The following is a 72,089-nucleotide window of genomic DNA, read 5'->3' as shown; positions in this document are numbered from 1 at the left end:
GGAATGAATGGAAATCAAGTCAGGTGTGCCCCCAGGCCTCCATCTCAGCAATGGGGAGGTGGAGGCAGGAGAGTCAGGAATTCAAGGTCACCCTCAGCTGCTTTGCTGATTTGAGAAAGATCTAGACTACGTGAGTGCAACCCTGTCCCAAGAGACAAATTAAAAACAAACAACAAAAAATAAAAAGGAAAGGAATAGAAAAGAGAAAATGATTAAGGAGAAAAGAACCCAATAAGACTCAGGGTGCACTGGGGGGGGGAGGGGTGGCACAAGCCTTTAATCCCAACACTCGGGAGGCAGAGGCAGGCGGATCTCTGTGAGTTGGAGGCCAGCCTGCTCTACAGAGTGAGTTCCAGGAGCAGGCACCAAAACTACACAGGGAAAACAATGTCTCAAAAAACAAAAACAAACAACAACAACAGAGGCATATGTTTTCACACTTGATCCAGCGCCTTATTTCATTCATCAAACAGCATGAAACAATGTCTTCTGTCGTTCCTTTCCGAATCTCCACTATTGATAACTAAATTACACAGCCCGTAATTGTCAGTGCTTAGGAACCTTTCAGAGGTAGACACTGAATACTTGATGCAAGAGTGAAGCAGGACAAAAGAGGGATGGTGGTGTAGCTCAGTGGTCCAGCACCTGCCTGACAGGCGAGGCTTTAGCTCTCAGTCCTTAGCACTGCAGAGAAAAGCCAACAACAGATCAGGGGGTGTTGGTGCATGCTTTTCATCCCAGCACCAGGGAGGCAGAGGCAGGCGGATCTCTGTGAGTTCGAGGCCAGTCTGGTCTACAGAGTGAGTTCCAGGACAGTCAGGGCTACACAGAGAAGACCTGTCTCGAAAGAAAAAAGAAAAGAAAAGAAGGAGAGGAAGGAAGAAAGAAGAAAGGAAGGAAGAGAAGGTGTGACTCAAGAAGCCACAGTTTACTACTTTGGTTGGGCTCAGAAGGGATGCGATGGCCAATCCAAGTGTGTCACTGGAGCGAAGCCCTTTGTGGCCACTCTGAGCCTGGCATGGGGACACCCCTGCCATCCACGTGTCAGGCAGGCGTGGACAGGCCAAGCACACTTGATGATTCTCTCCTCTAAGACTGTCCAGCCAAGGCCAGAAACTTGATGCTGAAGGCTGGGGAGAAAGTGCTGAGGGGACCCTACACATCAGAGTGTCCAGACCATGACTGCTGCAGAGCATCATCTGCCACCTAAAAAGGTCCTCAAACAAACAAACAAACAACAAACTTCTGGGGAAGGAGCAGAGCCAAACTGTTTGCTGTTTTCCCAGAAAAAAATTTTTAAAGTAAAATTGGGCAAATGTGAATCAAAACCCATTCTGTCAAAAAAAAAGAGAAAAAAAAGGAAGAAAAAAGAAGCACATTTGTATTTGCACCTGCATGGGGAAAGGAGGTGCTACCCCCTGCTTGCATTTCTAAAAGGTGAGTCACAGGATCCTGTGCCGGGAAAGTAGGGGGAAGTAAGGGGTTCTTGTCAGGTCGGGGAGGGTCCCTTAGATTGTGATAGTTTATCAGAGAAGATCCCAGCAGTGAAAAGGCAAGTCACTTCAAAGAAAAGCCGGCCTGCCAGCTGGCGGGTGGAGAAGAACTCCTCAGTATTTGGGGCAGATTGGATCTATTTGAAATTCAGGAAGAATGTTAGGGTTAAATGAGAACAAAAAATTTGGGTGTGGTACCCTACCTGCAATCTTGGGTTGCATAGGGAGATCCTTTCTCAAGCAAAATAAAATAAAATAAAATAAAAAGAGAGAGAGAGAGATGTAACTAATTAACTTCTTTCTTGTGTGTTTGTTTTTTGAGATAGAGTCTCTCTTAAACAGTCCTGGCTGTCCTTGAACTCATATAGACCAGGGGTGTCCTTAAACTCACAGAGATTTACCTGCCTCTGCCTCTCAAGTGCTGGGATTAAAGGCATGGGCCACTACCCGCCCGGGTTGTTTGGGGGTTTTTGTTTGTTTGTTTGTTTTTCGAGACAGGGTTTCTCTGTGCAGCTCTGGCTGTCCTGGAACTCACTCTATAGACCAGGCTAGCTTCGCTTGAGCTCAGAGACCCACTTGCTCTGCCTTCCAAGTGCTCGGCCACCACCACCCTGCTTGTCTGGAATTCTTAATGATTTTTTTTTTTCCTTAATCAAAGTCTCTCACTTGTATTCAATGCCTTGCAATCAGATGAGCTCCCCTTACCTTCTTCTGTCCCCTTCTATTCCTGGTGGCCTCCTTCTCCCTCTCCTGTTTGGAGGTTTTGTGTGAGTCTTATGTAGGCCTTATGCAGGTGGTCATAGCCGCTGTATGTTCATAATCACAATGGCATGTCCTACCCAGAAGAGGGATTTTATAGTTCTCTTCCAAATCCTTCAGTCTTACTGTCTTCCCACCCCATCCTCCCCATGGATGCTGGGCCCCAGAGTGGGTGAGATAGATGTTTAGATGTTTTTGTTTGTTTGTTTTTAGTTTTTTCTTATTTATTTATTTATTTATTTATTTATTTATTTATTTATTTATTTATTCTATTATCAGCTTGATACAGTACAAATTCTTATCCTAAGAGTGAAATGTTTCACTGAGGCTTGCCCAGTGATTGAGTAAAACCAAAACTTACTCTAAGCCACAGTCATCCTAGGGTCCCCCCTGCTATATAGCCTCCGTGGTTCTGTGGGTTGCAGTCTGATTGTTCTTTGCTTTATATCTAGTGAGATAGATGTTTTATTTGTTTATTTGCTTGTTTGTTTTTCGAGACAGAGTTTCTCTGTGTAGCTTTGGTGCCTTTCCTGGAACTGGCTCTTTAGCCCAGGCTGGCCTCGAACTCACAGAGATCCGCCTGGCTCTGCCTCCTGAGTGCTGGGATTAAAGGCGAGCGCCAGCACTGCTGGCTAGAAGTTCCATGTGTAGCTCTGCTCTAAGCTGCCTTTTACTTTCCCGGAACTTTGTCAGGTTATGAGTCTATGTTTTGATTGTGACCCACTGTCCGACGAAGCATTTCAGACTGCAGCTTCGAGCTACTCTTGTCGGTGAGTTTAAACACAAGGATTCAGAAAGCGGTTTAACTGCGGTCTATTAAACAATAACGATAAAGTGGCAGATTCCCCATATGGCCTCTGACCTCCCTAGCCATCAGCTTTTGACCAGGTTTATGGCACCAGGAGTCAGATCTAATCGGGAAGTGGTTGATTACCTCTATAGCAGTAATGCCATTGTTGTCTGGCAGATTGGGGTTCTAAGTACTCAGGTAAGAAACCTTTTTTGGTTTTATGGTTTGGTTTTTGGTTTTTGGAGACAGGGTTTCTCTGTGTAGCCCTAGCTGTCCCAGAACTCACTCTGTAGACCAGGCTGGCCCACCTCTTCCTCCCAAGTGCCAGGATTAAAGGCGTGTGCCATGTCTGCCAGGCTCAAGATTCTGTCTTTAAAAAAACAAAAACAAAAAAATAAAATGAAAGACAAAAACAAAACAAAAAACAAGACAGGAAGGATGAAGGAAAGAAGGGAGAGAGGGAGGGAGAGAGAGGGAGGGACTGATTTAAGGAAACTCTGATGTGAACCTTGCAAACACATCCAGCCACAGACTCCACAACTTAAAGAGGGATGCGGAGAAAGATTCAACAGGGAGTCACAGATGATTAAAGGGTTAGAAAAATAGGAGCTAGAGATCATTTAGCCCAAGTTAGAAGACTGCTAGGTTTCTTAATAACAGTATTTGAGCATAGGAAGGGCTGTTACATGCAAGATGAAGAACGGCTGCTTTGTCTCCCGGATAGAATGGAAGAAACAGACTCAGAAGTAGAAAGGCCCAACTCAGATGAAAAGGGGGCTTTCGAAAATGATTATCAGATTTGAGATTACCTCGGGGTCTCCTGTCCCCCTTTTCCTTCTGCAACACGGTCTCACATGTTTGAGTTCTCTATCAGTGGGGTAAGATGGTGCCTGCCTAACACACAAGGCCCTGTGTTTACGCTCTAGTTCTGCAAAAAGAACTCTGTCCTCTGTCTCTCAGCACTTGGGGTGCTTTCCTTCCTTTCTGTCATCTACTCTGGTTTTAATGACTTGCTATAAATTGCTAATTTCCAAACATATGTTGAAAGATCTCCAGTGCAGACTATTTTCTAAATGCCTGCTGCACATATGGTTTCTGTTTCTTACCTGTTCTGTGATGTCATCACAGGTGACCCTGTTCTACTGTGATGTCATCACAGGTGACCCTGTTCTTCTGTGATGTCATCATAGGTGACCCTGTTCTACTGTGATGTCATCACAGGTGACCCTGTTCTACTGTGATGTCATCATAGGTGACCCTGTTCTTCTGTGATGTCATCACAGGTGACCCTGTTCTACTGTGATGTCATCATAGGTGACCGTGCTCTACTGTGATGTCATCATAGGTGACCCTGTTCTACTGTGATGACATCATAGGTGACCGTGCTCTACTGTGATGTCATCACAGGTGACCCTGTTCTACTGTGATGTCATCACAGGTGACCCTGTTCTTCTGTGATGTCATCACAGGTGACCCTGTTCTACTGTGATGACATCACAGGTGACCCTGTTCTACTGTGAGGTCATCATAGGTGACCCTGTTCTACTGTGATGTCATCATAAGTGACCCTGTTCTACTGTGATGTCATCATAGGTGACACTGTTCTACTGTGATGACATCATAAGTGACATTCTCCATTCTTCAGTTCCACCCCTTGTTTCATATGATGATTTGGAGTTTCCCATCTAAAAGCAAAGCTGTTATGCTGATTCCTTGTTTAAAATCCCTCCACATGTCCCAATACTTATTTCTCTTCCATATTCAGCTTCTGAATTATCCAGTGCCAACTCCTTTCACTGCAAATGCTCAGGGAGGCCCAGAGGTACCCCAAATATCGCAGGCTATTGGCATTGTTCTTGGTTCCCCACTAGAACTAGATGATAAGACCCTATTGCTGAAGACACCACATACTGTTTCCTCCTGATCAAGCTGGAACTGGGTGGAAGCTTCCTTCCTATTGGCCAGCTTTCATTGTGTCAGAATGTGCTATGGAAGCTGCTGAGGAAGAAAGTCATTAACAGCGGTACCCACCTACAAAGCCTGTGAACTACACTACCAATCCACAAGGCAAGCTGTGCCCAATGGTGCATTAGTGGCATGGCCGTTATGGCAGGAACCAATGGGTTTCTGGTTGGATTTTAGACCCACTCACAGGAGGAATCCGTACTTGATACTGTAAAACTGGTCAAAAGTCCATGGCTGGGAGGGTCACAAGCCCTAGGAAGGAATCTACTACTACTGTTTTGCTAAACAGATATGGTATTAAACTGCCCTATAAATATTTGTGTTTATTCATAGAAAAATGATGCTCTCAACCTTGACCAAAGAGACATGTTTGGAGTAGCCAAAGGTTAATGCAGAGACTCATAATTAGTCAGAGTGCTGTGAGTAAGTGACTTTGGGGGGCTTATCCTGAAAAAGAACATCACTACCACCCTTAACTCCACACAAAGGCCAGGGACTATCACAGGAGAAAAGGCAGGAAGAATTCAAGAGCTGAGGGAGGAGAAGAATGCTGTGAAAGACTATCCTCTGGAGATGACATGCCTTCTGAACTCAGAGTAGTTACTCATGTAAGACTAAGACCAACGACATTCTATTATGGATCAGGGAGGGGTTCATACGGCCTCATCCTTCCTTGAGGAGATATAAGGAGTTATATTCCTCGGTGGTGTAGCCACCGGTGAGTTGCCCTTGCTCATGTGAGTAACTCCCCCATCCATGCCATGCAGGTGGCACTAATTAGACAGTAGTGTGACACTCACAGGCACAGAAGATGTGACAGTAAGAAGGAGACTTATTGGAAAGAATACTGTGTTAATGAGAAGGAAAGAATAAGAGAGGATAATGGGGGTGGGGAATATGGTTAACGTACATTATACATATGAATGAAATTGTAAGAAATAAATTTTAAGCCAGGTGGTGGTGGTGGCGGTGGCGGCGGCGGCAGCGGCGGCTGCGCACGCCTTTAGTCCCAGCACTCGGGAGGCAGAGCCAGGTGGATCTCTGTGAGTTCGAGGCCAGCCTGGTCTACAGAGCGAGATCCAGGAAAGGCGCAAAGCTACACAGACAAACCCTGTCTCCAAAAACCAAAAAAAAAAAAAAAAAAAGAAAAAGAAAAAGAAAAATAAGAAAAGAAATAAATTTTAAAAATGTTTTTACAAAAAAAAAAAAAAGCTGAGTAGTGATGTCACATGCCTTTGATCCCAGCACTTGAGAGGCAGAGTCAGGTGAAACTCTGTGAGTTGAATTCTAGCTTTTTCTACAGAGTGAGTTCCAAGGAAAGCCAGAATTACATAGTGAAACTCAGCTCATAAAAAAATGGAATTATCAGACTATTGTTTATGACACTCGGTTAAGCCTTCTGCTCACCTGCCACCTTCCCATCTGCTCAGGGGTTTCCTTGTCCTCTTCTCCCCCCAGCCCAGTGCCTTCCATATACCCTCTTCCTCATATAGTTACCTACGTGTATTGCATCTCCCACTCAGTTCATACGATACATCTATGAAGCAAGATCAGCATTCTCATTTGATCATTGAGTAATCTCACCACCTGTATGCAGACAACTATGTATTTGTGTATATACACACCACTACCATATGTATATATATATATATATATATATGGTAGTGTGTGTGTGTGTGTGTGTGTGTGTGTGTATTTCCTATAAGTAGTAGTCCACATATCTTTTTAAATGTCTCAAAATGATTTCAAAGTCATATTTCCAAATGTGAATTTTCAATTTTACACATCCCCAACTTTTCATCTTCTGATGCTACCTGTCTCAGGAGCAAGTCTCAGAAACCTGAGAATTATCAGCAACACCTTTTTCTTCTAAATCTCCACACCCAGGTTGGTCAGTTCTCTCCTTTTTATCTTTATTAAACTAGTCTAAGTGCTCATCATCTTTCTAACAGCCTCTATAGCAGAGGTTTTTAATCTGACCCATTTGGGGTTGTATATCAGCTATCCTGCATAGCAAATGTTTACATTACAATTCATTACAGTAGCAAAATTACAGTTATGAAGTAGAAATGAAAATAATTTTATGGTTGGAGGTGACCATAACATGAAGAACTGTCTTAAAGGGTCACAGTATTAGGAAGGTTGAGAATCACTGTTCTATAACCTTTGTTCCTCGTCTTACCTGATCTATCTATCTCTCTATCTATCTCTGTGTGTGTGTGTGTGTATGTTTTCTGTCTCTCACACATGAGAGAGAGAGAGAGAGAGAGAGAGAGAGAGATCCACCTGTATCTCCCTCCTGAATACTCAGATTTCTCAACCATTATTTGTTTGGTTTTGTAGTACTGGAGGCTGAACCTAGTTTGCCTTACTTGGAAGCAAACAAGGGAGAAAGGGTCTCTAAGTTGACCACAGTTCCCTATAGTATAAGATTCTGGCTAAAAAAAAAAAAAAAAAAAAAAGAAAGAGGATATCATATATATATGATACAAAAAAGAAAGATACATACATGGATCCTCTTGTACACATACTCACACACATTTTCTAGAGTGCTGTGTCATGGGGTCATGGGCCCGACTTTCTTCATCTCACATAGTGTTCCCCAAATGTAGCCACTGGGCCTGCTTTCTGTTCTTCAAACACATGGTGACTGATTCTTCTAAAGTCCTGAAGACATCTTTCTCCTCTTCTTCACATGGTTAACAATAATCATCCTTTCACTTAATATTTGTGTTCCTAGAGAAATAATCCTGATGACCTCAAAGAATTTTATTCCATTATTCTTTTTTTTTTTTTTTTTTTTTTTTTGGTTTTTCGAGACAGGGTTTCTCTGTGTAGCTTTGCGCCTCTCCTGGAACTCACTTGGTAGCCCAGGCTGGCCTCGAACTCACAGAGATCCGCCTGGCTCTGCCTCCCGAGTGCTGGGATTAAAGGCGTGCGCCACCACCCGCCCGGCCCCATTATTCTTTCTAGTGCATTTCATTCTATTATTCTGTTCTGTTCTATTTTGTTTTATCCTTTCCTTGTCTTTTTTAAAAAATTTATTTATTTTTATTTTATGTGCATTGGTGTTTTGTCTGTATGAAACTGTTGGACTCCCTGGAAGTGGAGTTACAGGCAGTTGTGAGCTGCCATGTGGGTGCTGGGAATTGAACCTAGGTCCTCTGGGAGAGCAGCCAGTGCTCCTAACCACTGAGCCATCTCTCCAGCCCCTCTCTGCTCTCTTTTCCCTCCTAACCCTCCCTTTCTCCTTTTACATTTATTCTGGTGATTGTCAGAGCATCATATTTTGACTGTGATTCTTTTGAAAGCAGAGACTGTATTATCTTTTTATTATTTTGATAATTTTAATTGACACACAAGAATTATAAAATCTTTGGGGTATAGTGTGACATTTCATGACATGTGCACAGGATCACATGTCAGACCAGGGTACCTGACCCATCCCTCATCTGGACAGTGTCTGCTCTGGCTCCCCATTGATCTGTATGTGATAGAATAGCTGACAAAGGGCTTCAATTTGTGGACTAAGTTAATTATCTTCTATTTACCCGGCACTGGGGCTGAGGGCTTTACCCACATCAACCCATTAAATCTTCACAATCAACTTAGGAGGCTGATCTTATCCTATCATTAGCTCCATTTTATAAAAGAAGACACCAGCATCTAGGGATACTAAGTAACTTGCCCCTAGGCACCAAACTGTGTGTGGGCGTGACTTGTGCCTATCACCTGCAGGTGACTTTGTAGATGTTAATGTGTCAGGGAAAGTGACATCCACCATGTGAGAAGAGTGAGATCTCCAAATCGTGACCCCACCATGTGTCTTTGGAGCAAACCTGAAGAATAGGATAGAGAGAGTCAGCAATAGAACCCTGGGGCTGCGGGCCAGGTGACTTAAACAAGGGGGGCAGCAAGGCTAGACCTGAATTGTCCTTGCTCAGTGAGCCTGAGTGTTCCACAGACCGGTGAGGCATCGTAACTTTGCGTAACCTACCTCTGGCTCTGACTGGCCTGGGAAAACAGAGCTGAGTCAAGAAACCTGGTGAGCCGAAATAAAGACTTGAGAGTCTCCTGTCTCAGTCTCCTGAGTGCACAACCATGCTAGGCAGTTCTGCAAGTCTTGTTGGGACGGGAAGGACAAAGTATTTAAGGGGAACCTTATATGGGCTGATCATGAAGGGCTCCACCTTCATTTATTGAAAGCTGGGTTAATAACTTTAGGTATTATTGTTATTCATTTATCATTATGCATTAAATTGCTTAATTATACTTAATTAGCTTATAAAATTGCAGATTTGCATACGTTTTTTTCATATAGTCCCCCTCCCCCCTTGAGACAGGAGCATAGGTTGGACTTGAACTCTCTGTATGTAGCTGAAAATGACCTTGAACACCTCATCTTCCTGCCTCTACCTCCTAAATGTGCCACATTAAGGACTTCTAAAGTATGACTGCCATCTTATGAAATTACTGCGGTTTTGATCGCCAAGCTGGAAGGGGCTTACACACACACACACACACACACACACACACACACACACACACACAAATAAAAAGAGAAAAGAGAAAGAGGACAAAGTACTAGAGGATTCTCAGTGTCCCTGTGAGGAGGTAATCCACTGAGTACCATAGAGTCTCTAGCTTCTTGGGCAGGACTGTAAGGGGTGGGGTTTAAGTGTTGTATTTCTCAGATCTGCAACTCAGGCATGGCTCTCTGAACTGGACCTGATGAGTAAATCTGAAACATGTGAGATTCACGTATACCATCTCAAACAAAGCAAATTAGAAGAAACAATTGTTCCGTTACTTTTCAAATCCACAAATGTGGCAAGGCAACATACTTTGTTTCCAAAAGAAATTTCTTCCTGGCAGGTGAATCTACGTCAAGGCCAAGTTTAAAAGTAAAATTGATTGATGACCATAGAGTTAGTATAAAGGAAACAGATATTCGTAAGGGCTGATGCAGTCAGTCCTGTGTTTAAAAACCTTTCGGTTTCCTCGTTTTATCTTGCTGGGATAAAATCAAAGCCTTTATTGTTTTGTTTTGGACTGAAACCCAGCACTTCCTGCATTTGAGGCTAGCTTTCTGTCACTGAACTCCAATCCCACATCCCTTGTTAGTCTCTCGTACTGATCACTCTGCCTCACCTCAAGTCCTTCTATTCTCCAAATACACTGACCTCCGTAACATTTGCTTATGCTTGAAGTAACTTGTACTTTAAAAATTTCACTTGTATTAAAAAAACCAGCTTCAAGGCTTTTCTTTCTGACCTGGGTACAGTAACTCATGACTGTAATCCCAGCATTTTAGGAGGCTGAGGCAGGAGGAGCATTGCTCTGAATTCAGGCATTGCTGTGGGATGGTCTGTATGTCAAATATGTTGCTGATTGGTCAATAAATAAATCACTGATTGGCCCGTGGCCAGGCAGGAAGTATAGGCGGGACAAGGAGGAGAATAGAGCTGGGAAGTGGAAGGCTGAGTCAGAGAGACACTGCCAGCCGCCATGAGGACAAGGAAGATGTAAAGGTACCGGTAAGCCACAAGCCACGTGGCAAGGTATAGATTAATAGAAATGGATTAATTTAAGCTGTAAGAACAGTTAGCAAGAAGCCTGCCACGGCCATACAGTTTGTAACCAATATAAGTCTCTGTGTTTATTTGGTTGGGTCTGAATGGCTGTGGGACTGGCGGGTGTCAGAGATTTGTCCTGATGGTGGACCAGGCAGGAAAACTTTAAGCTACAAGGCATGCTACATAGTGAAGTTCAGGTTGGCCTTAGTTGCAGAGGGAAACTGTCTCCAAAAAGAAGAAAAAAGAGTACTGCATTTTTCAAGCTACTAGCAGCAGTCCATGTTTCCATAGCAACTTATATATAAGTCTACTAACATTTAACCTTCATAATTATTTTTGCTGCTGGAGATGGGACCCAGAATCTCAAGTATAGGAAAATTAGTCTTATCACTGATCTAGCTCCCAGTCATTACTGATTTGGACATACTCCATCATCAGTGAAGTTCGAGTTTCTAGAGAGTTGGGACAATCTTATTTACTAAATCCTTTAGGAAACATTTGTTTATTGTGGGAAGGAGCACACACATGTCAAGAGGACAGCTTGTTGGTTCTCTCTTTCCACCATGTGGGTCTTGGGGATGGAATTCAGGTCATCAGCCTGTGCAGCAAGTGCCTTTATGGGCTGAGTCATCTCAACAGCCCTAAATCCTAACTCCTGATACACAGTCGAGCTCAGAAACGGCCTTTAAGTGACTTGGTGACTCTGTGCACTAATCTTTGTGGTAAGCTGACTGTCTCTACTCCTCACTGAGCCCAGAACATTTTGTTGTATAACACATTTTCTTTAGCTGGACACAGTGGTGCATGCTTTAATTCCAGCATTAGGTGGCAAAGCAGACAGATCTTGTGACTTTGAGGCCAGCTGGGTCTACATAGCAAGAAAACAAACAAACAAAGCAAAACAACAAACATAACAACAAACCTTGCTCCTAGGCCAGTGCTCTGTCAGGGTTTGGAATTTGTGAGTTTACACAAAGAGAGAAGAAAGGACAGTGGTGTGTCCATACCCCTATTCTAGCACTTGAGAGGTGGAGGCAGGAAAATCAGAAATTGAAAGTCACCCTTGGCTACCAAATGAGTTCAAGGCTATCCTGGGCTACATGAGACATGTCTAAAATAATAAACTAATAAATAAAATCAGATGATCGTAGCCCTGTGGGTTTATTTCTGGTCCTCTTATCCTGCTCTGTTCGTCTACATGGCTGGTTTTATGCCATTGCCATGCTGGCTTTTTATGTTTGTGTGTTGTTTTTTCACTATGGATCTGTAAGAGAGTTGGAGAGCAGGCACTATGATGCTCGTTCGGCTTAGGATTGCTTTGGAAGGCAAGGCTGTGCTACATAGCTCAAGCTGACTTTGTGCCTCAGCCTCTGGAGTGATGGGATTGTAGACGCGTACCGCCAAACCCTGATCCGTGTGTTTTTGAAGTGTAGCATTTTCTTTGCGTTTGTGTGTGTACAGTATATATATTTATCATTATCTCCAAATTCAGGGAGACAGGAGTCACCCCTTCGGGATGAAAGTCCCCTGTCAAGCTGCTGCAGGAACTCGTGTAGGAAGCTGGTACGAGGCAGAGTGTCACATACCGCACCATCTTCCTCTCTTCCACGGGTTCTCACCTGAGCTTTATGAAGGTAACTGGTTTTGCACTTAAGACTTTATGAGAAAGAGGAAACTGTTGTGGCACCTGTGGCTACTGAAAAGAACCAAGTAACTCCCCAGGCGATCAATCTGTCAGTCAAACAGTATCTGTGAAGAAATCTTAAGGTCAATCCTCCCAATGAGTAGAAATCAGTAACATGGCCAAACATGGTGGGATTATTCCAGTAATCCTAGCAGTTGGGAGGCTGTGGCAAGTGGATCAGGAGTTCTAGGCTGTTTCACATACAAAAAATAATTATCTAACCTGTCTGTGAAGATACATCATGACCACAGCATCTCTTATAAAAGAAACCATGTAACTGGGGGTTTGCTTACAGTTTCAGAGGTTTAATCCATTATCATCATGGCAGAGAGTATGGTAGCATATGGGCAGACATGGTGCTGAAGAGGTAGCTGAGAGTTCTACATTCTGGATCCACAAGCAGCAGGAAGAGAGAGCAACACTGGGCCTGGCTTAGGCTTTTGAAACCTCAAAGCCCACCCCCAGTGACACAGTTCTTCCAACAAGGCCACACCTACTCCGACAAAGCCCACACCTCCTAATCCTTCTCAAGTAGTGCCACTCCCTGGTGACTAAGCATTCAAATATATGAACCTATGGGTCCATTCTTATTCAAACCACCACAAACCCTTCACTGTTCTCATTTTTTTCTGGCTTATATAAAAATCCACATTGTAAAATAATCTACTTTTATATAATTCATATTCACAAAAGTTTACTTTTCCTTCATTCCTCTCAGAATACATTAAGTCCTTGTGATTAAATACAGAGAAACTCAAAACATACAATGGTTAGCTTAGCATTACAAATATTTTTAGATTTATGTGTATGCTTTGTCTAGATATATGCATGTGTACCATGTGCATGTCTATTGTCTGCAGAGGTCAGAAGAGGGTATTGGATCTCCTGGAACTGGAGTTATCCATGGTTGTGAGCCACCACCATATGGGTGCTGGGAATTGAATCCAGGTCCTCTAGAAGAGCAGTCAGTGCTCTTAACCACTGAGCTATCTTTCCAGCCCCAGCATTACATTTTTAATGTTAAATTTTTACTTTAGACTTCTAATTTTTTTTTTAATTAAAAGTTACTATTGTGTGCATGGAGGCATACTTGTGTCCCAGTGCATGCATAAGACATGAGAGGATACCATTAGGGAGCTGGCTCTCTCCCACCTATACATGGGGTCTGAGATTTAACCTCAGTTCTCGATTCATCAGATTGGCAACAAGAGGGCTTTTATTTTCGGAGTCATTTAAACTGGAAACATGAACTCACTGATAAGGTGCTGTTTATTTGTATACATAGAGACATAGGGGTTGTCTATTGTCTTGAAACCAGATTTCCCTGTGTAGCCATAGCTGGCCATCCTCCTGCCTCAGATTCCCAAAGGCTGAAATTACAGACATGAGCTACCATGTCTGGCTCTTTAAAACATTTTGAAAAAAAAAAAAAAAACATTTTGAAATGCTGGCCATGGAAAGTGATGGAGTCCTTGTAGGGTTTAAGGCATGAGGGGATCAGGAGCGTGCGTGGGTGAGTGACAGGATCACATTTGCATTTTGACAACATTACTAAGTTTCTGTAGGGAATGGATTAAAAGGCACGGGCAAGAAGAGTACATTGTGGTGTTTCCCAGAAAAGACGTATGTAAACTTGGGCTTTTGCAAGACAGGTAATGCTTTAAGGGAATTAGGAGTTCTCACAGAAGAGAAACACTATTGTTTCCAGTTTTGTCTCTTTTATGTGTTCTTGTAGAGGGGAACAGGGTACAACTGGTTCCTAACCAGTGGAGAAAAGGAAGGAACAGGACCTTTTCCCAAAAAGGTCCTTGGGAAAATCATTGATGACCGGGGTTAACTGTTAACTTTTTCTTCCAAAACAAAGGTAGCTTTATCATCATTATTTTCTAATGTATAGTTACGTATTTCAGGGGTAAGGAATGTATCTCCGTGGTAGAGCAATTATCTAGCATAAGAGGCACTCTGCTCAACCTGCACTACACCAATGTATCTGTCTGTCGGTCTTTCTGTTTATCTATCCATCCTTCCACACACTATAGAAAATAAGTTTCTATATTTGAAAGACAACTTCACGGAGCCAGGCGGTGGTGCTACACCCACTCTATTTATTTATTTTTTAAACGGATTTCATGTAGCCAAGGTTGGCTTGGTTGAGATTGACCTTGAACTGCTTATCATCCTAGGAGCCTCTGCTTCCCAGTACTGAGATGAGGTGTGGGCCCCCAAATCTGGTACTGTTCTCTAAGGGCTCTTTCCTTATGCTTTAATCACACCCCAAAGACACCACTATTTTTTTTTCCTGGAGATGAGGACCGAACCCAGGGCCTTGTGCTTGCTAGGCAAGGGCTCTACCACTGAGCTAAATCCCCAACCCCATCCACTATTTTTTTTTAAAAAAAAGATATTTTGATAAGATTTATTTTATATTTATTTTAATGTTTAATGTTATTTACGTATGAATGTGTCTTACCTGAGTGCAGATGGTTCACTGAATGCCCTGGAGCTGGAGTTCCAGGCAGCTGTGAGCCACCCATAATGGGTGCTGGGGACTCTCGGAGTCTGGTCTTCTGCAAGAGCAGCAGTACTGAGGCTCTCCAACCTCACAAAGACCTCACTTCCTGACCTCCTGACCTCGGAATATGATATACCAGGTCTGCACTGACACAAATGTCCAGACTTGTTTTTATTTATTTTTTTATTTTGGTTTTTCGAGACAGGGTTTCTCTGTGTAGCTTTGTGCCTTTCCTGGATCTCGCTCTGTAGACCAGGCTGGCCTCGAACTTACAAAGATCCGCCTGCCTCTGAGTGCTGGGATTAAAGGCGTGCGCCACCACCGCCCGGCCAGACTTGCTTTTCTTTTTTGGTAACTTTTTCTGATACAATCAGAAAAAAGTTTATTTTTTTATTTTTTATTTTTTTGGTTTTTTCGAGACAGGGTTTCCCTGTGTAGCTTTGCGACTTTCCTGGAACTCACTTGGTAGCCCAGGCTGGCCTTGAACTCACGGAGATCTGCCTGGCTCTGCCTCCCGAGTGCCGGGATTAAAGGCGTGCGCCACCACTGCCCGGCTTTAATTTTCTGATAGACCTTTTTGTACATTTTTATTCTATTATATTTGTATTTATTTATTTATCTAATAGGGTTTTTTGTTTGTTTGTTTGTTTTCAGTCTGAAACAAAGTCTCATAGTCCAGGCTGACTTTCAACTTACCTGGCCTTGGATTTCCTACTACCTTGATTTTCCAATCGTTAGGATTGTAAGTCTGGGCCACCATGTCTGGCTTAAGATTTGTGTTTTAAAAATTGACTTACAGCCGGGCAGTGGTGGCACACGCCTTTAATCCCGGCACTCTGGAGGCAGAGCCAGGTGGATCTCTGTGAGTTCAAGGCCAGCCTGGTCTACAGAGCGAGATCCAGGACAGGCACCAAAGCTACACAGAGAAACCCTGTCTCGAAAAACAAACAAAATTGACTTGCAATGGTTCTCTGTAAATCAGTGAACCAGCTTTTGTCATATGTATGTGTGTGTGTGTGTGTGTGTGTGTGTGTGTGTGTGTGTGTGTATGTATGTATGTGTGTATGTATTTATATTCTTTAGAGTGCTGTGGAAACAGCTTAGTAAGTAATACTTTGTTATTTTGTTGGTTTTCATGGGGTGGAGGGTCTTTTTTTTTTTTTTTTTGAGACATTCTCTGTAGCCTATACTGGCCTTGATCTTTCAGCAATCCTCCTGTCTCAGCCTCCCAGGTGAGGTGGATCACCAGAGAGCACATTAAAAAAGTCAGGTGTGGTGGTGAGGGTGTGTTGGGGTGTGCTTGTAATTCCTGTGCTGAGGCAGGCAGAACCCCAGGGGCTTACTCTACTTTGGGAATTCCTGGCCAGTAAAAAAAGATCCCGGAAAAAAAAACAAACAAAAATAAAAATAAAAACAAACAAAAACCCAGAGTCCAAGAGACCAAGTTCAATCGCTTGGCAGAAAGACCCCCTCCCAGCAAGCTGTCCTTTGGCCTCCACACATTCCTTGTGACACACATGTCACATATACATGGAAATCCATACACACATGTATGTGTTCATGTTTAGCATTTATCTTAAGGACACAGAACAGAGAAGGGGGCAGGTTTGGGAATTTAGCTCATTTGGGAGAGTGCTAGCATGCTGGAGGCCCTGGGCTCTATTCCGAGCACCACAAAAATAAATAAGTAAATAAAACATTACACACAGTGCTTTTCTTTCAAGAGTATTCCTTAAAGAGTTGTTTAGAGCTGGTGGTGGCGCACGCCTTTAATCCCAGCACTCGGGAGGCAGAACCAGGAGGATCGCTGTGAGTTCGAGGCCAGCCTGGATTACCAAGTGAGTTCCAGGAAAGGCGCAAAGCTACACTGAGAAACCCTGTCTCGAAAAACCAAAAAAAAAAAAAAAAAAAAAGAGTTGTTTAGAGGCTAACTGGGCATGGTAGGGCTAGCACTTAGAAGGTAGAGGCATCCTGGGCTACTTGAGGCCCTACCTTGAAAATAAATAAATAAAAGACAAAGAGTTGTTCATAATGGGGAAAAAGTCAATGAGCTGCTCATAGTGGTAAAACCAGACAGTAAACAATGCCTTGGTTATGTCAACGAACCATATCCATATGTGGTAAGATAAATGATTAAAATGACACAGGATATTTAATGATATTAAAATGTATGAAGTACTAAAAATACAAACAAGATAAGATCCAACTCACAAATATCAACACAAAATGCTAGGTATGGACAGATATACTATTTTTACGATATTACTTAATTCTGTGTACTGGAAATAGTGAGCTTTTTTCCCCCTACAACTATATTTGAACAATAAAGTTTAAATTTTAATGTAGCAAAGAAAAAAATAAAAATAGTGTAGCTTATGATTCTGTAGCTGTAACATTGTTTGTATCTAAAGTTTGGCTGTGACAGGAAGGTATTATTCCAGCTGAAAATATTCTCTACATTCAAGGCACACCTTGAATGTCTGATCCTCCTTCCTCCTAAGGCTGGGGTCATACAAGTGTACCACCTTATCTGGCTTGACTCAGTATTTTTGAAAGAATAACTCTTCCTTAGATAAGAAAAATAAAAGAAAGCCGGGCATTAGTGCTGCACACTTTTAATCCCAGCATTTGGGAGGCAGAGGCCTCTGTGAGTTCAAAGAGCGCCTGGTCTACAGAGTGAGTTCCAGGACAACCAGTGATACACAGAAAAACTCTGTCTCAAAAAACCAATAATAATAAAAACAAGTACATGAAAAGTTTATTGAAGTAGGTTGTGAGGAAAGACATGGTAAGTCATTTCTCAAAGCGCTACTCTTGGCTTGCTTTTACCAGGCTAGGCCTAGCAGCTTGTACAGTTAAATGATCCCTATCTTCCTAGGAGAGGACCCAGGCCAATTTCACAGAAGCCTGGGCCACTGTTTCCGAAGCCTAAACAGGCAAAGTGCCGAGCGCAAAAGCCCTCTGCCAAGGCACTAATGGCCAGTCTGGCCTGGCCAAGCATCCGCTAAGGCAGGTCTTGTGGTTCATCACTATCAGGCCCACAGGACAGCCTGAAGCATCACCTCCAGAAGTTTTACATAGCTTAGATGAAATTAGGGGACAAATTGCTTGGGATTGCCCCATTCTTCAGGGGTTCCCCTGGTAAGCATCAGGGGGAATTCCCTTGAATATGGCAGAACCCTAACAGTAAGTATGGGGGCTACAGGGGAGAACAGGTCCCTGCCTGTTAGTGGGAGCCTGGGAGGGGCAGGGGAATTCCTAAAAACTCCATTTGCAGAGGAGATCCCCTTGTGATTCAAAGTTCCCTTAGCACAGGGTATCTGGAGGCACAGATCTGCTTCTGATTCCTTAAAGGTTTCTCATCGGCTTTAGGCTTTAGAGACAGACAACCGAAAAGCACACACACACACACACACACACACACACACACACACACACACCTACCCCTCTCTCTGCTACTGTCTGGTTATTAATTAGTTCAATGGTCGTAGAATTTAAATCAGGCTGGCCTCAGACTTACCATGCAGCTAGGGATGACCTTCCACTTGGATTCTCTTCCTCGACTTTTCAAGCGATGGAATCCCAGGGATGTGCTCACACGCCTGGTTTGTGAGATATGAGATCCTGGGGATCTAACCAAGGGCATGCTTCATGCTAGATGAGCATTCCACCAAATATGACAACATACTCAGACCCGAGTATCCTATCATTCACTCTTAAAAAAAAAAAAAAAGTATTTTGTGTGTGTGTGTGTGTGTGTGTGTGTGTGTGTGTGTGGCAGGCTGCCTGTGCAGTACAGAAGAGGGAGTTAAATCTCCTGGATATGGAGTTATAAACAGTTAGCTGTGAGTCGGTCAGCATCTCCCTCCCCTCAGCATTATTCATTCTTAATTAGCTCCTGTTTAAATATAATTCCAGAAAGACAATGTGGAAATTATTTTATTTAAATATTTGATTATGAATTTATTTTTTGAGACAGGGTCTTGTGTAGTCCAGGCTGGCCGAAAGTCTGCTATGTAACAGAGGCTAGCTGGAACCGGGGCTCTGGCCTCAGCTTCCTCAGTTCGGAGACTACAGTACGGTGCCACCATAAGTGACAACAGTGTAGACTTTATAAAAATAAGGAAGGATGTATGTGTGAAGAAAGGCACTCTGTAAGTGCCACTAAGGATCTCAACTTTGTTGATTGCCTCTATTGCTACTAGAAAGCAAATACTAGCATAACTTGATATGGTAGCTATTAAACATCAATTAGGGATACAAGATTGAGATGAAGTAAGATTTATTGGTTTTGGAATAAAACAGACACACAGACGACACTTCTCAACATCTTAATCTGATAACTAATGTCAGTACCCACTTTTTCAAGGGGAAGAGGTTGTGTGGTTAAAAATACAATGCTGTACTTACTTGTTTTTTTTTTAAAGATTTATTTATTTATTATGTACATAGAAGAGGGTGGCAGATTTCATTACAGATGGTTGTGTAGCCACCATGTGGGTGCTGGGAATTGAATTCAGGACCTCTGGAAAAGCAGTCGGTGCTCTTAACCTCTGAACCATCTCTCCAGCCCCTGTACTTACTTGTAAACTGCCTAGAATAAAAAAAAAAATACACGGAAAACCAAGCATGTTGTTACATTTTCTTATACTGCAGCAGCTACAGCACGTGGGTTTCTCTTCTTATTCCAAGGAAAAAGGCAGGTGCAGGCCGCAGTTCAGTCTTAAAATCAACAACCAGAACTCACCAACAGTATCAACTTGAGGACCTTTATCAGAATAAGTGGCCTTTAGTATCTGATGACTGTAACAATATAGGTAGGTGATGAGATGTTCATTGCTGGGAAGATATCTCAACCTCCATGGCATTTTGTGGAATTGCAGCCTTCACACCGAAATTATGCTGTCAGCTATAGTGATGGACAAACTTATGCAAATAAACACAAGCTCACACTAGAATAAACCAATTGTGTTTCATATACAAAACTGCAATACATCAGGTACTAAAATGACGGCGGATTAAGTCAAAGTGGCTTTGAAAAATCTAAATCAACACATAAATCTCAACATTCATGCTTGCATTTAGTTCAATTAAAAATGTTAAGGCCATTGGGCATGGTGGCTCTCACCTTTAATTTCAGCACTTAAGTGAGGCAGGATTGCCTGAGTTAGAAGGCAGCCTGGACTGAGTTCTAGGACAACCAGGTGTAACACGAATGTTAAATGGTCTTTTAATAAAAAAAAACCCCAGAGCCAGATATTGGGGTAAATGCTAGAAGATCAGAGAGACAAAGGAACAAGCCCCTGCCACGTCTCACCTCGCCAACTCCATGAATCCTCTGACTGAATGTCTCTGAGTCCTCAGCTGAAAGCTTTCCAGGCCAAAAGCTTCAGCCTACAAAAAGCTTCCAGAGTGCTAGGATTAAAGGTGTGTGCCACCACTACCTGGGATCTATGTTTAATCTAGTGGCTTGCCCTGTTCTCTGATCTTCAGGCAAATTTTATTAGGGTACACAATATATCACCACAACTAGGGGTATGAAGTGAGGCCTCCTCTAAACAAAGTAAACAAACCAAAAACTCCATTGAGGTAGCTGGGCATTGTGATAAAACCGTGGAGGCTGAGGCAGAATGAATTCAAGGCCAGCAGGACTACACAGAAAGCGGTCTCAAAAAAAAAAAAGTATTAGCAAACAGTCATTTATTACACTTTGGAGAATTATAACACATGGCTTTAATATAAAAAAAAACCATGCATTTGTATATTGCCTGCATGTATGTCTGTGTGTCATGGGCTGCCTGGTGCCTAAGAGCGGTCACCTCTCCATCGATCCAGCCTCCAGCATCTTTAAAACTTGAAAGTGAAGAGACCCTTTACCAGCTCCTCTCTCCATCCAAAAGGGGAAAAAAGCGCCAGGCAAGGTGACGTACACCTTCGGGAGGCTTGAGGCAGGTGAATCCCCCTGGGTTCGAGGCCACCCTGGTCTAGTGACAGCCAGGGCTACATACAGAGACTCTGTCTTAGGAAAAAGAAAATTTAAAAAGGAAGGAAGAAAGGAAAAGAAAAAGGAAAGAAAAGCCCGAAATATGCTTGAACAAAAGAATTTTAAGATTAATCTTATGGGGTATGGTGGTGTATATACATAATCCTAGGCACTAGGGATACTGAGGCAGGAGGATTGCTGTGAGATCAGCCTGGGCTAGACAGCAGGGCCCTGTTTCTTTCTTTTACTTTGAGACAAGGTCTCAGTGTGTATCCCTGGCTGACCTGGAACTAAACCATGTAGACCAGGCTGGCCTGGAACTCAAGAGATCTGCCCAAGTCTTGGAAGATCCTGTTTCAAAAAATCCCAAATTAAAAAAAAAGTAAGTAAATAAAAACAACTATCACTTTGTAAATTAGTAAAAGTCTAAACGCGTTAATGTTTTCCAAATAGAGCATAATTAAGGGGGAGGGTTAAGTTTAAGGGCTCTTAATTGGCAAGCCTCTTCCTGAAAAACGCGACTAATACAGCTACGGGGGGGGGGGGGGGAGGTTCATTTCCAGTTTAGACCGTTCTAATCACTCTAAATTCCATTCCGCGATGCCAACAGCTTTTTCCCAAAGTCCTGAAAATGAATTCTCCCCTGCCTGCACACGCTGTCTCGGGAGCTGCACTCTCTTCGCAGCAGCGCACGCAGCAGCGCCCGCAGCAGCCGACTCCTCCCCGCTCGTGGGGAAAACCCTGCCTAATATTTATAACGCTATGACATACTGTAATACTCACAAGGTGGTTGTAGAAGTATAAACACGACCGGAGTTATCTGATTGGCTGCTGGTGATGTAACACCCATGTCAATACTTCCCAGTGAACGCACGTGTTCGACCTTTTATTTAAATTTCCATTTCATCACAGCAATAAGACACTCGGGGCGGTGCATTTTCTGTGAAACGCTCATTGCCCGGGGCCAGAGGTGCTGCCCGGCGCACACAATGCGCCCAAGGAGGTGCCCTCGCGAGGAAGGCACCGCCTGGTCCAGTCTTTTGTGAAAGGAACAAAATAAGTTCACTTCCTCGGGCACGGCCACCCACCCACCCCCCAGCAGATGACAAGGCTGCCCGCGCGCTCCCACCGCAGTTCCTGCTGGGGTCCCAGGTGAAGTCGTGGCGAGAGCAGGGCACGGTGCGCCCGGGCGGGCGCGCGGCGCCGAGGCGGTCCCTGACACCCGCCAGCTGTTTGTCCTGGCCGAGCCGGCCCCGCCCCGAGACCCCGGCCCCGCGCCCCGCCCGCCGCCTGCGCCCGCCGCCCGCCGCCCGCTTCCTTCCCGCGGCCGCGCCCCCGCCCGCAGGCCCGAGCGGCCGGCCCCTTTCCCGGTCCCCGGGCGCCCCCGGCCCAGCCCAGCCCGGCCCAGCCCGCCCCCTCCCCCGGCCGGCCCCCACCCTCTCCCCCTCCAGCGGTTACTGCTACCCCGGTGCATTGTGGGCGCACGGTCCGTTGTTCATTTGCCATTCGACCTCCGCCAGGGCCTGGTCGGACGGAAACGCTCCGCCGGCTTTATTGTCGGCTCGCTATGTGGCGGAGCCCCGCGGCTTAGCGCGCCTCTCGCGTCCGCGCCTCGGCGGCCGGCGGCGGCGGCGGCGGCGGCGCGGCCCCCCGAGGACGGAGCTCTGCCGGCGGGCCGGTGTGCGCGCGCGGCGCTGAAGCGGGGCAGCCGAGGGGCGCCCGCACTCCTCCTCAACTTCGAAGGCCGCACGCGCCCCGGCTCGCCGCTCCGCCGCCCGCCCGCCCGCCCGCCTCTCCGCGCGGGACGCTGCCCGGAGCGCGGCGGGGCGGGGGTGGAGAGGACGCGGCCGGGACAGCGGCGAGCGAAGGCGGCGGCGGACGCGTGCGGCGGCCCCCGGGAGCGAGCGCGAGCCGGCGGGAGGGTGAGGCCGGGCCGGCGGGAGCGCAGCGCAGCGCCAGCGCCGGCGCCGGGGGGCGGGGGCGGGGGTGAGACGTTGGGGGAGCCGCGGCGAGCGCGCGGGACGCGGCCCGAGGCCGGGCGCGAGCCGAGGCACCGGGCGGCGGCGGCGGCGCGCGCCATGTCGTTCAGTGAGATGAACCGCAGGACGCTGGCGTTCCGAGGAGGCGGGTTGGTCACCGGCGGCGGCGGCGGCGGCGGCGGCGGCCCCACGAACAATAACGCGGGCGGGGAGGCCTCGGCTTGGCCTCCGCAGCCGCAGCCGCGACAGCCCGCGCCGCCCGCGCCGCCGCAGCCCAATGGGCGCGGGCCCGACGAGGAAATGGAATCGGAGGGCCTGGAGCCCCAAGACTCGGAGGCCGCCGCCGCCGCCGCCGCCGAGGACGCCAAGGAGTTGCTGCTCCCCCAGGACGCGGGCGGCCCCGCCTCGCTGGGCGGCGGCGCGGGGGGCCCCCTGCTAGCGGAAAGGAACCGTCGGACTCTGGCCTTCCGCGGGGGCGGCGCCGGGGGTCTCGGCAACAATGGCAGCAGCCGCGGCCGCCCGGAGACCTCGGCGTGGCCCCTCAGGCATTTCAATGGGCGAGGGCCGGCGGCCGTGGAGCTGGAGCTGGACGCGCTGGAGGGGAAGGAGTTGATGCAGGACGGCGCGTCCCTGAGCGACAGCACCGAGGACGAGGAGGAGGGGGCGAGCCCGGGCGACGGCAGTGGGGCGGAAGGCGGCAGCTGCAGCAGCAGCAGGCGGTCGGGAGGCGATGGCGGGGACGAAGCGGAGGGCAGCGGTGTGGGAGCTGGCGAAGGAGAGGCTGTCCAGCACTTCCCGCTCGCGAGGCCCAAGTCCCTCCTGCAGAAGCTCCAGTGCTCCTTCCAGACCTCTTGGCTCAAGGACTTCCCTTGGCTGCGGTACTCCAAGGAGACCGGCCTCATGTTCTGCGGCTGGTGCCAAAGGACCCCCGAGGACGGGGGCGGCGGGGACCTTCCCCCGGTGGGGCACGATGAGCTTTCGCGAGGGACCCGCAACTACAAGAAAACCCTGCTCCTGAGGCACCACGTCTCCACCGAGCACAAACTCCACGAAGCCAACGCCCAGGTACGGTAGAGCCTGCTCTCGCTCTCTTGGAGATCTTTTGGGAAAGGGTTATCAGGGAAAAAGACGAAAGCGGAGAAAGGAAAATAAAGGTCCTCCGGGTGAAGGCGGCGTTCCCATCGAGAGAGGCTCGGGGGAGCTTCTGCGTAGGGGTTTAGAAAGCCTGGGAACAAAGTTTCCCAAAGTTGTGGATGTATTGGGGGAGGGGTGGAACGACAGTTTTCTAATGATAGCGCTGGATTTATCTTCTGCTTCTGCTTCTTTTTTTAATGACTAAGGGTTTGTCTAGGAGATTGAATCCGAAAGAGAGTTTGGAGATTTTAACCTTAGGGTTGACTTTTCGATCAAAACATTTTTATCAGCGGAGATTTTAGAACAGTCTACTGCCTTGTGTTCGTATACACGAAAGTGCCAGTAGTAGTCTGAAGAGTGGATTAAAGAGTCTTCCTTAAGCTTTGGTGCTACTGGCAGCCCACTCTTAAGAAATTCTCGTGTCACGTCGAGATAATGTGAAATATGAGAGGCATATGTAAATGTGAAGGAAGTTAGTTGAATAACATGAATAATTTTACGATGACCATCTCTGTTAAACTTGAACCTTCTTACCAAGGCTGGCTTTGGTAAAATTATTGTACGTTTTACTTAGTTTTATCCGTATTTCTCTTCTGAGAATCTGTTACCCCTTTCAAAAACTTCTCTGTGAATAGCCTGCCTATGTGTTAAGCTTAGCTTTGGAAATGTTTAATGTGAAGTGATTTGGACTTGATTTACTTACTGGAAAACGATCAGTCCTTAGTTACAAAACAAGCCTACCTATGAGTTTTAATTCTTTCTTTTCTTAAAACGGTCTTACTCTAAAGATAGTAGCCTAACCATTTTGATAGTCCTTTTCAAGGCAAACAGATGTTGATCAGTCCTCCTTTTTATGACGCAGACAGACAACTTGTGGTGGTGGGTGGAATTCATTCTTTTGTATTGCTCCCCAGTCATTGATTTTTAGAAAGCCAACATTCAGGTATTAGTACCTCACTGTGTTTATGGGAGGGAGCCTGCTTCTCAGCACACAAGTAACCCAGCTTATCTATTAGAGGCTTTTAGTTATTAGAGGCATGGAGTTTTTGTTTTTTCCCAGAAGGCAGGGAAACAGGGCTTGTTTTTGAATTGATGTTGTTGTTTGCACAAATTACTTTTCCTAAATCTTACAAGGAAGATGACTGTTTTTTGAGACAGGGTCTTGCTGTGTAGCTCTGGCTGTCTTGGAACTCACTCTTTGTAGGCCAGACTGGCCTCAAACTCAGATCCACCTGCCTCTGCCTACAGGGATTAAAGGTGTGTGCCACCACGCCTGGCTGAAGGCCCCTCATTTTAAAGATAAAAAGCCCAGAAATTTTTAGTAAATTGCCTTAAATCCTGGAGGACAGCTGAGACTAGTGCCTATAAGGGGTGTTGTAATGAAAAAAGGGATGAGTTTGAGCAAATCTGGGTTCAGCTCTCAGCTTTCTGCATTACTGCCTTTGGAGTTTGTCCTGGAGTTTGATAGTCCTAACATTTGTCTTGTTTTAGGTGTGCCAGACTCATTTTCATTATTCTGGAAAGCAGTTTTGTTTCTGTTTTACAGAAGATGCATTTCAGACATTAAAGGGTTCAGTATAATGCTGAAGGTAGTTAGTCAGATGGTAGATGCTGTGGCTGGTGAAAATGGAAAGCTGAATTTTCCAAGTGTTGGTAAGTTTAGAAATATTGTTTAAAAAATGGACTGAGCTTGTTAATCTACAGTGGATCAAGTACTGTTACCAGAATATTCTGTTCTGTAGGCAAACATGAATGGGGCTGAAGATTATAATTAGCTGCTCAGTGATCCTGAACTCAGGAAGAGGGGATTAGTTGGATAACCTTATGGTAGAACTAGTATGGGTGTATCCTGCAGGCATGTACCTGGATCTCAGAGTTCATTCCTAGGTAAAAACATTTTCTAAACTTGATTTCTGAATTAGCCCTTCCCATCCCTAATGACATTGCCCTTTAATGTGATCTAGGAGCCATCCACTTTGATTTAGGACATTCTGTTAAATCCTTCCGGGTTATGTATTGGTCTCCTGGATTGAATTTTAGGTGTTACCACTTTGAATTGATCCTCACCATTTTTCTTAGTTTGTAACTAACTTTAGTTAGAGGAGGGATAGCTTGCTCTTCCAAGAAACACCTGAAAACCTCTTTCCCTTGTTAATACTTGTGACAGCTTCCTAGTACTTTGAGCAGAATTGGATCTTTTTTTTTGTTGTGGTGGTGCTAGTTGTTGCTCAGTAGCCTTTGATTACCTTTAGGAGGCAGTGTAACACAGTCTGTAAGGGTCCAAGGTCGGCCTTGGGTCCTAATCCTCCACTTTCGCTGTAGGAAAATTCGTAAGCATCTACACATAATCCATTAGTAAATACTATTATTTATTGTCATGCTTATTTTTATTACAGATTACTTTTAGGAAAAAACTAAGATAGTGTCTTGTTGTCATCCTGGCTGGCCTGGTTGGCCTCAAACATTCTTTGGTCCTCTTACCTGTTTCTCAGATGTTAGGACTCCAGGCTTGCCCACCACACCCAGCTGAAGGTTTACATTTATTGAAGCAGTGCTAGGTATCTGATCTGGGATCTTACCTGTGCTAGATCAGTACTCTTACTGCCAGGCTTCACTCCCTAGGCCCAAGATTTAGTTAGTCCTGGTCCCTTGTTCATCAGTGGCATCTTTTACAATTTGTTTTTTATTGCAGCAGCAGCAGTGTCTCTTAGCACAGATTGACTTCAAAGTCTCTCAGTATCATCAATTGTGGTTTTTTTTTTGGAGGGGTGGTTCGAGACAGGGTTTCTCTGTAGCTTTGGAACCTGTCCTGGAACTCTCTCTGTAGACCAAGCTGGCTCCGAAATCACAGAGATCAGCCTGTCCCTGCCTCTGGAGCACTGGGATTAAAGGTGTGTGCCACCAACACCCAGCGTGTCATCAGTTTTGAAGCCAATTGGTCATGGTATTGCTCTTGATTCTAGAGAGCCAACCGTATTCCCTTTTCATACTTTCTAAGGCCATCAGCCTGGGCATTCTTGAGTTTTCCTCATTATTAATATAATTTCAGAGTATCTTGTATTAGCTTCCTTATTTAAAAAATGAAATGGAGGCTGAAGAGATGGCTCAGTGGTTAAGAGTGCTTATTGCTCACTTGTTGCTTTTCAGAGGCTGGGGTTTGATTGCCATCACCCACTGGGTGGCTCAAAATTGTCCGAAACTCCAGCCCAGGGGATCGAGCAGGCACAAATGTGATGTGATGCATATGCATACAAGAGTGTTCATACACATAAAATAAATTTTACCTTATGCCTGTAATTTCAGCACTTGGGAAGTGGAAACCTGAGACCGTGAGGGTCAGTAGTTCATGGTCATCCTCAAATGCGTGCGTGCGTGTCTGAGAGGAGAGAGAGAGAGATATCGAGCGAGCCTGGGCTACCCGAGACACAATCTTAAAATGAAAAACACTATGAGCGTTCTAAAATTCAGGCAAGAATTGAATTTGACTTGGACATGGTGGCATACTCCCTCTAGCTCTGGAAGGCACTGGGATTAAGGAAGCAGGAGCTCAGTCAGATTTAGCACACACCAGTTCCATGCCAGCTAAGGCTGCATAGTGAGACCCTGTAGGCTACAGAATATTTACTTCCTCCCTCCTGAGGTTGGTTTGTTTGTTTTTGGAGACAGGGTCTCACTTTCTTTGTAGCCCAGGCTGACATTGAGTTCATGGTCATCCTGCCTCTGGATTTCTAGGATTATAGATGTGAAGAACCACCACACCACCCTGCTTTCTCAATCATTTTCTCTCCCTCCTTTCTTCCCCCGCCCCCAGATAGGGTTTCACTGTGTAGCCCTGGCTGTCCATAAACTCTGTACACCAGGCTGGCCTCTTAACTGAGATCTGCCTAACTGCCATCTGAGTACCGGGATTAAAGGGTGTCAACACACTCAACTCTCATTTTCTTTCTTTCTTAGCTAAGGATGGAATCCGAGGCCTCGTTTATGCTAGGCAAGCACTCTACCACTGAGCTGCACCTACCTGAAAGCCTCCTTTTTCTATTAAAAGACGCTTTGTTAATGTTACACGTGTAGATGTGTGTGTGTGTGTGTGTGTGTGTGTGTGTGTGTGTGTGTGTGTGTGAGTATTGTGTGGATAGGTACACATAAGTGCTTGGGATCCCCCTGGAACTCAGTCCAGGGACTTGTAAATCACCTGATGGGTGGTTGGAATGAGTTTTGAGCCTTTTGGAAAAGAGCGGCCCTTGTTGTTTTTAAAAGACAGGGTTTTACTGTGCTTTGTAGCCCAGGCTAGTATCCTACAGAAGATCCCAGTGCTCCAGTCTAAGTGACGGGATTCCCAGCTTGTACCATGCTGGTTTTTTTGTTTTGTTTTGTTTTTAGTGTTTTGAGACAAGGTCTCATCATGTAGCCATGGCTGATCTGAAGCTCATATTGTAGACTAGACTGGCCTTGAACTCCCAGATACCCACCTGCCTCTGCCTCGTGAGTTGCTGGGGTTAAAGGCGTGTGCCATCGCTCTCTCTCCTGCTGGGTTTTTGAGCATTTAGGCAGGTATTTGTACCTTACTAAAGTTTACTTTTATTTCTCGTTCTTTGGAGGTCAGGTACTGGAATTGAAGCTCAGGCCTCTCACAAGCTAGGCGAGAGCTTTACCATTGAACCGCATCCTTAGCCGTCCCCTTTCCCACTTAACTTTAAAGACAGGATCTCACCAAGGTATTGCCTAGGCTGGCCTGAAACTCTAACCCTGCAAGCCCAGGCAGGCCTTGCATGTTTGATCTTCCTGCTTCAGCCTCCTGAGTTGCTGGAATTACAGACATGTTCCTTGCCAGGACCTGTTTCTTCTCATGCTTTATATAGATAAGAAAAGTCCTTTTGGTTTCTTGTTGTTGGTGGACAGGCTGGCTGAAGTCCAATCCTCCAGTGATCTCCTGTCTGTGCTTCCTAGTCATTGGAACTTTAGGAGAATATCACTGCACTTGGATTCCATATTTGTCTTTTTAATTAGACCTTAGTTAAGGATTACTAAGGAGAAATGTTTCGGTGGTGGTGGTAGTTAGGAGTTTTGTTGTTTTTGAGGCAGGGTTTCTCGGTTGGGCCTCAGACTCCATATTTTTATTTTTAAAACATTTGTCTTTATGTATGTGGGGATTGGAGGACAGCTTTGTGGATGTTAGTCTCTCAGCTATGGCCTTCTAAAGAGTGCACTACTAGTTGTCAGGTATGATAAGACTCTTACCAGCTTGGCAACCTATGGGGCCCGACTTCAAACTCTTAAACGGCTGCCTCTGTTACTGTTGCTGAGACTACAGATGAATATCACCATGCTTGGGTTGGAGAAAGGTTTTTTTATTTGGGGGAGGCATTTTAACCTAGGGCCTCGTTCGTGCTAGCTAGTCAAGTGCCATTGGCCTACATCCACAGCCCCTGGGAGGAATCCTTAAGATCCTTTGTGAATCTATGTTGAGGCCTTGTGAGTAAGAGGGAACTCTCCATTTGAAAGTATCCGGAAGACAAACTTACTGGTTTGGTGCTGGAGATCTGTATACATATACTATTGAGTATCTTCAGAGTTAATTTCAAGAACTATCTCATTCAGAATTTGGCCATTTGGCCCAGAAAGACTTTAAAATTGCTTTAATTACAGTGATTACCACTGTCGCTTGGTTCAGAGCACTTTCTACCCAATTGTGAAATTCTCAGAGCTCCAATCACTCGTTCCGTCAACTCTGTGCCGTCTGCTAAGCCGACAGCATGCACCCAGATTATTATTGTAAGTTTAGTTAACCTTTCCAGAAATTAAAGAGTGGAGTCAGCCCAGTGCTGGGATTGAAATCACTGACTGGTTGGAGTACGCTGCTGTCAGGTGGAGAAGAGGAAGGTGAGGCAGGGCTGCCAGCCTTTGCTTTGGAAACAGGAAGTCCCAAAGGTTGGTTGGTGTTTACTTTTACTTGGTTGGCTAGTTTTTAACAACTTAGGAAGAATTCTGAAAGTCTTTTTTATTGTGTTCTGTGTGTACATATGTCGTATGTGTGGGAGTGTGGGTGCATGTGTACTGTACATACAGCGTGTGTATAGAGAAGACAGCTTTCAGGAGTGGGTTCTTCTACAGTGGGATCTAGTGTCAGACTTGTGCTCTTATAGCTGCTGAGACATCTTGTGGGCCCTGGAAGTCTTTGAAACAGGGTCTCTCTTGTATCCCAAGCTGAACTCATATTCTATGTAGCTGTGGATAAACTCCTGTCTCTTCACCTCCTGAGCATTGAGATTATTCTGCACTGAGAATTGAACCCTGGGCCTGATATATGCTAAGCAAATGATCCGTACATCCTCAGCTCTTAAAAGTCTTCTGAGAGGGAAAGTTAGTATTGTATAATTCTGTAGTTCATTCGTAAAAAAGGTGGTTTGTTTCCTTTGTGGCTTTCAAATTTTTGGAAGTATACACTATTACATATCTAGAAGGGGCTTCTTTCTCTTTAAGCTTACCTATATTAGGTAGGTATAAGACGTGAGATCAACCTGCAAGACTTCCCTGCCCTCAGGGAGCAGTCACAGTGAAATGGTATAGAGATCATGTAGTTTTGCGTGTTGAAAGCAATGAAGACACTACAGTTTGGCTCATGAGTCCTGCCTGCAGGGGTTGAGAGATTTGCAAAACTGACTCTGAGTGGGAACTGATACTAACTTCGGTTTTGACCAAGGAGGAAAGGGTGTTTTGCCATTGCCTCTGGAAGCAGCTGCAGGAGAGTGAAAATAGTGCTGAAATGCCTGAGAGATGGATTGTTAATTCCTGAGCAGAGTGAAAACTCAGGTTTTAACAGGTAGATCACTAGATCTCGAAGGATCTCTCTCTTCATGCTATAAAGATTGCATTGTAGGGTGCAGTGGAACGTGCCTACAATCCTAGGCACTGCTTCAAGCAGGAAGTCTGGGAGTTCAGAGTGAGACCCTGTCTCAACCAAACCAAATGAAAACAAAAGGAGTGCATTGTATTCTGTTAGCAAATGGTCAACAACACCATTTTAAGTAGGGAAGAATCAAATGTGTATGTGTTGCTATTTAGAGACACCAGCATAATGAATATGTGGGTTTAGAATTTGAGGAGGAAGCAGATATATGATTAACAAAAATGCCAGGATACTGTAATCACCTGACTTTCACCTTCTCATTCCCCAAACAGAATATATGGTGGGTGTGGTGTTACATGACTTTAATCCCATCACTCTTAGGCAGATCTTTGAGTTGGCCTACATAGTGAATTCCGGGCCAGCCAGGGCTACATAGTGAGACCCTGACTTAAGAAAAATAAACCAAACAGAAGTAGGCTTTCTGGGTGTTTAAGAGATACCATCATCACGCAGGGGCGCTATGGAGATGATAGACTGCAGAAGAGAGCTGTGTCTTTTTCCATCAGTGGTTAAATTTAACACCAGTAGAAGATTGGGATTATATTTGCTATGACCTTGTTTGTCCTCACATCCTAGAAACTGAATTTGATTCTTAAACTTGGAAGCAGAAATTATTTTCTCTCAACATATTGTTCCTAGTGAGTTCTTGAAACAAAAGCAGTACTGAATTTTATGTTTTTAGTACTTGAAGTTTACATATTGGTGATTGTTGAAAATGTCTTTTCTGCTATCTGATTATCATAAGAGGACTACATTCTGAGTGAGGAAGGAAATACTTGATAATTTTTTATTGCTAAGGGGTTGATGATAAGCTATGGTCAAGTTTGTATTACTTAGAATTAAGCTTTTTCTCCTTCATCTCAAAAGGTGACTTGGCTAGTAGTCTACAAGTGGTCTACAAGTTGGAGGATAGTTCCCTAAGGTAGAATGATACAAGATAGTTATCCTTCTTTGTTCTTTCTTCCATGTTTCGTCACTTAAGTTATTTTACAGGCTGTCTCATTTCCCATTAACAGTCATCTTCTGCAGTTTCAAGGTCTTTGTTTCCTCTAAATACCTTACATTATTACCACCACCACCCCTTTGTAGGTAAGGTCTCATGTAGTAAAGGCTAGCCTCAAATTCTTTTTTTCTTAAGATTGAGAAGTTATTTTATGTGTATGAGTATTTGCCTTCATGTATGTGTATGTGCACCACTTGTATACTGAGACTGAAAGAGGTTTTAGGATCCCCTGGAACTGGAGTTACACACATGGTATGGGTGCTGGGAACTGAGTCCAGTTCTTCTGCAAGAGCAGCAAAAATATTCTTAACTGCTGAGCTATCTCTCCAGCCCCTGAACTCAAGTTCTTTGTCACTGAGGATGGTTTTGAACTAATGATCTTCTTGTCTCACCACCCCAATGGTGGGGTTGCAGATATATGCCACTTGCCTAGTTTTTATGCAGTGCTGTGGATTAAACACAGGAATTTATGCATGCCAGACTCTACCAATTGACACTGTTCATAGTATGTTCCCAACTGGTCACAGTAGTTCTTGTTTGAATTCTCTGGTATTGATCTCTCTTCACATTGCTGCCATAGTTATCTCTTCAGTCTGTCTGCCAATCCAATACTATACCTATTTTTTTAAGCTTGGATTTGGGTTCCATCACATACCTACCTATCTTTTGGGAGGCAGAGGCAGGTGGATCTCTCTGAGTTGGATGCCAGCCTGGTCTACAGAGCTAGTTCCAGGACAGCCAGGGCTACACAAAGAAACCCTGTCTTGAAAACCAAAACCCACACAGGCCTTGAACTTGAGATCCTCCTGCCATGGCTACCCCAGTCACTGCCACCATTATAGGCCTTTGTCACTAGGCTCAACTCTATTTGTTTAATTGATTACAGCCCTTGTATATATAGTCCAGGGTGGCCTTGATCTTATGATTCTCCTGCTCATATCCTAAGTATTAGGATTATGGGCATGTGCCACAGCCTGGAAGTGCTGCTTGTTTATAAATCTGATGGAAGTGAGGGCATTTACATGTGGTAAATGTGTTAAGTGCCAATTTGTGCTTTATGGACATTGGATTGCAGTTCTTGTATGAATCTAGAATTTTAAGGATGCTATAGATCATCTTGGTTATCTTTTTAAAATATCTCATTTATTTAGAATGTTCATCATCCTACCCTATTCTTTAAGATTTATTTATTTTTATATGCATTGGTGTTTTGACTGCATGTATGTCTGTGAGGGTGTCATATCCCCTGAAGTGGAGTTACAGATAGTTGTGAACTGCCATGTAGGTGCTGGGAATTGAACCCAGGTCCTCTGGAAGAGCAGCCAGTGCTCTTAACCCCTGAGTTGAATAGCTTGGAACTGGAATTAAAGGAATACATAGTGAGATCTCACCCAAAATCCACAAATGGAGGTTGTTATATCTAATTATTGCAGCTGTTCTAAGCTACATCACTGGGTTCTACAACCAATTTGTGTAAGATTTGTCACACAGAATGTCCTTATTTAAAAAAAAATTACTCAGTCAAAAGCCTACCTTTAAACACACCCATACTATACAAATCACTTTGTAACCATTTTTTTCTCATTACAACTGTAGAATAGCACCAATAATATCTGCTTTTACAAATAACACCAGTAATTCCTTTCTCACTACTTATTGAAGGACTATGCTATGTGTAACAGCTATTAAGAAAGCCCTTCAAGGAGCTGTAGAGATGGTTCAGTGGTTAGGGGCATTTGTTGCTCTTGCAGAGAAACCTGGGTTCACCTTCCCAGTACCCACACATTGGCTGAACTATGTATTTCAGACTGGCCTCAACTGTGAACTTCTGCCTTGGCTTCCCAAATTCCATGATTACAGGTCTGTACATCATGCTGCTTGTTATTTAAACTTTCAGCAGTTTACTTTAAAATGCTAATTCACGGCTTCCACAGACCCTGCATAGACGTGCTGCCACCTTTTGTCAAATGTTAAACAGTTTTGCCTCTTCCAAGGGTTCATACCTTTACTACAATACCTGCTAGGGAGAACTTGGAAGCGATCAAATGAGCCTGATTGTGAGACAGGTATACAGCATACACAGTTTAAAGCTAGGTCTGTACCTAAAAATCACCTTCCTTTTTGGTGTTTCCTACTCTCTGTGGAGAGCTTTGGCGAAGTTAATGATTTTTATTCAAGTAGTCTGTTTTTAAAAGGACCTAAGTTTTATCAGGTTAGTGTGGTTGGTTTTTTCTTAGCAAGTACGTTGTAACAGTGTTTATCATAGGCGTTTTTAGAATTGTCTTCTGTATTTACGTAAGTCAAATATTTTTACTTTATGCTTAAATATTTTGAGATTTGTAATGTGGTTTATATACAAGATCTATGTTTTAAAAAATAGCCTTTTAGAACTGGGGTGGACCTCATCTCTTGCATGTTGTGTGTAGGAAGAGGGAAGGGGGAGACAGGGACACAGTGAAGCACCCATCCCTAGGCATCTCACGGTGGATCACTGGCCTGGATCGTAGATCACCTGCCTCTCTGCCTTAGTGCTGGGATTAAAGAATCGTTGTACCATGCATGCTCCAGCTATCCCCTCATTTTTGAAGCCCCACTCTCTTTCAAAGCAAAAGGTTGGACTTATTCTAAAGAAGAGGTTTGTTTCACCTATTTAATTCCTGACTGTTAGAGTTTTAGTAAAGGAGAAATAGTTAATGTACAGCATGGAACATTCCAGTATGAAAGGATGGGCTTGGGAGATTTGCTGTAGTAGAATGGCCTCATGAAACTAAGGTACTAAGGTCCGTGGAAGATGAGTGCCAAAGGTACACTGCAATTCAGTTTCTACTGTATTTCACATTCTTCATTCTGTAGCCTATTTATACCATAGGTTTACAGGTGGTCCATACTGTTCCATAGTCTGTGAAGCACTGACGTGTACTAGAATACTGATACTTTGTTGGGGTTTTTATTTTTTTTATATTTATGTATTGCTAGACTGTTAACAATTGGAAAGAGTGCAGAAATAATGCAAGCCATATTGAAAGTGGTGGGGATAGAGCTCTGCCTGGAGCGTTTGCCTACCTATTAACTGAATGAAGCCACAGGTTTTTTTTATTTTCGAAACAGGGTTTCTCTGAGTAGCTTTAGAGCCTGACCTGGAAATCACTCTATAGACTAGGCTGGCCTCTCCCTCCGGAGTGCTGGGATTAAGGAGTGCTGGGATTAAAGTCGTATGCCACCACTGCCTGGCCACAGTTACTAATTAAATTAAACTAATGTTAAGAATATCACTATCATTTAAGGCCTCACGGAGAGTGAGTTGCCAAAGGACACACATTCTGCTCTGCACCCAGAAGATGGTGCTATATCCCTTGGAACTAGAGTTAACAGATGGTTGTGAGCCCACTTGTGTATGCTGGGGATTGAACCCAAGTCCTCTGCAAGAGCAGCTAATGCTCTTAACCACGGAGCCATCTCTCCAGCTCTATATCATACAATGTTTTGTTTTTCTTGCAGGGCTGGGGACTGAACCCAGAGCTCCCAGCCCCCCAACTTTCCACCTCCCCTTAGGCTGGCCTCAAACACACTGTATAGTCAGATGGCCTTGAACTCCTGATCCTCCTGCCTCAGCTTCACCCATTTGAGCTATAAGGTCTAGCTTAATTGCTTTATAAGAATCCTGCTAAGTAGAACTATAATGAATACCTGTATGCTCATGAGATGTAAAATTTATATACATTAAAGCCTCTTGAATTCAGGAATTTTTAAACACCTTATAGATGAGATATAATATTTGTGACCTTAAAGAGAAAGCGTTTTGAAAGTTGACTAGAAGAATTATAACTGGATATGCTAATAGTAGAAGCAGTTTTTCTCCTGTCCGTCTTAACATTACCACTAGTTTAGATTTAATTAACTTCATTGACCTAAACTGTTTTTTTTCAATGTTTGCTTAGACTTAAAATTTACCTTCTCTAAGAGTGTTAGGTAAGGTGATATGCCTGCTGTGTTATGACTAGGGTTTTTTTAAGTTTAGTGAGAAGAGGAGGGCTTCTGCTTTCCTATCAGATACAGCAGACTAATTTGGTTCACATAAATGAAAGTTTCTTAAAATAACTGTTCTTTTCATTTTAAATTTTCTTAATTCATATCCATAGCTTATATTTGAGAAGAGGGACCAATGAAATCCTGCTTGATCCTCAGTAAGATGTGTGCATTTAATGAGTTGCACCACACTCTTTTTATTCCTTTCAGTGTTTATAGTATGGTGAACATTTCTGTCTCAAAATGGATAATTCATGAATTGATATACTTGAGTATTTTTTTAACTATTTTGACAGTTACATTTGTTTTCTTTGGATTGGGGGCTTTACAATGAAAATAAAGTTTAATGTTAATGTTTTCCCTCCAATTACAGGGGTCAGAAATACCGTCAGAGGAGGGGTACTGTGACTTTAATAGTAGGCCAAATGAGAACTCTTATTGCTATCAACTTCTTCGACAACTAGATGAACAGAGAAAGAAAGATATTCTTTGTGATGTCAGCATTGTGGTGAGCGGGAAAATCTTTAAAGCTCATAAGAACATCCTGGTTGCAGGCAGCCGTTTCTTTAAGACTTTATATTGTGTTTCAAACAAAGAAAGCCCTAACCAAAACAATACTACCCACTTAGATATTGCTGCAGTTCAAGGTTTTTCAGTCATCTTGGACTTCCTGTATTCTGGGAACCTGGTGCTCACAAGCCAAAATGCCATTGAAGTGATGACAGTGGCCAGCTACCTTCAAATGAGTGAAGTTGTTCAAACTTGCCGGAATTTCATTAAAGATGCCTTAAATATAAGCATTAAGTCAGAAGCTCCAGAGTCTGTGGTTGTGGACTATAATAATAGAAAACCAGTTAATAGAGATGGCCTGACTTCATCACGGGAACAAAAAATTGCCAGCTTCTGGGCGACACGGAATCTTACCAATTTGGCAAGTAATATAAAAATTGAAAATGATGGTTGTAATGTCGACGAGGGCCAAACAGAAACCTACCAGATGAATGACAGTAACTGGGTCCAGGATGCTTCTCCTGACCTGGCTGAAAATGAATCTCAAACTCAAACGAAAGTGTTTATTTGGAATCATATGGGCTCGCAAGAGACTGGCAAAGCAAGGAGGAAAACCCAAACTACAAAGAGATTTGTTTATAACATACCACCTAATAATGAAACAAATTTAGAAGATTGCTCAGTGATGCAGCCTCCTGTTGCCTATCCAGAAGAAAACAAGGCCCTACTCATCAAGGAAGAACCAGGTAACTATCATGTGTGCAAAGGTATCTGTTTCCATTCTAATTGTAGTGCAAAAGTAATTTTGAAATTTATTTTTAGTTATGAAAAGTAATGGAACAGGGGTACTCAAATTTTGGTGGTGGTGGTATGTGTGTATGTATGTGTCTAAGTTTTAGATTGGGTAGCAACTAAAGTACTGTCTGTCAAAAGCCTTATGAATACCTAAGCATTACATATACAGATTCTTTTTGTCTTAGGATAAGGTTAAATCTCTTGAAACGCATAAGATGAAGCTGTCTTTAAGTCAGAAATGCATTTAAAAAAAAGCTAGAACATCAGTTTGGCAAATCATCCAACAAGAGCTCTATCTTATAAGTGATAAATGTCTAATAATTTATTAGACAATAACTGAAAGTAAAATGAAGAGTTGTAGAGCTTGCTTTTGTTTCATAACACTTTGGAAATTGTAAAATTGCACTCTTGAGTTGGACCCTTCAGTGTTATCAAGGAGCATGACTCCTGCTGGCGGCCTCTGCACTGTTTTCCAATGACTAGAGGGAGTGTTTGGTTGTGGTGGGTAGTTTGTCGTTTTGAAATATTTGTAGGATCTAGTTAACATTCTTTTTATTTTAGCATATTTATTGCTATAGAAGTTTGCCATTTCAGAGATTACTCTTAGTTTGTTTAGAGCTTCGCTGCTTAGCACAGGTATTCAGAAGCAGGACTGTTTTTCTTGTCACCTGAGTCTCATTATCCTTTGTATAGCTGAGGAGGTGGGTGGGGTTGTTTGTTTTTGGAGAATTGCAGTTTTTCTTTCCAAACGTAGGCCAAAGAGACCTTTGCTTTCAGTATATTCCCAAGAGAGTATATGCAAAAATCTTAGCATGTCTTATCGGTGGTAAAGACCTTTTTAAAAAATGGAGAAGACTGCTAAAGAATAGAAATAGAGTGGACATTTTCCTTTACCTTAGTTTAAACTGGTTGTTCCTAACTTTGAAGCATCTGGGGTGGTGGGAAGGAGTGGTTGAGATTTTCTATCCGTATTTTAGGTTTGTGCACTATTAATTGTATGATTTTTTTAAAGATGCCTGTTCACCTCAAAACATGCTTCATCTGGGCAGGGTTGCGTGCACTCCAGCATTTTGGAGGCAGAGGCAGGCAGGTCCCTGAGTTCAAGGTCAGCCTGGTCTTTAGAGCATATTCCGTTATAGACTGTCTCAAAAACAAACAAACACACACCATGCCTGTTTAGTGTCTGATTTATATGATAATGAGGATGAAGTATTTTCTGTTAAATATTTTTATTCTGTGTGTGTAAGTAAAAGCCACCCGCACACACATGGGAAAGTCAAAGGACTGCTTTGTTGAGTTCTCACTTTTCAGAAGGTTCCAGGAATCAAACTTGGGTTGCAAGGCCTGCAAGTCAGGCACCTTTCCCCACTGAGCCATCCTGCAAGTCACAGAATTGTTCTCCTTTCTAGAAGGCAAGCCTGTGAAATGGTTTTTGGCCTTTTGGATATGAGTTAGTTTTCACTAGTGGAAATGAGCATGCATGTTGGATGTCCTTCTTGTGGTTCGTTTTTGTTTGTTTGTTTGTTTTTGAGACAGGGTCTCCCTATTAGCTCTGGCTGTTCTGGAACTCATATGTAGACCAGGCTGGCCTCAAACTCATAGAGATGCATGCCTCTGTCCCCCAAGTGCTGGGATTAAAGGTGTGTGTCACCATGCACTACTGCTGTTCTTTTTCCTTGTATTTTATATCAGTTTTTATCAGCAAATCCCTGATGAGACCTTTGTTTTGTTGTTGAGACAGTCTTAAGTAGCACAGGTTGGCCTCTAATTGACTATGTAGCTGAGGATCAGCCTTATATCCATCCTCTTGGTTCCACCTCCCAAGTCTTGAGATTATAGGGGTATGCCAAAACTCCTGACTGAGGCGGTTTTTATCTAATAATAGATACCTCAGATAGATGATAGATGTTTTTTGTTTGAGTTTTGTTTTGTTTTTGGTTTTTGGTTTTTCGAGACAGGGTTTCTCTGTGGGACTCTCCTGGCTGTCCTGAAACTTGATTTATAGACCAGGCTGGCCTCAAACTACTAGATCCACCTGCCTCTGCCTCCCAAGTGCTGGGATTAAAAGGGTGTGCCACCACTGCCCGGCTTCAGCTGGCACTTTGTATATTGACTTACTAATGTAGAGGTCCTGGCCAAAAATGGTAATGTAGTATTCCAATATGGTAGTAACTCTAGAGTGTTTACACCCACATACACACACACACACACACACACACACACACACACACACACACACACACACACACACTCTCTGACCACTTGGAAATGTGCATATACTAACCCTTTGGAAAATAAGCAGGTGTTTTGGGTGATGGCAGAACACACACACACACACACACACACACACACACACACACACACACACACACACACACACACTCTGACCACTTGGAAATGTGCATATACTAACCCTTTGGAAAATAAGCAGGTGTTTTGGGTGATGGCAGAACTCATCAGAGCGAACCCTGTTCTTAAAGTTGGCACCTAAGACTGGAGTGACCTAAAAACCAGCAACAAACAAACAAACACAATAGTGTTGACCCATGATGAATACTTTGAAAAGTCTTAACACGGGTAGCAATTATTTTAGCATCTTCTCACCATTCATATCAATTGCGTAGTTCTACCAAAAATTGTTGTCAGTTTAATGTGTTTAATCTCATCCTAAAAATGATTCTTTCTTGCTTTTACATCATTTATAGCACTTTGGTATCTGAACTTGCTTCAGTCACAAATTTGGTTTCATTGTGAGAAGCTGCATATCAGCTGGTGAAACTGGTAATTTCACAGTGCCTCTGCAACATCATTCAGTGGCAGAACAGTGGGTCTTCTCTCACCTAACTAGTATGTAAGTACAGGGAAGTAACCAGTCAGGTCAGTGTTTACAGAGTTCATTGACAGCTCATACTCTGGCCTTGCTGTTGGGCAGCCCTGTTAAAGCATACGCCTGAGAATTAGAGGTGACTGCATTGTCTACATTTTGTGATTGCTCACAAAACAGTTCCAGTAGGCATTGCTTTTATATCAAAGCTGCCTAGAACAGAAAGTAAGAATGGAAGATTGTAGGGGCCACTCATTTTCTGTGGTATTCATCTAATAAAAATAAATGTTCAATATCTGAAGCTGACTTTTTTTAAAAAAAATCCCTTAAAAATGTAGCTAATAGCAGCACTGAACTGTAGTCTTGTTTTTGTTAATGAGCAAATTATAGTAGCTTCTAAAAATGCTTCATAATTGTTATTTATACAATGTTATCCAATGTGCTTCTTTTTTTCCCACTTTGCCCCAGAGTAATCCAAACTGCCACTCCCAATATATTTTTAAAAAGAAGCAGGAATAGATTAATTGTGACTTTTTGATTTTTGTTTTTTAGACAGAGTTTCTCTTTGTGGTGGCTGGCTTTGAACTCAGAGCACTTGCCTCTGTTCCTCCAATGCTGGGACTAAAGGCATGAGACACTTTTCTTACACCTTTAAGAGTACAGTCATACTAATCTTTGGTAGTTCCTATGCCTTTTATGTAATAAAAATCAAAATAAAGTCTCAAAAAGGGGGGGTGGAGTTCAGAGCACTGTCCGTGTTTCCACGAGTCCTGAGTTCAGTTCTCGGCGCCCACTTAGTGGCTCACGACAGGCTGTGACTCCAGTCCTCGGACCTGACTCCTTCTGATGGCACAGGCACCCAAATGAGAAGTGGTGCACATGTGTGCAGGGAAAAATAACAAAATAGGTTTCTAAACAGGAAGGAAACTAGACCTTAATAAGAACTTTATGATCAGGAAATAATAGTATGAGAGGAAGCATGAAGCTGACCTTTTTTTGAGACGGTGTCTTACTATGGAGCTTTAAAGGGCTGACCTGGACAAACTCCCTATGTAGACCAGGCTGACCTCAAACTCACAGAGATCTTTTGTTTTGCTTTCCCAGTGCTGGAGTTAAAGGTGTGCATTACCATGCCTGGCTGGATTTTTAATGTAAAGAACTGTAAACATGATGCAGCATTGACCAAAAAGCTGTACTTGGTGGTTTGTAAAATTGAAAGGCCATAGACCACATATATGTGAGCAGAAGGAACTGTTTGCAGTGAAGATTTGTGTTAGTCCTTGTCAAAGAGTGACTCTTACTCTTAGCTCCAGATTAGAAACCTCGATCAGAATAGCGGGAACCTTTTAGGGGTTCCAGTGAAGTTCCAGGTAATCTACTTAGAGTTGGATCAAGTGATGGAGTAAGAGCCCAGATTCAGTTAGACATTGAAAACCAACTCCCCACTTTATGACTATGATTGACTAAGTTAAGGCTGTGAGTGTCTTTATTCTTTAAAATACATTACTGTTTTACAGGGGCATATGAAAATAAATGACAAGCATAAAAGCACGCTATCTACTGTGGTCATGTCTAGTGCCCTTAATGTTTGGAAAGACCTTTGAAGTTATTTATAACAGTTTGCCAGTGCTGTGTACTTTCTGCCAAATGCTAGATAATTGGTCTTACATAGCTTGGCTTGTTTGAATACTGACAGACATGACCTTCTTAAGCAGCCTGTGTATATGATAAGTGTTATTAGAAGTTGCCTTATATTGAGCCAAAATTAACTTCTGTAATGCTCCCATTCTGCCATTTTTTTCTGTAATTTGAACATAGTTTTAATTCTTTTAATTGGATTAGAAATTGAAATAATACCTCTGAGTCCATGTTTTTCTAGTGTAAGTGCCAGTTCTTCTACTCTGTTGAACATAGAGAACTGAACTTTTCAGGAAACTTTTTTTTTTTTTTGGTTTTTCGAGACAGGGTTTCTGTGTAACTGCGCCTTTCCTGGAACTCACTTGGTAGTCCAGGCTGGCCTCGAACTCACAGAGATCCGCCTGGCTCTGCCTCCCGAGTGCTGGGATTAAAGGCGTGCGCCACCACTGCCTGGCTAGGAAACTTCTTACCATTGTAACAAATACATGTATTTATTAAGGCGAAGGCCTTTCTTTCACAAGATTATTCCCTAGTGAAAGGAGAGTCTTCAAATTCATGTCTCATGCTAAAACCTTAAAAAATTCACAAACTTCTACATCATTATTGGTGCTTAAATTTTTATTTATTAAGAGAAAAAATTAGTGAAATGTTTTTGCATGGATTTAAAGCTTTATTACAAATATCTGAAAAGTACTAGTGAATATTTTGAAATCTAAAATCAACACTTGGCACATTTGGACTTGTGAATCCCTTAAAGGAAAGGTTACTTCCTCCAGGTCATAAGTCTGTAGTTTGTAACTGCAGCTCTGAAAATGTGTCTTCTTGTTCTGTCATAGTGGTGAAGCTAGCATTGCATCTCATAACAACATTTTCTGGAGGTTTTATTGAGGTGTGGGACATTGTGATTCTTTAAGCTAGCATGTCTTGTTTGACTTAACTGGATTGTCTTGATCATATCTTTGTGATGTATCTATACACCAAAATACATGAAGGGGGAACCTGGAATATTGAAAATTTTTGTCCTTTCATATTGGATTTATAGGACAATCTGAAAACTTGGCAATCAAGTAAAGGGAAAAAATTCTAAGGATTTTTTTTTAATCCTTTAACTGATTTGTTGCTGGGGAATTAAATTTTAACCAAATTAGGTGAAAAATAAGATTTACGATTTAGTTACTAATTTATTTTTCAATATTGAGTTTAAATGTAGGGCCCTGTGAATGCTAGGCAAGAACTTTGCTAATGAAGTATACATTTAGCTCTTAAGGGTTTTTGTTTGTTTTGTTTTGTTTTCAATTCTGACACAGTAAGATGTCCTGGCTTTCACTGAACTTTGTGTATAGCCTAGGGAGACCTTGAACTTGCAATCCTCCTGCCTCTGCTTCTGAAGCATTTTGGTAACTGACATGTGCCACCGCAACCTGTATCTTTCTTTTTTACAGATGGTTGTGAGTCACAATGTGGTTGCTGGGAAGTGAACTCAGGACCTCTGGAAGAACAGCTAGTACTCTTAACCTCTGAGCCAGCTCTAGCCTTTCTTTTTTATTTTACATTTCTAGTTTTGCATGTTACATATGAAAGGTTACCACAGTGTGCATTTGGAAATCAGAGGACAGTTTGCAGGAGCTGGATCTCACCTTATGGGTCCTTCGGAACCAACTCAGGACAACAGACTTGGTAGTAAGCTTCTTTACCCACTGGGCCATCTCACCGACCCTAGCCTCACATTTTTAACTTGGATAATTGCCTTTTAGTGAAATAGCATATAATTTGGTATTTAGAAAGCAGTTTTTGAGGAAACAGTGCTCAAAGTACATACCTTTAGAGATTCCTAATAAAGCATGTATCCAAAAATAATTAGTAATTCTAATTATAGAAAACTTTTAATTAGAGTTATATGCTAGCCAGCATTTCTGTTCTATGTTCGTGGTGATAATTGTTGATTATTATTACTTTGGGCATCGCAAATTCTGAAATGCTTTCTAAATCATACATATTCTTAAAAATCAACACATTTGTGTGCGTGCATGTATGCATGCCTTATGCATGGAAGTCAAAGGACAGCTTATGGAGAGTCTATTCTCTTATCATGTAGCTCAGAGGGACTGAACTCAAGTCATGCCTTCACCCACTGAGATAGTTCACACACCATTAAAATGATATTTTTATGATTGTTAGACATTTTTGAGCGCTCCCACTGTTTTGACCTTGTCATATAGTATGTATGAACTGTTCAAAGTAGAGTCTAGAACTATGGAGTTTACTTTGGTTGAGATGTGAGTTTTAGGTATGGTTTTGTTACTTAAGAATCCCCTAGTGTACCTCAAGCAACCTCTCTAATGGGAAAGGAGGAAGGCAGCCAGCTCAATTTAGACATTATATAAAAATCTCTAAAAACCTCATTTTTTTAAGAAAATTAATTTTGTGAATAAAGTGTTGTTTCTGTATATTTTCGATGTTTTTCTTAACTGTGAGTGTATTTTGTCATAGCTATATTTCTGTTGTAGGCAAGGTCTGGTCATGTCGTTCAGCGTAGCCTCTTGATGACGCTTCCCAAGTCCTGGAGTTACAGGCCTGGCCACCACTTTGGGGCTGCATGTTGTGGTTGCAGGGTACTGCCTATACCCCAGTGGGATGTTGGACTTGATGTGCATTCTCCATTTATGGACTTGGGCTGGATTCCAGATGTTTGATAAAACTTTTGGGCATCTTTGTTAAAGACTATGTTGGGAAGAATGAGCCAGATTTAAAAAAAAAAAAAAAAAAAAAAAGACATTTTCATTAGGAGGAAGGTTTATTGCTCACTTTAAAAATTGGTAGTTATTGGTTCATGAAATGGTACTAAATAAGAATTTTAAAATACTTTTAAAGAGATGGAAACTATAAAAGTGTCTACCATTCCCCCCCCCCATTACTTTTGCTCTTGATATTTTTTGTTTATTTTTCTTTTTGGAGACTATCTCTTGGCGGTTGAGGCTGGCTTTGAACTGATCTTCCTGTCTCTGCCTCCCAAGTACAGGGGTTATAGGTCTTTGTCACAGTGCTCAGATTTTACTTTGCTCTTAATTCTGGATTCCTTCCTTTTCTGCTTCATTTGGCTATATTGGTGGTTACTGCCTATAAGTTAGAAACACCTGAGACAGAGGTGAGGCTAGATGAACTTGAGCTGAAGAAAGAAGCCATACGTGGATTAGTCCATAAGAGCCTTTTGTGATTTCGTGCTGCAGGCATCAAGTGCTCTGAACACCATTAAGGTGGACCTCTAAGGTTTGGAGAAGAGGTAGTTTGTTCTGATATGGTAGTGCAAGGCATGAACTGGGGGCCTTGTGCATCTGTCATAGAGCTAGCATCCCACCCCTCAAGTTTATATAATACTGATATTATATAATTTAGTTTCTGACAGCAATATAGTAAGTTGACCAGACTGTTAAATTTATCTTTTTAAATTTCTACTTGGAGTGTTTTGCCTGTGTGTATGTCTGTTCATTATGTGCATGGTTGGTGCCCATGGAAGCTAGACAAGAAATGAAAATTTAAGATGATCATGAGCCTTCACGTGGGTGCTGGGAATTGAATCCAGGTCCTCTGGAAGAGCAGCCAATGTTCTTAACCACTGAGCCATCTCTCCTGTTTTGTTTTTGAAGTTTTTTATTTTGTTTCATTTTTTTTTTCAAGACAGGATTTTCTCTGTATAACAGCCCAAGCTGTCTTGGAACTCACTGTGTAGACCAGGCTGGCCTCGAACTCACAGAGATCCACCTGTCCCTGTCCCCTACCTCCCGAATGCTGGGATTAAAGCCGCCACCACCATCACCATCATCACCACCACCACCACCACCACCACCAGGCTCTCTCCAGTTTTGAATATCTGTGTCTGTGTCTGTAGACAGGTGTGCATATCCACCTTTTTTGTTTTGTTTTGTTTTCTGTTTAAAGATGGGTCTCACTCGCCTGGGACCTGCTTTGCCAGGTAGGCTAGACTGGTTGGCCAAGAAGCACCAGGGATCTTCCTGTCTCCACCTTCCCAGCACTGGGTTATAAGTGTTGGACCCATACCTGATTTTTTTTTTTTTAATTTAAAATGTTTTTCTGGGGATCAGAATCATGTCCCTGTGTTTGCAAGGTAAATGCTTTGCTAACTGAGCTGTTGCTCTCCAGCCACAGTACCTTGAAAATTTTTATTCTCAAAGCTGTACTCTTTGAAAAATGTTACACTGTAGTAAATGATACTTTCCTTGGGAATCTGGAAACAAAAATTTTCAATCTCAGGGTATCAGCATATTCTAGAAGTTAAGATTAAGAATATCTTACCCGAAAGATATTCTGATAAGTAGTAACTCATGATATATTGGCTGCATAGGAATGGGGAAGGTTGAAGTGTGGGAGGTGTGCTGGCGTTGAGAAGGGAAAGCTTGGGAAAGAGAGTTGGCATGGTGGTGTGTGAGTGTTTGCAGGGAGAGGAAGAAAGAAATTCATGGCACGGTGGCGAGGGACTGGAACGGATGGACAAGAGAATAGGAGAAATAGTGAATGGAAGAGAACGGAGGCGTGTTTAGGGTTAGATTATAGTTGCATCTGTATGCTAGATTATAAATTGAATTTTGGTTCATGACTTGGGGAATACAGGTTTCTCAAGCAGAGATTTGATGTGTTTAATTAGAGAATTGAGTTACAGAGTGTGCTGAGGGGACTAGTTAAGGACTGTTTGTTAGAGAATTGAGTCACAGAGTGTGCTGAGGGGACTAGTTAAGGACTATTTGTTGGCAGAAAAAACTGTTTGACTAGTGAGAAGAAGAATCTCTGGCGCCTAGTCTAAGCCAGACAGGGCAGTCAGTCCCGTGAAACAGTAGTTTGAGGGCAGGAAAACAAGTTCTATGGTGTTACAGGAACTAGTGTTTACACCATTGTGTTTTAAATGAAACTACTGAAGAGGAAAGAGTGAAGGAAGAAAAATGCCTGTGCCTGTTTATGAAACATGGGCTTGCTTTTAATAAACTATATGCAGACATTTTTGTATGGCATGATAATAAATTATGGAATACGTTTATATGAAAATGAAACTTGTATAGATCAAAGTCTAAGTAGAGTTTTTGTACAATGGAATTTTAGCTATTTTAAAATTTCTCTCTACTCATACCTCATTCTTTTCAAGAGTATTGGTATCCTAAAAAAAGCTGGGGACCACAACCAGATGTCAGGGAGACCTTCCTCATCCAGCTGCAGTGCAGACGGGTGCTCACCCAGCTGCAGTGTAGTGTGCACAGGCAGGTGCTTTGTGCACACCCCTCCTCAGTTCACAATGACTACTAGCCTACTTTCTTGTCCAAGGTGCACCTGCTGTGACTGTTGGTACTAAGATTAACCCGATTTGCTGGTCGTACCTTGTTTCATCCTGTGTTTTATAACTCAGTATTTCATTTAATTATATCATTTCACTTAATATAGTTTCACACTGCATTTGGTGGTGAATATTTTGAGACAGTCTTACTAAATTGCTCAGACTGCCCTTGAATTTAGTCATCCTCCCACCTAAGTTTCCTGATTAGCTGGTATTATAAACGTGTGCCGTGTTTATTGTGTATATGTGCGTATGTGGGCCCTCATTTGGAGATGAGGGCATAACTAAGTTAGTTACCTCTTAGATACAGATTTTGGGTCCTCAGATTTGGGGTCAGGCACCCTTACCTGCTAAGCCATCTCACAGGATACCCCTTCATCTTTTGGGGAGCAATGAAGGGAGAAACAGATACCCAAGAGTTTATTTTCTAATCTTAATTTTAGAGAAAAAGATGGTTTAGAGTTAGCTTTGCTTTTTGTTTGTTTGATTGTGTGTGTGTGTGTGTGTGTGTGTGTGTGTGTGTGTGTGTGTGTGTGTATGCATGTGTGTGTGTATGCATGCAGATTTTGCCTGCATGTGTGTCTGCACCACTTACTTGCCTGGTGTAGGCCGAAGCTAGGGTGTCAGCTCCCCTAGAACTGGAGATACAGACAGTTGTGAGCTGCCCTGTGGGTGCCGGGAATCAAACTTAGGACATTTGGAAGTGCAGCCAGTGCTCTTGACTGTTAAACCAATCTCTCCAGCCCAAGAGTTAGTGTTACGCCCCCTAATGAAGAAGACCAATTCCTAAGTAAAGTACCCTACTGTGAAAGCTTATTATCAGCTGGGAAAACTCACTCATTGAGATTTGATTTTGATATCAAGAACCAAGTAGTTGGTCCCTTCAAGAGATATAGCTTAATAACTATCCCATAGTGTACTTTTGAGTTGTGAAGGGAAACAGTGTATTGATTTTGGATGAGAAATTCTGTACTTAGTATCCATGTAGGATTAAGATCAGGGCTTGAAGATTCCATTTTTTGCAGTGCTGAGCATTGAACCCAGGGGTTCATGCATACTAGTCAGGTGCTCTCCATTGGCCTACAGCAGGAGACCCCACAAGTTAAATGTAATACTTTAGGGTAGGAGATAGGAAGTGCCTCATTTAAAGAACTAGTTCATACCTGAGATCATGAATGAGGCCAGCTGGTTGAGGATGCCTGCAGCAAATCACTATAGTGGAATAATTCAGGGACAGAACATCCCTGTATTAGAAACCACCTTGACAGAAACTGCCATAAGAGGTGGTCTGAACACTTAAGAAATGACTTCTCAGCAGGGCATGGTAGCACAACCTTTGTTTAATCCTAACAGTTGAAAAGCAGAAGCTCCTCTGGGTTCGATCGATGTCAGCCAGGGCTACATAGTGAGACACTGTCTCAAAACAAAAGAGTAATGACCTTCCCCAACACTGAGGAAAGTAGTAGCTTGGATAATGTTTAAATTTACTTTTTGATGAGTTAATATACTTCTTAAGAAAGCAAAAACCACTAAATTCTGGGTAGATATTGTCAGTTTGAGGATGTTTTAGTGTAGTTACTAGAATTACTACCATTAGGTTGCAAAGATCAGACTTATTCTAACTGATATTTAAGAATATTTTAAAATCCTTTTATTTGTCATGCACTGTATAATAAATCCTGGGAAAACATTACAGACCTTGCTCTCAAGGAGTTTATCGAGGGCATTCATTCCAAGTGAGCCGCTGGTATTCCCCAGTTACTCTAGCTAATAATCACATGTGCATCCTACAGAGAAAACAGATACTACTAACATTCTTGAAATGTGTCTAAACTCTGACTTTAGATCTCTCTATATTCCCGCGCCCGCGGGCCCCCCCCCCCCCCCCCCCCCCCCCCCCCCCCCCCCCCCCGTGTGTATATGTGTGTGTATATGTGTGTTAGTAGAGAGAGAGAGGTATGTGTGTGGAATTACTGGTGTGAGCCTAGCACACTCAGCACTGTTTTCTCTAATATTCCAACCTGAAGTTGTAGAATCTTTTTTAAAAGGTTTATTTATTTTATGTATTTTATGTCCATGAGTGCGCTATCTGCATGTTTGCCTGCATTACAGAAGAGGGCATCAGATCCCACTATAGATGGTTGTGAGCCACCATGTGTTTGCTGGGAATTAAACTTAGATCCTCTGGAAGAACAGCCTGTGTTCTTAGCCGCTGAGCCATCTCTCCAGCTCCAAGTTCTGGATTCTTAAAAATATTCTTTCTCTTTGTTGATATATGTTCAGTGTCCTTCACGTCTTTCAGTGACTTCTGGCAGCATTTAAAGATGTTTACTTTTACTCCTTTAAAATAATTATTACTCTATTTTTCATTCTTCCATCTTATAGTCAAATTTCTTAAAATATCCCCCAATTCTTTTATTCCCAGCACAGGCCATTCTTCTTTCCAATCGCCTTTGTTAACCTTTCAAGTATTATCCTAAGAGTGTTATAGATACTTTGTGAATGAGGTAAAAATAATTCTGAGGTCCTTTCATACTCTTGGCCTTTTTTCATGGTCTTATTTTTTGCTGATATTGTTTCTCATTATCTGACAACTCAGACCATTTTGTTTGCAGCCCAAGCACCAGATCTACATACAGTCTTCATTACTTAATTTCTGTACTTGGAAACAAATGGAATAATAATAATAATAATAATAATAATAATAATAATAATAATAATGAGCATTAAATGGCATTTGAACCTTAAACTCTCATTTTTACAAAAAATTGTCATGGAAAATCTATCTTTAATTTTTAGATAGAATTCCTTAGATGACTTGTTACAATACAGATTACTGCCATAAATCCAAAGGGTCAACCTGAGAATTTGCTTTGTGTGTGTGTGTGTGTGTGTGTGTTTGTGTGTGTTTGTGTGTGTTTGTGTGTGTTTGTGTAGATCCCTGTTGATGCTGGTGTATGGTCTTTAAGAACCCGTACATTAAGAAAGCAGAATGACCTGTTGAGGGAAGTGGAAGAGTTGGGGTTCAGTACCAGGTAGAAGCAAGCCTACCTTTTAACCAAACATCCTGATGCCAACCACGGTACTTCTCAGGTGTGTGAGACTCGGTGCTCGTGACTAAACGTCACTCTGTACCCTCCCTGTTCCACCTCCTGGTTTCTTTTGCTGCCATTAGAAACTAACTTCTCCAACAGTGTGATTCTGCAACCACCCCTTGTGTCAAATGTTCTCACTTTCTCCCTTGCTTTTATCACACCCAGCCCTCAGCTTGGGTTACTGAGAACTGCTTTCTGCCTGCCCTTTCCTCTCTCCCTCTTCTGTGCCTGCCTCACTCCTGCAACGGGCAGACACTGGGCAGCAAGTGCTGTAGCCTGCAGCCTAGGATTACTTTGTAATGGTATCTCCATCTCCTCTCACACTCATTTTATTCATTCATAACAACATGAAATCACTTGTTAGGATGCAGATAAAAGCTATTTCCTATTTAAACTACTTCTATCCCCTTTAAAAATAAATAAAGCCCTTAGCACGGCCTGTTCTCAACCATTATTTTACACCACTAGTTAGTTCACAGTCGTGTGCCAGTACTACTTTCTTAGGATTTCAGTAATCGGCTCTTCATACTTGTGCACTGGATTCGTGCTGTCGTTGTATGAATGAATATGTAGCAGTTTACTTACTGTCAGGACTTTTCAGTTAAATATCTACTTTACAGAGGGGTGGTTTTTTTTTTTGTTTGTTTGTTTTTTTGTATTTTTTGTTTGCTTTGGGGGATCCAGAGCAGTCAAGGATGATCATACCAAGGAAGTCTTGAGGCAAGGAGCTGTATAGTTCACAAAGGAAGCGTTTTAAAATGTATTCAGATACTAACTCAGTTGAGTAGGGGTTTAATAACATGGGCATCATCCTAGTATAGTAAAGTCACGCTAAACTAAAACGCGTAAAAATCATCCTAAAAGCTATAGTAAACCATTGAAAAATTAAAGATACGTTTCAGAAAGATCTCTATTTAGCCAGCAAGGAGATAGGAAGACCTCATTTCGTTAGCATGAGAGGAGTGAGGTCAGTAGGATTCAACAGATTTATAGCAAATTCCAGTGAAAAGGGCACGTCGTCATCACCACGGCTTTAATAAAGGGCTGCTTCTCTGTCTTTCCAGTAGATGAAATTAGCCCTTAGCCAACAGCAACAATAACAACAATGATAATAACTGCTTCTATGAGATCTCCCCCTGGTATTTTAACTGCTTCTGTTTCTGAACCAATAAGAGAACAACTTCAGTCTGTTTTTAGTATTTGTAGTTAACACGACAAGCAGCAACAGTTGAGTGTCAGTTAGGCACCTGATGATAACATTTGGCTTGCATTATTCAACTAAACTTCCTATATTAACTCTTGATATGATGAATGTAAAAGCAGAAACAAGGCCAATTAACAACTAGGGTTACTACCTGAGACACCTTGATTCTTTAAACCCCATTCCTAACCAGTTGCACATGTTTTTATGATTGAAAACTATTTTCACTGAAATTCATAAATTATGCTTAAAAAGATGGCTCAGCAATTAAGAGCTGTGCTTGCTCTTGCAGAGGACCCAGGTTCAATTCCTAGCACCCACATCGTGTGACTTACAGCCATCTATAATAACCCCAGTTCCAGGAGCTCAGACAAGCTACGCACAATGGTGCACATACATGCTTTCAGGCATTATATTCATACACAAAGTAAAATAAGTAAACCTTCATAGTTCTTGGTATATTCTTCGATCTCATCCTACACGACTATATTTTAAAGAGGGTAGTATTATCTAGGATGTTTAGAATGTTCAGAGCCTTGGTTGAGTACTCAGCATCACACAAAACATTTAAAATAAAAGCATTTAATTAAAGGTATTTTCACAGATTAGCACAGTTTTCACAATTAATACCAAGTCAGAAATATCAGGGCTGGTGAGATGACTTGTAAGAGTTTGCTGCACAGGAAAAGTTGTGGTCTTCGCATCACCTGGACTTTATTACATGTGTTTGTACTGATGTAACTATGTCTCTGTGGCTTATAGTGTTGAACATGTGGTGGATACCCAATACTGGAAGGCCTCTCAACTGGCCTGCATCATAAATACAAGAGATCTAGGAAGAAACTGGTGTTCTTGGGTGGATGGTTTTAGTGTGCTTTGTAAATAAACTTACTGTGTCATTTTCAGATTTAGACGGTGCACTGCTCTCGGGGCCTGATGGCGATAGGACCGTGAACACAAATTTACTGGCCGAGGCCTGCAGTGGACAAGATTCAGGAGATGCTGGTAGGTACAGTGAGATTTTCAGTAAGGAGTCTGAGAGGATCTGAAGAGTGTGGAGTGCTATGTTTACATGTTCACTGGAGTCTGCTGTAGGTTCATGGCTACTTGTGTGCAAATGCTTCCAGTTAGAGACCAGTCTGAGGTTAGTTACGTTTGTGAGGACTTTAGGAACTTGGTAAATGCAAACTGGTATTTTTGGTTTTGTTTGAGGGGACTTCATCGGTATTTTAAACTTTTAAATATTGGGCAGTTTAATGAGTTTATAGCTTCCTGCCAGCTTGTTGATGGAACTAAAAGGGTAATTATCACAATAGTTGACTAGTGTATTTTAATTAGTTTTGTAAAATAATTGTGATCATTGATTGATAGCTATAGAAAATGTTGAAAAGGACTGTAGAGATAGCTCAGCAGTTAAGAACACTGATTCCTAGTACCCACATCCAGTGGCTCACCAACATCTGTAATTCCAATTGGGAGTTGGAGATCTGACACATGGCGTTCAGGAGTACCTGCATTCATGTCACACATACATGCAGACACAATTAAAAAATCGTAAAAATGAATTTAAGAGAAATGTTGATAAATTTTAAATAGTTATACTTTGTGGAAACCTTTTTTTAATTATTGCATTTTATTTGTGTGTGTGTGTGTGTGTGTATGCCTGCCTTACCAAGAAGGAAGAGGTTATCTATACCTTAAAGAGATCTGAGGAGCATTAATACAACCAACTGTCATTGTACAGTTTACATTTAATTACTGTCATTAAAAACACCTTAATGAAAGGACAGAGCCCACTGATGTGTGATACATTTTGGGCACACAGCACTACCTAGGTAGTATCTTTTTGAACAGTGTTTAGCTTGAATCTTATCTATAAGGAGAAAATTTAAAGACACAGCAGGCAGTCCAAGCTCTAATGGCTGGAACGACAGAGACACACAAGGAACTGCTAGATGTAAGGAGGCTAAACTCCATGCAGCATGGGTCTTGATTAGATCATGGGCTTTTGCCCTTTTAGGAATAAGGGTAGAGGGCATTTTGGAAATAGTTGGAAATGTAGATATGTATTATTTGTTAGCAATATTCAGTTTTAAATTGTGTGCATCATGGTTTTGTTAGGAGAATGTTTCTAGAATTATATATACAAACACATAGTATTTAGGCATAAAGCAAAAAGTACATGTTACAATGGCACATAAAATGTTATACACAGGAAAAATGTGGCGAAATTAACACTTAAAGGTGAGATGTAGCTGTAACTTCAACTTTGTACTTGAACTCCTTTTTAAAATGAACGGTGGAAGAACAGGTGGCATTGCTTGTAAAACGTTGTCACTGGCTCCTGCCACTCCCTTTTAGGTGCTGGAAATCAAACATAAGGCCTTGACTATGCCAGCCACGCCCCGTACTTCTGAGATACACCTTTTTGGTTTTTTTGCTTGAGACAGGTTCATAGTGTATAGCCCTGGCCGGCCTGGGACTCAGATCTTTCTGCCCCTACCCCCCAAGTGCTGGAAGTAAAGGCATGTGCTACCAAGTCCTGCATGCCTTTGGATTCTTTTGAGCAAGATAGAATTCTGAAGATTTTTTAAAAATAATTATTTATTGTTTGTACAGAGAATGACTACTGGCTTAAAGGTATTTATAGAACCCAATTATTTGGTTTAGGAATTGGGTCCAAGAATATAAAACTGTAAAACAATACACATAAACAGCTTTCTGTGGAAAATGAGCCATCTTATTTATTTATTTTCTTATTTTTACTTTAAAAATATGGAACCTTCACGAATTTGCGTGTCATCCTTGCGCAGGGTTCATGCTAATTTTCTCTGTATCATTCCAATTTTAGTATATGTGCTGCCGAAGCAGCACGAGCCATTTTATTGTTTAATTTTTAAGAGTAAATCTTGGGTTTAGGGTCATTTCCCTTAAGGGGACATTTTGATTCCTAATTTCCCCTCCATGCCCCCAGGTCTGACACATGCTAATCCAGTGCTGGCTCTCCTGTGATCCCTTAGTAGTTGTACCATAGGGCAGCCCTTGCTTTATGAGTATGATCTCAAACTGGGCGTTCTCTGAATCTGTGGAGTATATAGCAAAGACATTAGTGAACATTAATCACACTCTGGAAATAGACACTAATGCCTCTTAGGTATGCTGAATCACAATGCTATGCCGTTACTCAGCTCCTCATAATTTCTTCAAGTCATCTCTACTGATACTAAGAACTAGAAGACTTCTATGAAATTTAGGGTTAGGGTTTCTTTTTAAAGTTTAAAAAAATTCTTTATTTGTGTATACACACTGTGTCACTGAGATTGGAAGAGAGCCGAGAGTTGACTTTCTCCATCATGTGGGTCCCAGGGGTTAGTCAGATGACCAGGCTTGGCAGCAAGTGACCCTGCCCACTGAGCCGTCTCTCTGACTAATCGTGTATTTTTACCTGTTATTGTGAATGGCCTATACAGAGAAACATGGAATTTGAAGTTTTTTTTTAAAAAATCTAATTCTAAATCATGCATGGTCAGTTTATTAATTGTTCTTAATATTTTCTGTCTGTATGTAGACAGTATTATTTATCTGAATATATTAATGAATCTAATCTGAGGTCAATTTTTGAAGTATTTTGAACAAGTCAAAAAAATCCGGTACATGTTAGCTTTCCTAAATACATTTATTCAACAAATAAGTAAAAGTCATGTATGTTTTGGACATTAATTAGAAGCACAAAGGTAAGACAGGTCTCGCTGTCCTCGAGTAACTTTAATTTGTTTTGTCCTCAGTTATTGAAGAAATAGGAATCGTAAAGCCCAAACTCAACTAGAAATGCAGAAGTAGAAATGGAAAGGCTGACTGCTCTAGGCTGCCCCCCTTCCCTCCCTGTCCCATATGTTTGCAGATGTTTTCACTTTACAATTGTGAAACTTTTTTTTTTTTTAACCAACAGCGTTGTACTTACAATTATAGCCTCAGAGGGCTTTCTTGAATTAAAAAAAAAAGACTAATAAATAAATATATTCAAGACAGTTCATATAATGGTAATGAAGTATATTTTAGAAAAACATCCCACAGAGATCTTTTTAACTTCCTTATATATTCTTTTACCAAAGAAAATACATTTACTCTAATTTTTAAAAGGGGACAATATTTCAGGTAAATGGAAATTTAGCTGGTTTGTGAAAACTAAAGGAGTTTATGGGAAAAAAATTATCAGAAGTGCTTGGGACCCGATGTGTTTAAAATGTTGGAGTCTTTCAGAATTTGACATTTTGCATGGCTAACTCAGTACCGAGAGGAGGAGCTGCAATAGAAGTTGACGTCCCTCATCTAAAAACTTGAAAAGGCTCCAAAGTCTGAAGGTTTTTTGAGCACAACATGCTATTCTAAAAACATTCTAGATGTGTGAGCATTTGAGATTGTGGGTTTTTATAGATTAGCTTTGTTCTACCTGTATTAGTTCTGCACACCTCTATATTGAAAGGGGGTGTGTCAGGGAAGTCAGTTACAAGTGCCTTGCAATGGGAGTCTGTTTACCATGCATGGAGAAACTTCCCAGAGGTCTTTACTTTGGAATGGAGCAGCCCAAAGGGCTGAATCAGGAGGTGTTTGTATGTCTCTGGATGGTTAACTGACCTACTATATTCCTCAAGCCTGGAGGAAGGGCTCCATCAGGTTAGTCTTTGATCCCTTATTGAAAGCGTAGACTTTTCACTGTGAGTTAGGTGGGTAGCCCTTGATTTTTGCAGCCTGACAGGTTCTGTGTAGCTAGAGTTTTCCTGCCTGGCCCACAGTCAGGACAAATCTCTCTCACCTGCCAGTCCCACAGCCGTCAGACCCAAACAAGTAAACACAGAGACTTATATTGGTTACAAACTGTATGGCCGTGGCAGGCTTCTTGCTAACTGTTCTTACAGCTTAAATTAATCCATTTCCATTAATCTATACCTTGCCACATGGCTCGTGGCTTACCGGCATCTTCACATGCTGTTTGTCATCATGGCGGTGGGCAGTGTCTCTCTGACTCAGCCTTTCACTTCCCAGCTTTATTCTCCTCCTTGTCCCGCCTATACTTCCTGCCTAGCCAGTGGCCAATCAGTGTTTTATTTATTGACCAATCAGCAACATATTTGACATATAGAACATCCCACAGCACTTCCCCTTTTTTTAAAAATTTTTCAAAAAGGAAGGTTTTAACCTTAACAAAGTAAAATTACATATAATTTGGGAATTTGGGCGTAGCTTCTCTTACTACTTCCTGCTGGAGGGGGGCGCTGTATCTTATGGGGATGCAAAGAAAATTTTAGGATTATGGAATAGTTCATGAGGCTGTAATGTCTGAGCCAGTTGCCTTCAAACCGTTCTGGATGTTGGATCATCTGGGCCATGGTGTCATCAGAGACCTTTCAGGGGGTCTTGGCTGGTCAAACCTGATGTATCTTAATCTGGAACAAATCCATAGCCTTTGGCGTTCTGTGGGAACAAAAGCAGAGTTTCCTTTCCAAAGCAACACATCCTTACATCCAAATTTTGAAGTCAAGGTACCTTTAAAATATACATTTTGGCATAACTCAACAGCTTTTACAATCAAATGTTTTTCTGCAGTTAAAAATCCCAAAGACAACACAATCCAGATTCTCTGTGTGATATTCATCTTTACGTGGCTTATTTTTATATTAATTTTACTGGCTCTTTAAAGACTTTATTTTTTAAAACTATGTATTTGTTTCTATAACTGTATATATCACCTTTTTTGTCTCTTTCAAGCCTACGTATATTTTACACACATTTAAACTATTATATCTGAATCTGTCTTATTGTGAATCTATTGCTTTAAACTGCAGCATTTGTAAGACTGAAACCGGCACTATGGCTGCTGGTTCTGCCCACCTCAGCTTCCCAAATTGGTGGTGGTTTACCACCAGCTCTGGGAGCTATCGTGGGTCTATGCTTTTATCCAAGCAGCGTATAGCCCAGAAACCTCTTTTTCTGTTTTGTACTAGCAAAGGCTAAATCCACCACACAGCTTAATGTGCCACTTGCAGAGGCCTCATTCCCGCCATACTACAGGTTGAGCATGCACTCTAGGAACCCACAAGTAGCTCAAACCGGCAGCTGCCGCTCATTTGAGAGAGACAATTAGGAAGCTGTTTTTAGCTCCGTTTTAGAATCTTTTTTTTTTCTCAGTTTTTAGGTGGAAACTCTTGCCACCACATTGGACGCCATTTGTAGCTAGAGTTTTCCTGCCTGGTCCACGGTCAGGACAAATCTCTCTCACCTGCCAGTCCCATAGCCGTCAGACCCAAACAAGTAAACACAGAGACTTATATTGGTTACAAACTGTATGGCCGTGGCAGGCTTCTTGCTAACTGTTCTTACAGCTTAAATTAATCCATTTCCATTAATCTATACCTTGCCACATGGCTCGTGGCTTACCGGCATCTTCACATGCTGTTTGTCATCATGGCGGCTGGCAGTGTCTCTCTGACTCAGACTTCCACTTCCCAGCTTTATTCTCCTCCTTGTCCCGCCTATACTTCCTGCCTAGCCAATGGCCAATCAGTGTTTTATTTATTGACCAATCAGCAACATATTTGACATATAGAACATCCCACAGCAGTTCTGAATTAGTTTGTTTTTTTGAAACAGGGTCCTATTTCTTACCTAGTCTCACTTTGTGTCATCTTGCCTCAGCCTCCCCAGTATTGTGATTTTATTGTCTAAAAAAGAATCTCTGGCAGGTGTGGTGGTGCATCTGGGAAGTGAAGGCAAGAGGGTGCTGAGTTGAAGGTTGTTCTCAGCTATATAGCAAGTTCAAGGCCAGCCTGGACTGCATAAGACCATCTGTCAAAGAGGGGAAATGGAATTATTGTGACTGAGTGGGAACTGAGTAGCAAGTTGACAGCCACTGAAAAAGAACCCACATATTAGAATTGATGGTTGATGGGATCGAATGCCAAAAACTGATGAATCTGTATACTTACATACAGAAAAACATTTTTTGACCCAATAAATGGTGTGTGTGTGTGTGTGTGTGTGTGTGTGTGTGTGTAAAATGGAATTGAATCCAGGAAGAGATAATTCCTGACTGTGTATTTGCCTGGTTTTGTTACTATAGACTAGGCTTTTGTTGTTAAGCTCACACTTTTGGAGATTCAAGAATTGTATTTACATTGTTACAGTATGGGAATTGAATCTAGGATCTGGTATTTTTATTTAGGTTTTGGAGTGAAGACAGAGTGAGGGAATTGGGTAGTTTTTGAGACAGGATATTCTATGTGGCCATATCTGACTCCAAATTCATAGTGTATCTAAGGTTGGCCCTGAACTCCTGGCCTGTCCCAACCTCCCAAGTGCTAGGAGCACAGGTGAGAGCCAGCACATGGTATAGTAATTAGATCATTATCATTGTTCTTATAATTGCATTTTATTTTCTCGGGCTCTAATTAAGAGATAACAGACTTTTTTCCCCAAACATTTCTTCAAAATCACTTTTCAATTGTCCTAGGAACATCACATGATTTCAAGTATGGTTTGATGCCTGGCACTTCAAGTGATTTCAAGTATGGGTTGCTACCAAGTACTTCAAATGACTTCAAATATGGATTGCTACCGGGTGCTTCAAATGATTTCAAGTATGGATTATTGCCAGAATCTTGGTCCAAACAAGAAACGTGGGAAAATGGCAAGTATTATCAACAAATATAAGTCAAAATTCTAAATTTTAATTAAAAGCTTCTGTATTCTGAGTTTTAAAAAATAAGTAGCTGGGTTAACAGTTGCTATTCTTATGGCTGGACATAGAAGTATTGATAGAAGGTTTCTGCTTAATGATCTATTTATATTAAACAGTACCTTTTTTCCTTTAAGGTGACTCATCTCTAATCATGAACAAGTTAAAATGCCCTCATTGTAGCTATGTAGCCAAATACAGACGAACACTAAAAAGGCACTTGCTCATTCATACTGGAGTAAGATCGTTTAGCTGTGACATTTGTGGAAAGCTGTTTACTAGAAGAGAACATGTAAAAAGACATTCCCTGGTAAGTGACCTTAAACTCAGTGCTAATCATAGAGATAAGGGTTTTTATGCCAGTGATGTTTCAAGCATTTTATTTGCAAATTTAAAGAAGTATGGTTAAGTTGCTTTGAACAGAATTATTTTTGAGCTGATATTGTACTTCATCTAGAAAATATTAACTAGCTATCCATTCATTACTAAGTGTAGGACTTAATTTGAACGGCTCAAATGTGTTCTTTATCTGTACTATCCTTATTTTGGATTTTTCTCCCTTCAATTAGGTGCATAAAAAGGATAAAAAATACAAATGCATGGTGTGTAAGAAGATCTTCATGTTAGCAGCCAGTGTTGGAATAAGACATGGATCTCGACGCTATGGAGTGTGTATGGACTGTGCAGATAAGTCACAGCCAGCAGGGCAAGAAGGTGTAGATCAGGGACAGGATACAGAGTTCCCTCGGGATGAAGAGTACGAGGAGAATGAAGGTGGAGAGCCCGATGAAGAGCTGCCTGAGAATGGAGAAGATCAGAATGATGCATCTCGATGGGACGAATCAGGAGATGTGTGTATGTCTCTGGATGATTAACTGACCTACTATATTCCTCAAGAATGCTGCATTTGGACATACTATGAATCGACAATTTGGATTGTTGAACTTGAAGGCTTGCAAAATATGGTACATGCTGGATGGTAGTTATGTTGCTGTGAAAAACTGTAGGGTTAAAGCCTTATAGCAAAAAAAATTTTTTTTTATATTTGCACAGGACTGTACAGCAAACAACCATGTGGTTGGATACATGGAGTCCCCACATATTCAGTCAGTTATCAAAGTAAAATATTTTTTATTTATAGGATATACAGTTAACTATTTGGGTTCTATGAAAATATAATACTTGTCCTTTCTAGAGCTTACATTCATGTGCCACTTTAACATGAATGAAGAAAATTCACTTATGGAAGTACAGTGACAGTTGACCCAATCACTCTGTCAATCAAACCACTCAGGCTAGTTTGTACTAGTAGAGTTTTGTTTCTATTTTTATTTTATTAATTTTATTTTTTTTAATACAGATTTTCAGTGAGGGGCTTTTTCAACCCCATTGGTTCTATTTTCTTGTATTTTTTTTTCATTTTATTTGCTTCATAACTTAAACCAAGTCTCTTCTAGTCTTAGATATTATTTCTTAATTTTGTGCTGATAGGCGTATGTTTATAAGAACTGGAGAGGTAATTTATTGGAATGAACTGACTCCCCGTCCTCCCTCCCTTTTTTGACATGAATTTTACTACTTCACAAATGAAGAATGATGTTGCGAAGTTACCATGGTGAAGCTGACAAATACCACTAAAGTGATTATGACTTAGAAGTGACTTTCTCCTGCTGCTCTAATCCGCTAGATAAATGGTTACTACATGATGTTTTCTGACATGGGTTTGGTTCTGGTATCTGTTACTTTGGCACTGTTCTTGTTTGCCTCCTATATTTTTGCCAGTGTACTATACCTCAGCCTTATTTGAAATACAGAAGTCTAATTGAAGAAAAGTCATAGAAAAAGACGTAAAATGATTTGTTTTATAATTTATCCTCCATGTCCAGTTTGGCTAGCTTGTTATGCAATAGAAGTGAAATACCAGGTTTTTTCTCCTGTGCCCTTTTTTATCATTAAAATGAACACGAAATGTGCATTCTCTTTTGTTTCATACTTACCGGGATATTGAGTGTTTTTTAAACTGTGGCTGATAATTTATTTTTCCATTCCTAAAAGTCACCACACCTTGATGAAATCTTTATAGTCACCACGATTCAACAGTCTGCAAAAGTATTACAAATAAAATGTTGAGAGCCTTTATTGTTCCATTATCTAAATTCTTCAGGAGTCAAAGAGTGATTCATTCAGTTGAAATTGTTAGGTTTATTTTGTCTGGTGATAGATGAATTAGCTGATAGTGGAACTCTGAGCTTTTTACTGCTATCATGATGACATGTATCAGGAGCATATTGTATATTATATAAGATTGAGAGACAGCATATTTTCAACTTTCTTTTAAATACAAATTGAGTATATTTTCCTATTTTATATCAAGTAACTAAATTAGGCCAGTTGTGTGGAAGAAACCACCGAGCTGCTTTGACAGACACAATCTTTTTGGTGCTCCGTCTGGTCAAAGTTGGAAAGTTGATTTCCATTTACAGAGACAAACTTGATCATTGTCTCTGATTTCAGTAGGATGATGGTTTGAGATTGGACAGTGACTTTCTGCGTGGGTAGATCAGAGATGAAATGTTAGCATTCTGTGTGAGATGTGCCCGTGGCCCTCTAAATTGTGTGGTAGTCTCTACACAACTGGGAGCCTGGCAGAAGAGTAGTTTGGGTTTGATTTTTGTTTGAAATGAAGAGTACACCTTATTCTCAGTGTTTGAAACAAATGAGTAAAATGTAACTCTAGTAAAGTCCAAAGTAGACATAGTTGGGCAGAAATATTATGAATGAAAAAGTATTTTAAACCTAAAATGTTCTGCTTTGTGAATATGTAAGTATAGTATAAAGATTTCTTTCATCCCATTTATCCCCTTCCTTTAAAATAAACCATAGTTTACAATCGGTAGATCTGTCTATATATAAATATATATTAAAGAGCAAATATATATATTTAAAAAAAATCACCTAAATCTGCTTTATTAGACAGTAGTTCACTTATTGCATAGAAACTGGACTTGGCTTTACATTCTTAATGTACTTTATTTTACTCAAGATATGACCTTACCTTGAAACAGAAAGAATTTCTTTTATTACTTAAATCATTTATGTATATCTGGTAAATTATGACCAAATTTTTGTTAGATTGCATACAGTGAATTGAAATACACATTTGGTACACTATGGGATTGTTGTGCTTTTGTTTTGGTTTTAGTTGGAAACAGGTTTGATGTAGATGACTTATTACTGTTAATTTAAAATATTCTATAATTGTCCATTGCCTTTTATGTCGTGTTGTGACAGATTTGGCTATATTTTTAGTCATCTGAAGTATACTTTAAAAAGTTTGTTTTTAGGTAATCCAAAGGAAAAAAATGTTTATACTCTTGAATATATATTTGCCTCAGCCTATATAAAAGTTCCTTGAAGTAAGTAAACACTTTACCAGAAACAGAATTGACAGATTTTTCTACTTGCTGACTGCCTAAGTTATTTTGTTTCATGATCTTGAGGGATTGCCTTTTTCCCTTCTAGATCTTTTTTTTTAAAAATAGTTTTAGTACTAAGGTATACTACTGGACGTTTCTATTTTTTTAAGTATATTCCTTTTCTGACAATACAACTTCAGGAAGTTGATAAATCGCTTAAGAACTTTTGATTGGTCTCAGAAAGGTAATGGATTGAATACTCATAATTTTGTCTGGAAGTCTGACAGAGTTATGTTGTACATTTGGTGAAGTTTTTCTTGTAATTTATATTTTAAATAAAATATTTTTAGAGTTTTTAATTTTAATGAAGGGGAAGAGCATACACTTTCATATTCCACAGTGGTAATACCATGTCATAAATTCAGATCATGTGTTATTTCTCCCAGACACACTTCCATGTGGTCCCTCATTTGTCATGGTTCCTAACTCTCATTTTTTTCTTATTTACTAGACAAGTTGCTAAATTGTAGCACCCTAGGGATCAGGAGCTTGGGGGTGTGCAGTATTGGAAGAGGACACTGGACAATAACCAGAAGTTTTGAATTTGGGGGGCAAAACACCATCTGTCTTAAGTGGAGCCATCCTGGTGAAGAGCGGGTGAACTCACTGCAGTTCCTAGAATACTAAGAGCACACCAAGTAGTTTAGTACAGATGTGAGCCAAGAGAAAAAGTACAAGCTCGCAGAAAGGGAGAAGTGAGGAAGTTCGAGGACTGTGGGGACTAGAGTATCAAAGGGGAAGTAATGACAAGCTCTGAGAACTTAAGTCCGTAAGGTTTGTCCTTTGAGCATTCTCTGAACAGCATGAGAGGTTTAGAATCATTCCTCTGATTCAGGACTCAGAAGCTCCCACACTTTTTTGGTATGCCTACACTTTTGTGTTGTCTGCCTTATTTTTTCTAGTCTCTAGGTGCTATTCTACTTTTCAGATAAAGGCTCAGAAAAACTCAGACATTTGCCGAATTACCACAGCTTACCAGATCTGGGTTTGGTGAGGTCTGATTCTGAAGCCCCGGCTCTTTTTAGGAGGCTCTATTGGTGCCTCATAAAACAACCTTTTTTGTAAATTTATATCCTCCCTATAAAATGGCTGCATAGGAATTTTGTATCCTTTCTGTCCCCAGTGAGCACCCTTACCACACTAGTCTTCTGCTAGAGCTGTTCTTGTCACTTTGACTTAAACACACCTCATTATAGTCGGTGTTACTAGTGGGCTGTGACATTTTCACTTTTTAAAAGGATGGTTTTTTAATCTGGAGAACTAGATGTAAGCCTCAGTTTTTGTGCCGTTCAGTCACCCGGATCCTTAAGCTTAACTATGGTACCTAATCTACACAGTTAGAACTGACAGATGTTTTCTTAGTCAATTTAGGATTTAAAATAGGATTGTTTATTTTGTTCCTTCCCTGCTGTATCCAGTCTTCAAGTGAATTGAACAAGGTAGTTTAAAAGATGTTAGGGACAAGCACACTTTCAAAGATGTTTTCTAGCCCTGAATTTTAGGGTATCTAGGTACTACATTTGGAATACACTAGCTATTAAGAACAAAATTTGGGGTTTAGGAAAGGGATGATTGAGGCCATTATGATGTGGGAGAATCAGCATCTTAAACACTGTAAACAGAACACTTTTTCTGCCTGCTGTTTGTAAAAGCTCTCTGGGAAGAGCTTTTACAAAGACCAATTTTTTTTTTTAAATGTAATTTACCTACCTAATATAAGTGTCCTGAGACATGTATGTAAACCTCCAAAACCTGTTTGTCTGTGTATTTAGAAAATACACAAGAATCTTTATCAACTTAAAATATAAACTTGTGAGCACTAAACTGCTTCTGGCTTTGTGAATTTTATTAATATTTAATTCTGATTTATTTGCAGGTGTGCTGGTTTAGACTTGTTGGGGCAAGGGGAACACCTTTGTAAACTTGGAACATTCAAATGCCTTTGTACTTGGACTTTCCAAGTTAGAATTGTAGAGTCTGATGAGGCTTTTCTGTTTGTCCGTTTTTTGTATGGAAGTGCATAAAGAATTAGACTACCTCACAGTCCTTTTGCAGGGCTGCTTTCATTAATAGACAGCGGTGATTTGTATGTGCTATACTTACCTTTTAGAATTTTTGTAGGCTTTCGAATTCACATTGGTGAATTCTCTTGGAAATGGGTTGAAAATCAAAGGTGAAACACTATCCCGCATATACTGTATATTAGACAAATTGATTACAAGTAAATATATAAGATTATAAGTTTCAAGTCTTTGAAATTTATTTATATAGAGAATGCATACAGCAGTTTACGTTGCCTCCTTCCCTCCTTACTGGGCCTCACTGTAGGGTAGGCTGACCTCAAACTCTCAAGGTCCTTCTTTATTTATGTCCCAGCCTCTGAATGCCAAGATGGTTGCTGTCATCCACCACACCCAACTTGCAGAGTTAGTCGTAGAGCAGAGGAACTCGGAATAGCCACCGAACTCCAGTTCCCTAGAGAAATGAGTTTTCAGGTTGGTGATGGGAGGCAGGGAGCAAATGTCATCGTGAACTGTCAGGTACAGAATTAAGATGTGTTTTATGTGCTTCCAAGAGGGAATGATTGTGAACACTTAAGATTAAAGAACAGTTCTGAGTTTTCCAAAGATGAAATGGGGCTGCTTGGGGGCTGGGAGATTCCATCACTGAATGTTCTAGATGTATAAAAGATAGTTGACAGTCATCTTGGCTAAAGCAGTATTAGCCAAACATTTTTGTTTCACATTGAGTCTTGTTACTTTTAAAGAGTTAGGACCAACATAGTTACCAACGTTTTATCTCCTTGCTTAGTACATGAAGGAAAATTGATAAATCATGTACTATATATGTGCAAATATTTAAAGAAGCTTGTTTTGACACTGACAGTTTGGAAGAGTCAAGTTTAAGTTTAGCCTTATGAGGAAATGCGCTGTGAGCTTCTTGTTGTGATAGACCAGGGTTTGAGAGCTGTCAAAGAAAAATTATTGGATTTATGACTGACTGATTTTAGAACTGAGCCTGGCATGGCGGCTTATGACTCTAATTCCCCTGAAGTTAGGAACAGGAAGGTCTCTGTGAGGTTGAGGCCAGCCTGGTCTAAATACCAGGTTTCAGGGCAGCCAAGACAGACCCTGTCTCAAAAAACAAGAACTCTTTAGTTTTAGAGTTTAGTCTTTGCCATAATTGTCATTCTGCAGTTAGTAAATTCTGGAGTACTGAAGTGCTGGAAGACATCTACAGCAAAGCCCTGGGCTGCTGTGCTAGAGCACACCCTAGCACTCGGGATGAGGGAGGGGATGAGGCGTGCGGGCTGCATGGCGGAGCCTGTCCGCTGTCCCACACTGGCTCCTAACAGCATGGTGTCTTCCTCACTGTGTACATCTTCAACTGGACACAGCTGAGTTTTTTTTACAATATGGTCAGTCTTAAATTTGGCAATAAAAAAAACCTTTCAAGTGTAGCTGGCTATCTGTTAGATCTCAGTGAGGGACAGAAGACTGATTTCTTGACACATCACAGCAGAGAGAACAATACGAAACAGCTTCAAGACAATGGAAACTGAGTAGAAAGGGACCGGAGAGTCTATTACAGTGACATTGCAGAGAACTGTAGGGCCCGGGACTCCTGAAACCGCATTTCAGTGTTTGTGTCGAACTCGGTCCATTTGGACGTGTTGCCAGTTGTGAAATATGGCGACAGCTTTGGGCCCTTTTTCCTAACAAGTGTGCACCGTGGATGACCATACTTCAGGATGAAAGGACCAAACCTAACCTGCCGCTAGCAACATCTGTGATACACTGTCTTCGGCATTCACAGTGCTCAAAAGGATGAACCGTTTGCTACAAGCCCATTTGACCGGATACTCTAGTTGTCAGTGTTTTGTATTTGTGAAGAGGAGTATTGGGTCTTGTCATTTATGTTTGTCATATGGGAGACATAATGTGAAAGTTAAGATGAAGCTTAGTATCCCTGTCTATTTCAGTGATGTGTGTGGGGGGGGGGGGGGCACAAATGCTGTGGTCCATACGAAAGTTTGAGATGGCTTAGTGGAGTCAGTTCTCTTTCTGCTTTTACGTGGCTTCCAGGGGTTAACTTGGGACTTAAGGACTAACAAAAAAAGACCTTTACCCACTGAGTCAACTCCCAGCACAGTTAAAAGTTTTTGAGACAGGGTCTTGCTAAGTAGCTGCAGCTAGTCTGAAATTTGCTATGGAGTTCAGGCTGGCCTGGAATTCATCGTGATCCTCCGTAGTGCTGGGATTACAGGTGTGCCCACCACACTCACTTTGTGCTCTTTGGGGTTTTTCCCCTTTATTTACCTTTTTTGATGTGTGTAGCATTCATTAATATATTTAACCAATTCCAATCATCAGTACGTGTGCATGCATAGACAGAGGGATTTTGCTTTTTAGTCCAGATTCTGATCTGTGTAGGAACTAACAGACTGAAACAGGTGGTGAATCTGGCCATGAGACCACTCCAACCAGCAGTATAGACCCAGCTGTAGCCCTGAGCAAATATGTTCTAATGCTGACCAGCCTGAGCAGTGGGCCATTTTGTTTTCTCCAGATTAGTATGTCTTCTCCCTTTGATGGTACATTGAAGAATGCCATGCCTTCTTAACAGCAATGAATCCTTCCTTTCTGGAGTTGGAAGTCCACAGTGGCAAGACAGTGGCACTGTTTCAGCTGACAAGCCAAAAATCTTTACTCTCCCAGCATTGATTAAGCAGTCAGACCTTAACAGGAACCCAATGGTTCTGTACCCTGATGTCCAATATGTTTCCCTGTCTTGACACCCTGGTTCCCAAGAGAGAAATCACCAATACTTCAAGTTCAGAAATTCATTCAGAACTTAGACTTACAAGCTGATAAAAACAGGGTCTCACTATAGCAGTCTGGCCTGGAATTCCCTGTTAGCTCAGGCTGTCCCAGGACAGGTGGCAATTCTGCCTCAGCCTCCCAAGTGCTAGAATGACAAGTGTGAACCAGTACACATGCATGTGTAGGTGTAGAAGCCAGAAGTACCTTCCTCACTCACTCATCATTACCTTTTGAGACAGGCTCCATTGCTAAACTTGGCCAGCAAAACAGCTCCAGAGATCTGTCTTCACCTCCCGGATGCTGGGGATGCCGGTGCACACGGCCTTTTATGTGGATGTTAGGATCTGAACTTGTGTTTCTGTGGCAGACGCTCTACCAACCGAACCATCTTTTTTTTTAATACTTATTTTACAAGCATTGGTGTTTTGCCTTCGTGTATGTCTGTGTGAGAGTGTCGGATCCCCTAGAACTGGGGTTACAGACAGTTGTGAGCTACAATGTGGGTGCTGGGAGTTGAACCCAGGTCCTCCGGAAGAGCAGTCAGTACTCTTAACCACTGAGCCATCTCTCCAGCCCTGACCCATCTTTTTTAGGTTCAGCTATGATTGAGTACTGTACTGCTGACTTTCCATATCAGGCTTTCATTAATATCTGTATTCATAAAAAAGTGTCACCACTAAATCAGACTTGCCATCTTGATAGAGCTTGAGAACATAAGATTGTGAGTCAAAGTATGTGACCTGCAGATTCTGTCCAGCTGCTGAATGAATAAATTCCCAACACGAAAGACTATAAAATTGAATCAGACATTTTTGTTTTCAGATGTACTGATCTCCCACTGTAAGCCCGCACCATGGACACTCATTCTGTGGTGCTGTCAATAAATACATGCTAATTTTTTTTAATTCTTTGAGACAGGATCTTTCTACACATTTTCCATTTAAAACACATTTCAAAACCATATGTAATGCATGGCCAGTAAACCAGCATGAGGGAGGTAGAGGCAGAGGGATCAGAAGTTCCAAGTCATTAACTACATGAGTTCAGGACCAGCCTGGGTTATATAAGACCCTGTTTCAAAAACACTAAAACTAAACCATGTGATTTGACATTGGTTAGAATTGGTCCATGAATTTCTCTTCATATTAATACTAGAGTCAAGGACTATGGTTTCTTTTCAGATTGTATAAGTCTTTTACCCCTTTAAATTTAGGGGTAAAATATGGATGTAGCTCAGGATTACTTGGCTTACATGTACAGGCCCTGGGTTCAACCTCAAGAATTTTCATCAGTTTGGTTCTAAAGGATCTACTAGAAAGTTCTGTTGCTGGAGAGATGCCTCAGTGCTTAAGAGCACTGGCTGCTTTTCCAGAGGACCTGGGTTCAGTTCTCAGCACCCACATAGTGGCTCATGACTATAACTCCCGTTCCAGGGGATCCGACACACACAGACATACATGCAGGCAAATTATCAAGAGACATTTAAACAATGAAAAGTTCTGCTTCTCTTCTATCTAATGAGACTTCCACCAGGAATGTCAAATGTAATCAGAATAGACATCGTAGAATTCTGCTGTGAGCATAATCACTAGGAATGGCAGAGGTTATTATATGGGTATCACACGCTGCTCAGCCCATCACAACCTAGATTCTGGCGTCGAGAGTTAGATGGAATCATCCTTGAAAAGCTCTCTAAGATCTAATTGCCAGTCCACCCATTGTGCACCACTGAACGGTGTGATGACAACATCCCTAGCACTCCTTTGTTTGGCCCTGTAGAAGTGACAGTGCCAGCTTGGTTCAGTCGTCCATACCTGTAATCCCAGCTGCTTTGAAGGCTGAGGCAGGAAGATCTAGTTGGAAGCCAGTCTGGGCTACACAGTGAGTCCCAGTACAAAGCAGAAGGAAAGATGGACATCCCTGCTGTTCTTTTCTGTGGTATTCTTCTTCAGTTCAGTGACCACAGTCAGTAATCTTTTGACTTATCCCTAACCTCTCTTCAGAGCTCACAAAAATTTAGATGACACCATGTATCGTTGCACACAGGATCCTGAGGCATAACCTTCGTTTAGGTAATAGTTCTTAGTTTCTGTTGGATGGATGTTGTCAAAGGTCTTTAGATTTATATTTTACTGCATGGTGATTATAATGAACTGATAACCACATGACAAAGTCACTTTGAGAAAAATTAACCACATTTGGCTGGGGAATGTAGCTTAGTTGTTGGAATGCATGCCTAGCATGCACAAAGCCCTGGGTTTGATTTCCAGCATGGCATAAAACTAGGCATGGCTGTGCACAGCTGTAATCCTGGCACTAAAACTGGAGGCAGGAGGGCCTAAAGTGTTCAAGGGGCTGTGTAGCAAGTTCAAAGCCACCCTGGTCTGTAGTTGGAAGGTTTCTCTGGTCCCACCAGGCCCCCCCGCAATCCCATGGCTCACTTATAAAATAATCACTCAGAAGCTTATATTAATTATAACTGCTTGGCCATTAGCTCAGGCTTACTACTGACTAGCTCTTATACTTAAATTAACCCATAATTCTTATGTTTAGCCACGTGGCTTGGTACCTTTTCTCAGTTCTGCCTTGACATCTTGCTTCCTCTGTGTCTGGCTGGTGACTCCTGACTCAGCCTTCCTCTTCCCAGAATTTTCCTTGTCTGCTTGCCATGCCTATGCTTCCTGCCTGGCTACTAGCCAATCAGCGTTTTACTTATCAACCAATCAGAGTAACACATATTCATAGCATACAGAAAGACACCCCACAGCACTGATGTGCTAACTGAATTCGTCACCCGTGTCTCTGTAACTATACTGGGAAGGACACTGGAAAAGCTCCCATAGACCAGCAGCCAGCCTCTGTTAAACTCTCGTTAAACAGCTTGCCTCTTCGTGAGTGCCTCACACCATGTCATTTAGCTGAAGTCTTCCTTGAACTGAGTCAAGTGGAAATCTGCCTTCTTAGAACCCACCCGGTAATCCTTCCATTTCCAGAAGTCTGTATTGGAGGTGATGTTTTCTCACGCGTGTAACAGAATCAGAAGGAGGGAGACGGTACAATGTATGTGAGGCATGATTGGGGCCTTAGCAGCTCACGGCACCCAGGAAATAATCCTAGAAGCCGGTGGTGGTGGTGGCCCAGGCCTTTAATCCCAGCACTCGGGAGGCAGAGACAGGCAGATCTCTGTGAGTTCCAGGCCAGCCTGGTCTACAGAGTGAGTTCCAGGACAGTCAGGGCTACACAAAGAAATGCTGTCTCAAGAAAAAAAAAAAGGAAAGAAAGAAAAAGGAAAACTAGTATGCCCAAGAGAGTTCACAGAATAGCATCTAGAATGATCTCTCGTAAAACAGCATGTTAATTTGCTGTACTAGGTTAGCTCTTGGAAAAGCAAGCTTAATTTCATATTAAACTTGCAACTTAAAATCAGAATGTATATGTGCTTTAAGAATTTAATAATTGGGGCCTGGAGCCGGGCGGTGGTGGCGCACGCCTTTAATCCCAGCACTCGGGAGGCAGAGGCAGGCGGATCTCTGTGAGTTCGAGGCCAGCCTGGTCTACAGAGTGAGTTCCAGGACAGCCAGGGCTACACAGAGAAACCCTGTCTCGAAAAACCAAAAAAAAAAAAAAACAAAAAGAATTTAATAATTGGGGCCTGGAGAGATGGCTCAACTGTTAAAGGCTAGACTCACAACCAAAAATATAAGAATTTAATAATTGGGTAATGCAGCATAATTCTAATACACATTTGATTATTAAATTCCTTCTAGAATATATATTACAGAAGATGAGAGGCTTTTTTCTTTTTTTCCTTTTTTTTTTTTTTTTGGTTTTTCAAGACAGGATCTCTCTGTGTAGCTTTGCCCCTTTCCTGGAACTCACTTGGTAGCCCAGGCTGGCCTCGAACTCACAGAGATCCTCCTGGCTCTGCCTCCAAGAGGCTTTTTTTCTATAATTGCATTTCAGATCATAGTCCAAAAGAAATGAGAAATATTTTCATTTTTCTTATTAAATACTTATGAAACCAAATTTCAAAGTCTCAAGCCCCCCCACCCCCACCCCCACCACCCCTGTCTTCTTTACGTTTTGAGACAGATTGTCTCTATGTCTCCCTGGCCGTCCTGGAACTCACTATGTCGACCACGCTGGCCTCAAACTCGTGAAGATCTGCCTGCCTCTGCCTTCCAAGCACACAGGTATGAAAAGCACCGTGCCTGGGCCTCACGCCGTTTCTGGGTGTACGTCCTTTGCTGTGTTTATCATGTGTGCTTTGGGCAGGGGGGTATGGACACATGCATGACAGTATGCCTGTAAGCACCTGGCTGTCGCACGTGGGATCAGGGTCCTGCTCTGTCACTTCCCACTCGATTCCCTTGACAGGATCTCTCCCCAAACCTAACCCAAGGTTGACAGCCGGACGTCCTTCCGTCCCCACTCCCCGCAGTTGGGGTTACAGGAGCAAAGCCTCATGCCTGGCTTTTTATGTGAGTATTGGGGATTTGAACTAAGGTCCTTGTGTTTGCACAGCAAGAACTCACCCAGTTGGCATCTCTCTAGCCTCCTGTTTGATTTTGTTTTCAGATAGGGTCTCGTAGAGCTGACGCTGTTGAACTTGCTGTGTAGCTGAAGAACTGTGGTGGACCAGTGCCACTTTTATAACCCAGGGTACTCTTGAGTAGGGAGAAGTGAGAAAGTTATAGATAGAAGTATAGAGAGACAGAGACAGTTAGAAAAATAGGATTGCTCGGGAGGGCCTGGATCCTAATCCACCGGCCCCTTCTGTCTCTACTAAAGGGCCTTTTAAAGGAATACCAAGGGGTGGGGCAAAAGACCTCCCCCAGCACAGCCA

At 42.0% G+C, this 72,089-nt stretch overlaps 1 protein-coding gene and 1 non-coding gene across 2 annotated transcripts; one reads left to right on the top strand and one right to left on the bottom strand.

Annotated features, from left to right (window-relative positions):
* The first annotated feature begins 22,790 nt into the window (after positions 1 to 22,790).
* Zbtb10 (zinc finger and BTB domain containing 10) lies at positions 22,791 to 64,249 on the top strand. The gene is made up of 6 exons (XM_052716999.1): positions 22,791 to 23,806; positions 36,185 to 37,067; positions 52,119 to 52,217; positions 58,720 to 58,896; positions 59,082 to 59,254; positions 59,514 to 64,249. Exons 1-6 carry the CDS (start codon positions 22,841 to 22,843, stop codon positions 59,817 to 59,819), a joined length of 2,604 nt encoding a protein of 867 aa, XP_052572959.1. The 5' UTR covers positions 22,791 to 22,840; the 3' UTR covers positions 59,820 to 64,249.
* On the bottom strand, positions 53,982 to 54,086 carry LOC128097988 (U6 spliceosomal RNA). Its single transcript, XR_008214040.1, has one exon. It is a non-coding gene; the product is annotated as a U6 spliceosomal RNA (small nuclear RNA).
* Positions 64,250 to 72,089: the final 7,840 nt, after the last annotated feature.

This window comes from Peromyscus californicus, unplaced genomic scaffold (genome assembly GCF_007827085.1).
Source record: "Peromyscus californicus insignis strain IS unplaced genomic scaffold, ASM782708v3 Scaffold_5__1_contigs__length_169319896, whole genome shotgun sequence".
NCBI lineage: Eukaryota > Metazoa > Chordata > Mammalia > Rodentia > Cricetidae > Peromyscus > Peromyscus californicus.
Note: the sequence above shows the minus strand (reverse complement) of the source record. Positions and strands in the feature narration are given on the sequence as shown.

Coding starts and splice junctions, on each gene's coding strand:
- Zbtb10 (XM_052716999.1), top strand. CDS start 22,841: ATGTCGTTCAGTGAGATGAACCGCAGGACGCTGGCGTTCCGAGGAGGC. Junction 37,068..52,118: donor ACTCATCAAGGAAGAACCAG/GTAACTATCATG, acceptor TGTCATTTTCAG/ATTTAGACGGTGCACTGCTC. Junction 59,255..59,513: donor ATGTAAAAAGACATTCCCTG/GTAAGTGACCTT, acceptor CCCTTCAATTAG/GTGCATAAAAAGGATAAAAA.